Source organism: Eptesicus fuscus, chromosome 3, assembly GCF_027574615.1.
Source record: "Eptesicus fuscus isolate TK198812 chromosome 3, DD_ASM_mEF_20220401, whole genome shotgun sequence".
Taxonomy (NCBI): domain Eukaryota; kingdom Metazoa; phylum Chordata; class Mammalia; order Chiroptera; family Vespertilionidae; genus Eptesicus; species Eptesicus fuscus.
This window is the reverse complement of record NC_072475.1, coordinates 38,459,208-38,510,518: the sequence shown is the minus strand read 5'-3', so window position 1 is coordinate 38,510,518 and position 51,311 is coordinate 38,459,208. Positions and strand designations below refer to the sequence as shown.

Genomic DNA, 51,311 nt, shown 5'->3' with positions numbered 1-51,311 from the left:
CAGGCAAGTAGGGGAGCAGTTAGGGGTAATCAGGCAAGCAGGGGAGCAGTTAGGGGCGATCAGGCAGGCAGAGGTGGTTAGGGGTGATCAGGCAGGCAGGCAGGTGAGTGGTTAGGAGCCAGCGGTCCTGGATTGCAAGGTGCAGTCAGACATCCCCCGAGGGGTCCCGGGTTGGAGAGGGTGCAGGCCGGGCTGAGCAGGCCTCTAGATTTGTAATGGGCTTCCAGAGCAAGAGATGGTAGTGCTCCTTTAATACTATGTTAGCTTACCCTTAAAAGGACCACAAATTTTCATTAAAAAGCAAAATTAAGTCATTCTTTCCCTGAAACTCCTTTAGGATAAATAATTCCATTGCTTATAGGGTAAGTTTTTGTTGTTTTTGTGTTTTTAAAAAATATATTTTTATTGACTTCAGAGAGGTAGGGAAAGGGAGACACAGAAACATCAATGATAAAAGAGAATCATTGATCAGCTGCCTCCTGCATGCCCCCTACTGGGGATCAAGCGGGCAAACCAGACGTGTCCTTGACTGGAACTGAACCCATAGTGAAGTGCCATCCACTGAGCCAAACCTGTCAGGGCTAGAATTGTAAGTTTTTATTTTCATAACCACAGCCTTGGGGGAGGATTAATGAGGAAACTTCCAATATTTGACCAGGCACGCTAAATAAGTAAATCCAATCAAAAGATGAGACAGTCTGCCCAAGATAGTTTATATACCTACCATAAAATTAAGAGCAAGACTCACTAAATGCCAGTATAAATGCTACATTTATCAACTGTCAGACAAAAGTTTTATTCTCACCTTGCAAGTTTGCATACTTATTTTAAAAATGTAATTTTGTAAAAAGTTTGAGGTTATACAAAGTTTATAAATTAATCTGCAAACACATAGTGAACAAGAACTCGGAATTACATCAGGTGTAACTTACATGATTTCATAGAATTCACGGGCTGGGTCATAGGTGCCCTTACCTCTAGGCATAAAGGTTGGGTCTCATTATTTTAGTGTCCATTTCCAACATTCACATATATTTTCAAACTTGATCAGTTGGAACGCGTTCAAACTGGTGATGGAAAACTTACTACAAACTTATATACCAGAATCATAATTCCTGAACTCCCCAAATGTTAGCATGCATCAGGATGACCTAGAAGGCTTCTTATAACAGAGTGCTGGCCCCCAGAGCTAGTGTTCGATTCTTGGGTCTGGGGTAGGATCAAGAATGTGTACCTCTTACAAGTTGACAAGTGATACTGTTGATCCAAGGACCAAACTTTGAGAACCATAGTAGTATACTAATGAGGTGATACCAAACCAATATGCTGTTTCAAAATTTCAAGTACTTTGTATAAATTTAAGAACTAGAGCTTGTAACTTTAGACATCAAGTTTTCATGCTGCAAGTGTTACCTGATCCACACTTGTTGGTGGCCTGTACCAATTTTGGCTATAAAGCAACAACAAAAGCTATAAATTAATATTTATTGCAAATTTGGCATCCTAGTATCTGATTGGCATAAAAATATATTTTTGAAAGGCTTATGGCCTAAATAATATTCTCCTTAAAATATCCTGAAAAATAGTGTTGTTGCACCACCAGCTGTGAAAAGACAGAATGGCATCCAGGAGCCTTAAAGGCACAGAAGAGGAAGCACTGAGTATTAAGAGAAGAAAGGAGCCTGGAACATTATCCCTCCCATGGAAAAGAAGCACTGTGTCCTCCTTGCTTTCTCACAAGCACCTAGGGGACTGATGCTGATCTGGTGGTCCTCAAGGATCCCTTTTGCATAACAAAGCCCTAGAATGTCATTTTTTAAATGTTTCCATGTAAGTTTCAATTAGTTTTCACCACAAACACACACAATACTTGAAACCATAAACATTTCATTAAACTAAAAAAATACAGTGATAATTTTTAACCATGCCCTGGCAAATTCATACAATTAAATAAAAGGAAAACCACCCCAGGGGGACAATTCATCAGTATCCTCAACAAATACCTTCTGAAGAACAGAATTTGTACATGACTATAACCACTCAAAATTCAAACCTCCCATCTCTGGCTATTTTTATCACTTCAAACTTCTAAAACTTAGCTTCCCTTACTGTACTCATAGCTGAAGCTGAAAATGTTTCTCTAGAAACATCAGGAGGCTATTTCGACCCAGATACTTTTAGAATAACAAACCTTTATACTGCTTTACATTAGCTTTAATGGGAATATAAGGAGTAAACAGCAGCTTATTTATTAGTGGTTTACATACCTGCCAGAAAGGCAGAAACGACTGTAACTCGCAAGATAATACACTCAAGAACATTACACACTCCTTTTTGGTGGTTAAAACAATGCAGGTATAAAACAAAACAGTGACTATTCCCATTAAAGTGACATCAAAAATTAGTTTTGAGAAAGAGCATTCTCTAACTCCTGGATGCCAGGAAGCAGAGTGTTTCAGAAGCAAAAACAAAGAGAGCCCTAATTAAGAGTAAGGCCCCACCCCTCAGGGGTCACATAATTGGTTCTGCTGTTCTTAACTAATTCATCACTTCAACACATCAAACAACTTAGCCTGTTCTTTACCCAGAATTAAATTAAGAGATACAATAACACTCTTCAGAAATGCAAGCACCCTGAGATAGATCATTACCAGAATCTACACAAGAATTTGCTATTTAGGTATAGTGAGTACAATTCATATTTAAAATCGTATCATAAAAATAACTGTCCCAAATCATCCAGGCTGCATTTTCTCCTATGATGATCACCAAAGCGATTTCTATTGTTAAGATTCTTCTTCATTGCTTGAATGTAGAAACTGCTTAGTAAAATTCTCCAGCTCATTTTTAAGTCGAACAGCTTTATTTCTAATTTAAAAAAATGAACAAAACACCAAAATCATTAAGGTCAATTTAAAAATGCATTCCATCCAATCTCAAAAAGTAAAAAAACAAAAAAAAAAAAACAAAAGAAAAACACACACAAAAAAAACCACACACAACACTAGCCAACTGCTGCTACATTCATCTGAACTCAGACTACACTATAAATACCCTTTTAAGAGTACGTATATGTGCTACTACAGCTCTCCAGTAAACAGAGTTCAATGCTCAGGACTTAAAAGAATTACTAAAAAGCACAGGAAACGAGAGTCCTATTGTCTTTCATGGGAGTCAAAGCCTAAGTCATGTATAGTTATAACTGTCCTTGAATTCTCTTTAAACATCAAGTACAGAATAAGTGGTTTTATATATGGACCATGGTATACCAAAAAAAATTTTTTTTTAAATACTAGAATTGTATTTGATTGCCAACTGTCCATACAAGGAGGAAAACTGGACCTAAAATTGACCAAGGAACACAGATTTGGTCTCCCATTCTCATACTGTGCCAGCGCACACACATAGACTTGGATGAGCTTCTCCCTTTCTTTTTATCTTGGTCTTGTTTTGTTGAGTGCATATGCTTGAGGTCATATAAGTTAAATGTACATATGAATTCTACTGTATATTTCTTTGAACCACTCTCCTGAAATACTAGATAAGTTAAGTTCTATCTCAATGGCTGAGCCTGATCCAGTAACAATGGAGATTCCAATTATCTATAATAATAAAAGCGTAATATGCTAATTAGACTGGATGTCCTTCCGAAGAAGCCGGGGCTGCGAGGGAAGCCCAGGTCCTGGGTGCCAGAGGGAAGCTGGTACTGGCAGCCGAGGGAAGGCCTACTCTCGCATGAATTTTGTGCTGCGGGCCTCTAGTGATATATATATTTTTTATTTTCCTCTTAGAAAAAGGATGAATTAGGAGATCAAAAATATTCATACTTATTCAAGTCAGTCCAGCCAAAATCAGAAAAGTACAGAAGTGCCAATTATCTGTTTTGTCATTATGTTTTGCTATGACAAGATGAAACACTATTTAAAAACCTCCCTAAGTTAAAAAACAAAAACACTTGTACTGCATATAGTTTTACCAACTTTGAAAGGTTGTCTTTGGGAAGATCTAACTTGAAATAGGAGCAATGGAGCACTTGGGTGTGTCTGGTTGTGAGAAAGGGGGCTGGGGCCTAAGGGGAAATTTGCAGACATTTCAGACTGCTCTTCTATGGGCAATTTTATGTAGTAGGTACCCTGGTAAGTAGCAGCAGGGACTAAATGATGCTTAATGATTCCCTCAGAGTCATACGTAAACCAGCAAATGGGTAATGAAGTGGAAAGTTGTTAATTGCCAAGAGGTAGAGACGACATGGTGAAACTTGTCCCCTAAAACAGAATTAGACCCCCGGAGAATCCATGATAAACCATATTAAACCAGAATTCCACATTATACTACTTGTTTCTTTATTTTTATAGCCTTAAATTTAATATTCCCCAGTGAAAATGGAAGTTATAGACTAAAAAGTGATACTTTTAATTACAGAACTTGTGCTCTCAAAAGGGACTAATATAGTTTAACAGAGTTCAAAGTTGACATCTAAAAGCATCCATTTACATCAGATGTTTCTTCTTGTTGAAATTAGCATTCACTGAAATTTCAAAACTATGGAATTAAATATGGAATATTATAATTTAAGCCACCAGAAAGCTCAAGTTTTAATATAATCACTAGTAATTTACATAATTATATTTTGGTAATGAGACCAATAAATGTTCATATTATGGAGAAAAAAATGCTTTAAGTACCTTAAAAGCTTTGAATTGTTTTGTATTTCCTCCAATTGATCTATCTCTTTGGAAAATCTAGCAATTTCTTCTTCCAGGTGTTTTTGTGTAATATCAACTTGTTGGCAAAGGCGAGCAAAAGTGGTTGCCATTTCCCTTAAAATAAAAAACAATTTTATCAGCTATCACAAATGTCTTAAAATGCATGGGCTTTCAAAAGATTATATAAAAGATCACAAGTTTAAAATACTCTTAAAAACATAAGGTTTTAAAGAACAAAGTGCTAAGAATGGGATGAGGGAGGCATGGAACTTGTAAGTTTAATATGACTGTGGGCCTAATTCCATCTGGCTTCAAGATCAATGTTCAATAGGCACTATTTCCACTGCCATATGGTTGTAAACATGAACAAGCTATAAAAAGGCAAAAGATGGGTATATTTCTTCAGAAGCACAGTAAATCTTACTCACCTCCTGCCATAAAAATAATTACTCAGAACAGAAAATTTCATTAATCCTATTAACTTATACAAAAAAAAATACTTTAAATCATAACATTTAACCATGTTTCTAGAATCAAAGGGCATTACTTCTTTTGTGTGCTAGTTCATATGTTATATTTTGTAACTGGGAACATGCCTAGCAGGTATATATTTCTGTAATATCATTAACTGTCTTACTCATTTTTCTCTGCCAATTATTCTCCTGCACATCTTTCCCATTCCATGGTCTTTAATTACCAATATTGAACAAATGAAGCATCTTTCATTATTTTAATGTTTTATTAAATCAATATACAGCTAGTATTACTTTGACTGAGTAATTAGTTAAGGTTATCTCCATTAGAGTGTGATATCCTCTAGGGAAAGGATCAGGTTATCTTTAACTTTTTATTTCCTATAACATCTAGCAGTTATTGTCACATGGTAGACAATAAATGTTTGACCATCAGTTGAATGGAAAGCTTTATTAACTTTGTTTTTATGTGAACCTCAGCTGATTTCTGTTGGGAGGTCCAGCTATATTCAATAGAAGAAAGATCTTCCTTAATATAAAATTAAAACTATTATATATGCCCTGGTTGGTTTTGCTCAGTGGTTGCAGACTGAAGGTCATGGGCTTGATTCCTGTCAAGGGTATAAAACTTGGTTGCAGGCTAGATCCCCGGCCTAGGTCGGGGTGCGTTCGGGAAGCAACCAATGGATGTGTCTCTCTCACATCGATGTTTCTCTCTGTGTCTCTCCTCCTCCCTGCCACTCTGTCTAAAAATCAAAGGGAAAAAATATCCTCAGGTGAGGAATAAAAAAACAAAAACAAAGAACAAATTAAAAAAACCTATTATATAAAATAGGAGTTCAATAACTATTTGGTAAATGAATGAACTAATTCAGTGGTCTCAAATCCATGCCCTCATTATCTCCATTCTCTATAGCTCTATTAGTACAGGCTTTCATCTTGTGTCTGAAACAGTACAATCTCCCTGCAAATTCTTGTCTCCTTAATCTAAACCATTCTATACACATCACACCACTGCAAAGCTATTTGTCCTATCCTAGGGCTAAATATTAATGATATCACTTCCAGGATTCCTAATTACCCAGGCTCCTGTCCTACTGTTAGGTTCATTCTTGAATGTACTCCCCATCCCCATATATACATTTCTCACTGAAACTCTCCTGTTTCTGAACACATTCCTTTTCCTCTACCCTCTTGCCTTTGGTTTGGGCTGTTTCCCCTGCCTATATCTTCCAATTCTGCACATTCTACCCCTCCTCTAGGAAATCTATATTGATCCACTAACCTTCATGATTTCAGATTCTAGTGCCTCACATTAAAAAACTCTCATATTACTTATCACTTTTATTATAATGATGTACATTATGTCTTCTATTAAGTTGTAATCATGAACTTTTTAATTCATCTCTCAGTAGTATCCAAATACAGATTATTATGCACTGACTTAACTGGAATTCTACATATTTTTACTAAATCAATGAAATATTTATGATACATAAAAAAAGACACTCAATGGACCCACGTATTTATGTTAACAACAAATGGGTTCACATTGTAATCTTTGCACTATATTCTTATTTCTGCATGCATGGCATACTTCAATATACCTGCCCTTTTTTAAAGCTGAAGATGAATTTTTCTTTTTTCTCATAGAGATGAATTTCTCAACTTACTGTTGTACTTGATGGCTGCAGTTTGCACTTGTGAAGCTAACAATCATCTGCAGTTTCTCAGTTGCATAGTTCACAAACTGCTGCTTAAAAGCTCTCTCCTTGGCTCGGGTGGTCCAGGCCAGCCTTTCATAAAGATATAAAGCTCCATACATACTTAATGAAACAGATATGAGTTTCCAGCCTACCGTTTTCCAAATCTGTAAGATAAATTTACAGCTTACTTTGACAAAGAAAAACACTGCTGGGGAGATTGTACTCAAAGGAGATTGTACTATAGGTCTTATGAGTCAGATCCATGTTTAAGAAATTTATATTCATTCTCTAAGAGAATCTAAAGTTATCAGAAATCAAACAAGCTGAAAAAGGAGTAGCACATAAATATCAGGCAAGAAGTTTGATAACCTGCTAGACATTTGGTGAGATGATTTAATACATCTTGAAAAAGGAGGTTATTTCTTTTAGGTTAGGTTTCAAAAACCAAAACTTGTAAATTGATCCTGTTAATGATATGAAATTTTTTTTTAACATGTAAGAACTACTACTAAGAAGTAATCGTTGCTACTTTAAGGCAGATCCCTTTGGTATTTAGATAAGATTAGATATGGGACCTGGATCATTCTTGTTACTCCATATACAAATACCATTTCTTTGTGTGCTGTGATGGAAAAATAGTTGGAAAGCATTGTTCAAGGACCAACTAATTGGTGGTATTTCTTTCCTAAAGATGCATTTAAAAAAAATGTATATTGTGGTAATAATTTCACTATACATGTATTTGTCAAATCATTATGCTATACACCTAACACTAACACAATGTTAGTGTCAATTTATTTCAATTTAAAAATGTAAGATGAGGCTTATGAAACTCTTCTTAATTCACTAACTTTAACCTACACCTTTTGATGTCACTTTATAGATCCTGAAAACAGAAGTAAATATACCTCTCTCTTTGCGATATAGCAGAAAGCTTTGTAAAATTTCAATTTTCATTATAATAAAAAGTATTGTTTCTTACCACTCCTCCGACAACAATGATGCCCATAGACGTTCTGGATGTAAGAGAAGCTAATGTTGTTATTAAGGTAACCATGATTTCTTCCTGTGATGCATTATCTGGCGTTGCTGGATTGGTGGGAGTAGAAGCTAAAGACCTGGGGAGCTAATAACGTTGGGTAAAAGGATTAAAATTAAACAACTCTAAATGGAATAAAGTTTACTATATTATACTGTATTTCTTTTAAAATTATAGTAGTAAATCAATGAAAAGAACAACTTTAGTTAATGAGTTTACCATAAATACACGTAGAAAATAAGTGATCTGAAACTTATTTCGATGACATAATTTTCTATGACTTAGATATTGTAAAGAATAATGAATTTTCATAATATACAATGAGTTTATCTGTAACAGTAGGCCTTCGAATTAAACCCTGGTCAGTTTGCCACAGTAGGTAGAGTGTTGGCCTGCGGACTGAAGGGTTCCGGTTCAATTCCGGTCAAGGCACAAAACTCTGTTGCAGGGTTTGATTCCAGTTGGGGTATATATAGGAGGCAGCCAATTGATGTCTCTCTCTCTCACATCAATGCTTCTATCTCTCTGTTTCCCCGCCCCCACTGTCTCTAAAAATCAATGGAAAAATATCCTCGGTGAGGATTAACAAAAAATAAAAAATTAATAAAAATAATCACAAGAGCTCTGGCCAAGTGGCTCAGCTGGTTGGAGCATTGTCCTATACACCAAAAGATTGAGGGTTTGATCCCTGGTCTGGGTGCTTATAGGATACAACCAATCACATTGATGTTCTCTCTCTCCCCACCCTCACCACCTTTCTCTCTCTAAAATAAATATACCTCAGGTGAGGATTAAGAAAATAAATGAAAATACATTATAAGAAAGTTCAAAGATAAGCCACAGATTAGAAGAGCATATTTAGAAACTATATCTGATAAAGGACCTGTATCTAGAATAAAGAACTCCTACAAGTCAATTAGAAGCCAATAACCTAATTAAAAATTTGGCAAGTGATTTGAATAGACATTTTATAAAGCAAGATACATGAATGGCTAAAAGCACATGAAAAAATGTTCAAAATCAATATAATCAAAACTACAATGAGATACCACTTCACATACTCTAGGAATAAAAAAGACAGATAATAACAAGTCTGGATGAGAATGTTGAGAAAAAGAACCTTAACATGTTGTTGATGGGAATGTAAAATGCAGCCACTTTGGAAAACATTTTGGCAGTTCTTCACAAAGTTAAACATATTTGCCTTCGGTATAACAATTTCACTACTAGGTATATACTCAAGAGAAGTAAAAACAGATGTCTACATATAGAAAGAACAAGAGTCCCTGGCCAGTGGGATTAGAGCATCGGCCTGCTCACTGAAGGGTCGAGGGTTTGATTCCCAGTCAAGGACAAGTATCTGGTTGCAGGTTTGATCCCTGGTCTGGGTTGGGGCAAGTATGGGAGGCAACCAATCGATCTCTCTCTTTCTCCCCCCATCCTTCCCTAACTCCTTTCCACTCTCTCTAAAAATCAATGGAAGAAATATCCTCAGGTGAGGATTAACTAAAATAAAAAACTCCACAAAAACAAAACACAAAATAAAAGGAGAATCTCAACTGGTAGAATCAAAGCCATATACCTGTGTAGCAGTACAGCAATAAACACCTGATAAAAATACTTCTCCAAACAACAAAAACAAACCAAAAAAATCTGTACCTGAAAGACAGGCTCGGATAATCCTAGAAGCACCCTCTGTGCATTCGTAGGACCCAAGAAACGATGGACAAGGGAAGACCAGCCCAAGGAAAAACGAAATACAATATCCTCTTGAAAGTCTGAACATAACATGTGGCAATTTAGGTCATAGCTGAGATCAAATTTCTTGCAAGGAACCAGTGTATGTAGTTTATTCTGTACATCAGAAGGAAGTAACGGTTTCAAATTTTCTAGGAAGAACAAAAGTAGGACATTTATTTTAAAAAACAACAGTAAATAATGTTTTACATTTTGTAAAATATCTAAAGGAAAATAAATCCTTTACCAACAAAATAAAGAACTTGTAGACATAAGTATTACCAATAATTTCTTGCTGGGATTGAAGCATTGAAGCGTTGACTTCACTGGTGCACCGATCAGCCAAATTTCTTCCCATCCCATCTTCTATGTGCTTATTTAACTCCTGTTAAAAACAGTTAATGTTCACATTATTTTTTCTTTAAGCACTAAAATGATCTTATTCTAAGACAGGGGTCCTCAAACTTTTTAAACAGGGGGCCAGTTCACTGTCCCTCAGACCATTGGAGGGCCAGACTATAGTTTAAAAAAAAAAAAAGAACAAATTCCTATGCACACTGCACATATCTTATTTTGAAGTAAAAAAACAAAACGGCAAAAACACCCACATGTGGCCCACGGGCCGTAGTTTGAGGACGCCTGTTCTAAGAGGATAACTTTTCTGTATACTTTATATACAAGGTAGTTTACATTTATTACAAGAGTTCACAGGAGATGTTAACAAGTTAATTGAGTATTGACTGCCATAAAGACACCAATATAGACAAACCACTACATAAGAGTATAGAATATAGTGAGGGAACTATATGTATAGCTTTAACTACAATTTAACTTACACTTTTATATACTTTCAATACACTTGGAGTAGGATGAAACTCAGAACAAAATTCATCAACCAAAACAGAAAGTCGACAAATTTCATCTGTCATTGCACATGAAACCTGAAAATATGGGGGGAAAAAATCAGAGTAAAAAAATTAAACAAGATCATCAACCATTCAAAAAACCAAACTGAAAAAAAAAAAAAAACACACACACAAAATATTCCTTTAAGGCAACAGGGATAACATTTTTAGCATTATCAAAAATATTTCCATTCCCAGTTTAGTCATAAAATTACTGTTACCCACCTTGTTTGCCACCTCCTCTGTGACCTCCCTGATTTTCTTCTTAACATCCAGTGTCAACAGGTTCATCTGATTTCGGATAAAGTCCAGTCTATCAATGTGGTCTTCCCTCTCTTCCATCGAATAAACCCTATTATGGTATGAAGAGTAATTAATAATCAGGGAATATTAAAGTCTCAAAGCAATTAAGCAAGGGCACTCAGTTATGTAATGAATCATCTGTTAGCATGATAAAAGAAAAAAAATCTCATATTCCAACATTGAAAAGGATTCAAACTATATTTCACTTATAAAATATTTTATAGATGATTGGATATAAATTACTTTGTTTCTCTGCCTATGTGTCACCTGAGTCCCACCAAAGGATTAGTAAGAATTCTACATCTCCAAACATTTCATATACATGAACAGAACTTAATACTGACTTTATATAACAAATAAGGCCATCTAATGGCATCCTGTAAGCCAAATCCAGCAGCTGCTAGTTTCTGTTAAAGTTTTCTTGGAATATAGTTATGCTCATTCATGTACAGTAGGTCCTCGGGTTACGTCGGAGATCCATTCCTACAGTATGAGGTAACGCGATTTTCGCTATAAGTCGGAACCTACATAAGCACCTACGTCACTCACATGGAGCACATACACAGGAGTAATGAAGCGAAACAGTAAAAAAAATTTAAAAGATAACAATTCCTGACCTTTACTTGTGGTAAATAAATAATAAAAACATAAAGCACATATGTACATACGTCGAAATGACAGAACTTTTTTTTTTTTTTAATAAATGGCAACATAACCATGAAACGACGTACTTCGAGTCTGAAGTAACCCGAGGACTGTCTGTACCTATTACCTAAATGCCTGCTTTTGCTCTACAACTGCAGAATTGAGTAGTTGCAAGAGATGGTATGGCCTAGAAAGCCTAGAATATTTTCTCTCTGGCCTTTATAGAAAATTTGTCAACCTGTAGATGATGTAGAGAAAAAAAGACCCGAGATCCTTTTAAGATCATCTTTAACAAGTTTCTAAGACATTATGATTATACAAACCATCCTCAAATCACATATTTTTTGTGCCATGTTTAGTTCAATGTCCTATATTTTTAAAAAATTAGTAAGGTCAATCCAGCTGATTGACTACTTTGGCAAATACAATAAAGCTACTGAGCTGAAAGGGACATAAATGGCAATACAATCTCATTATACCGAAAAGTGCACAGAGCCTGAGATCAGATACTGGGGTCTCACCCTTTTGTTTTATATTTTGGAAATTCTCTAATTTTTTAGATAATACATTCCTGCAAACGTGTCAAAATTACGCAATAGATTTAGACATGAGAGTTGTTTCTAGCAACATCAAATACATTTAAAATTCCCAATTATATGTCATCTTTAATGCTTTATATCTTTCTTTTGATTGGCTTAAACTCACTAAAGGTTCAATTGAGACTTATCATCATTATATTTGTCACATCTAATAACATCCTGATCATTGTTTCAAGTGTATCAAGGTTGTGACAACTACCTTTTTCTTTTATTTCTGCCATTTTCATGCATTCATTTTCATTTTTATAAAGTAATAAATGGAATAAAATCGTGCAGTACAGTGTGACATAGAGAGTAGTGCTTACCAAACTGACTTTCTGGCTGGCAGATAATATTACCTTGTTTGTTTGCCAGCTGATAAAAAACAACCACTGGCACAAAAAAGTGATTTCAAGGAATCAATGTATGAATATATGAAAGATGGATCATGGGTTGAATATAAAAAGAGGGTCACCTGCTTTGCACTTTTTTAAGAAACTTAGCTTGAAGAAATGCTTCTTCCATTGCTTTACAGATATTTTAAAGCCACTAAACATTTTAAAACCACAAGCCCTACACAATGCTGAGATCCAGGGAATGCAAATGATGTGTACAACAAATAAACAGAATATTTACATTTAATATTCATTTAAAAACATGCAAGTAGACACTAGCTAAACTCACAAGGTTGATTTTAGTAGGAAATTTATAATGTAACAATTTCAAATCCTAGTTTAAGGAATTCATCTTGATACAAAAACACACGTTTATTTTGCAATAAATGCATTCATACCTTTTCTCTGCTGCTGCCACGTTTATTGAATCCATTATGTCTTGCACAGTATCTAATATCTGTTTAGCTCTGATAGTGTGCTGTTCAAACTTTGTTTTCACTGCTGACTGCGAGATACACTCCTGCGAGGGGCCCAAGCCATAACACATTACTGTAATTCCATCCCAACATTTTTAGGAATTGAAACACAAAAACTTGCTGTTTATAACTTTAATCAAAACAGAAATTAGGATAGAAAATAAATACATGATAAACACAACTTAAAATTACAAAGGTTAAAAAAAATTACAAAGATGCAAAAGTAAAAAGTGTTTTCAAACAGCAAGTTCAAATCTTTGTGTTAACTTTACACAGTAATGTGCAATGGTTTTTACTATATAATTTTTCAAAATAAATAAATAACAGGGTCAAAATAAAAATTTTCAGTGTTAAAAAAAGATTTTATTTTATAATTACTAATTTTATTTGTATTGCCTTTAATCTACTTCTAGATTTTTCTCATACTTGCAAAAGATGTCCTAATAAAGTTATTGAGTTATAAATTAGAATTCTACTGCATTAAAAAAATTTAGTTGAATGGTATGATTCACATAAGGTCATTATAAAGGACTTCTGCAGATGAAAACTTGCACAATTTGAAAAATACTCTTTAACAATAATCTAAGTAATATTTTAATCTTCCTATTGTCATTGGTCTACAGTGTGTGCATATAGGTCTCAATGATGCCCTATCTCAGTGGTCGGCAAACTCATTAGTCAACAGGGCGGCAAACCGCGGCTTGCGAGCCACAGTTTGCCGACCACTGCCCTATCTCATTTGTTTTACCTTCAAGCTAAATACAACTCACAACCTGTTAATAGTTGTACAAATCAGAGTTTCATTACTAGTGTTTATTTAAATAGGAGAAAATATATCAGAATGTATAACATATAGTAATGGATGTTAATTTTGTGAAGTTTTAGTTTCAATTTTAATATATGTGCATACTACTTATTATTTAAAATATTTATAGTGATTCATCATCGAATGCTTGCAAAATCATTAAATTAAAATCAGCCTTTCAGATTTATTTCACAGAACATAACACTTGAAAACAACTTCAAGTATTTACAGAAGAATACTATCTGGACTTTGAACAATCAAGAGATGTCCATCTGCCCTGACCGGATGGCTCGGTTGGAGCATTGTCCGATACACCAAAAGATGGTGGGTTCGATTCCAGGACAGGGCACATAATTAGGTTGTGAGTTTGATCCCCAGTCAGGGCATGTACAGGAGACAACCAACTGATGTTTCTCTCTCTCTTTCCCTTCCTCTCTAAGATCAATCAATATATCCTTAGGTAAGTATTAAAAAAAAAAAAAAAGACATCATCTGGGTCACAACATTAATAACCACAATAGATGTTTTGGAGGAGGCCATGTTTATTTTCTATGATGAATTTTTAAAAATTAGGCATATACCCCAACTCCAATATTTCTTTGAATTCATCTTTTTGAACCTCTTTGTATATGTATAACTAGTACAAAATTGTGGTCATTACTTCCTAAAGTTATTACTATCCTTCGTTAAAATAAATAGCTTTCAGGATTTAGCCCTGGCTGGTGTGGCTCAGTTGGTTGGGTGTTGTCCCATGCACCAAAAGGTTGCTAGTTTAATTCCTGGTTAGGGCACATGCCCGAGTTGTGGGCTCGATCCCCAGAATGGGGTGTGCAGGAGGCAGCCAATCTCTAAATATCAATTTTAAAAAAAAGCTTTCAGGATTTAAAGGGTAACCACCTAAAACTCTAGAGTTCTATATACAGGCTGGGGCAAAAGTAGGTATATAGTTTTGAGTACACAAAACACAGAGTTTATTCTTGTATTATTATTTGTTAATTATTATATTACTAGCAGCCCGTTTGCACGGGATTCGTGCAATAGACCTTCATTCACCTGGCTGCCTGCACAAGTTTTCTGCCGGCACGAGGGACCCAGGCCTTGGCTGTGGCCACCACCTTCTGCCTTCTTTCAGGGTTGGGGCTTGGCCCCGGGTGGTGTTGGGCTCTGGTATGATCTCAGGAGCCGACCCCCAGTGGTTTTCTGCGATCCGTGCAGGCTCCCCGCTGGTGCCCAAGGCCGGGAAAGCCTCTGCCCGAGGCTTTCCGGCCTTGGGCTCGGCCGCACCCAGCGCCCTTGCAACGGTTTCCTGGTGGGCGTGGCTGGTGGGTGTAGCGAAGGTATGGTCAATTTGCATATTACTCTATTATTAGGTAGGACTAGAGGCCTAGTGCATGAAAATTCATGCACTGGAGGGGGCGCCTCAGCCCAACCTGCCCCCTCTCACAGTCCGGGAGCCCTCAGGGGCGGGAGTAGACCTGGTGATCAGGGGAAGGCAATGCCCGCATCACACCTCTGCTGCTGCTGCCAGCAGCACAAGCCTCGGCCAGCCCTGGTAACCTGAGCCTTAGGCGGCCCTGGGTGGCTGGGCAGCCACCATCGTCAGCTTGCCTGTGCCTTGGGCCAGCCCTAGGCAGCTGGGCAGCTGCCATCCGAGGCTTGCCTGTGCCTCGGGCCAGCCCTGGGCAGATGGAGGGCTGAGGAGACTGGGGGGTCCCTCGAGGCAGGCGCGCAGCATGGCTGGACCTGCCAGCCATGTTGTGTGCCTGCCACCCTGGCAGGGCTGAGGGGACTGAACACTGCCATCTTATGGCTGTGGGCACTGCCATCTTTGAGGGCATGGAAGTCAATTAGCATATTCCCTCCTTATTGGCTGTGGGCGCTGCCATCTTTGTGAGGGTGTGATGGTCAATTAGCATATTCCATCTTTATTAGATAGGATTTTCCATACAAACAACTGTACACCTACTTTTGCCTCACCCTGGATATTAACTTGAAATCAGTATGTTACATATTCATTTAATGTACTATTTATAACCTATGCTTAGCCTTCAGGTCTCTAAAATGTTTCTGCTTATTTCATTAAGGTAGAAAAGACATAAAATCTCTTTTGCCACGTTAGTTGCCCTCTTCAGTATTTGTTTGAGGTATAGAACACAAAACAAAAATCATTTCTTTAGCTGTAAGCCCACAAGGGTAATTAATTTAGCTAACAGTTCATACAGCTTTAACTCAGAGATGTTACTCTCTTCCACTGCATAGCCTCACTTTTGCTGGTGGTTAAGCTCACTTATACATCACTCCATATCACTAATCCAGAGGATATTGGTGGTAGAAAGTTCCAGCATTCCTGTTCAGTACATGCCAAAGCAAAAACCACCAAGAACTATACAATATTAAACATTTAAAGTGTAAACTGCTTATTTTTAACAACCAAAACTCATGTTTTACTTTAAATAACTGTCTCATAAATTGTCAAATTATCCTCCACAAAAACGGTAATAAAAGCATTAAAATATTTTTAAAAGGAAAAATGGTTAAAAGAAACTATGTTCCTCGATGAAGCAGATCTAGATATCAGCAATGAAGATTTCAATTTGTAGTTAACAGCACAGTATTAGAGCTAGACTAGACAGGAAAGAAAAGATCTCCAAAAGTTATTAGGCAATATAAAAATTACTTCTTGATTAAAAAATATACAATGATGAATAAATATAAAGGAAAACACAGGAAACCTTCTTGTAATAAAAAGTATCGCACAATGGTATTCCCACTGATCAGAAAAATATCAAGAGTCAACCTGCAAAAGAAATACTCCATTTTACTGAATTATTTTGCAGAACTCGTAATAGACTAATATGATTTTGAATTTCATGAGAAATATATTTATCAGGAACTCTAATTTTTCAAAGTTTAAATTACTACATCAAACCAACTTAAATTCCATCTTGACAAGGTATCATTAAACTGTTTTACAACTTATTAAAGATTTAGAACCAAAACAATAAGCATATCTCAAGATAGTTTTCTGATTTTTGAAAAACATATAAAGAAGCCTGCTGGTAAGTAATCATACACAGCTACACAAGTAAATATTAATATTTATGTGTAATTAAAACATAAAACAAACTTGTCAAGACCTCCTTGATAACAGACCCCAAACACTCAATAATATATAGTCCTATTTACCACTCTCAACTTATTATCTTGAAATATTTTTAAATGACAAGAAAGTGTAAGAATGAACATCAATATAATATACCTTTTAAGTAAATGTACAAACTATTAACATTCGACTTCATTTTTTTAGGCTTCCTTCTCTGCCTCTTCATACAGATATATAGTTATGCCTCTATATAGAGATATACATATACTTACGTGTGTGTGTGTCTTCCTGCTATAAACACACAGACACACATATTCCTGAATAATTTGACAGTTCACTGCAGCCACCGCCTTACTACTAAATATATGAACATGTGTCTCCTACAGATCCATGAAAACAATTATTGTACTCAGAACATTTATCACTGGGACAATACTACTAACCTAACACAGAGTCCATTTTCAAATTTTACCAGTTATCCCAGGAATGTTCTTTACAATAAATTCACTGACATTTTACAGAACAGTTATTTTATATATTTTTTTCCACCATACAACCAAAATTATTAAAAAGTTAATGGTCGCCGAAACAGGTTTGGCTCAGTGGATAGAGCGTCGGCCTGCGGACTCAAGGGTCCCGGGTTCGATTCCGGTCAAGGCATGTACCTTGGTTGCGGGCACATCCCCAGTAGGGGGTGTGCAAGAGGCAGCTGATCGATGTTTCTCTCTCATCGATCGATGTTTCTGGCTCTCTATCCCTCTCTCTTCCTCTCTGTAAAAAATCAATAAAATATATTTAAAAAAAAAAAAAAGTTAATGGCCAAATAACTGAGCAAAGATATTTAGATTTCTCAAAGGCTTAGAATATACAACTGTCCAAATACAGGTTGAAAACAGCAAGAAAGCCCTAGCCGGTTTGGTTCAGTGGATAAAGTGTTGGCCTGGGGACTGAAGGGTCCTAGGTTAGATTCCGGTCAAGGGCACATGCCTAGGTTGTGGGCTCGATCCCCAGTAGGGAGCATGCAGGAGGCATCCATCAATGATTCTCTCTCATCATTGATGTTTCTATCTCTCTCTCCCTCTCCTTTCCTCTCTGAAATCAATAATATATATATTTTAAAAGAAAACATATTATATTAGAATTAATGTTTATTTTCTTGATTTAATTTCCAAGCTTTAACTTGGTATTCTATGTTTGTTCATTAATATTCAGCTCCTTTGAACCAAATTAATCTCAAAGCAGTCCATGACAAAGATCGGACTTTGATAAAAATGATGAATTTGGCAGTTTTCCTTCTCACAGAAATCATAAAACTACAAAAGGAAGGGAAATTTTAAAAATGAAGACAAAATGTATATAGAGGCCATAGTCTGTGATCATAATGCAAAGAAACCAATAAATTAATAAACAAAAGTTGGATAAAAAGAATAAAAAATCTGAATTTTAACTCCTGTATTAAATAGGATATTCCAAAAACTATTAATTACAAATAAATAATGAAGAATAAACTGGATACTGAAACCCGTGGAATATGTCCAAAGTTACACTCACAGAGAAATTCATAGCCCTGAATTCTTTCTTAAAGAACAAAAAGCAGAGCGCACTTTCCCCAACTGGAGCTGAAACACCAAAGACATCTCTGGGAGCAGAACAGCGGAGGAGACCAGCACAGGGTGGTTCAGACTATTGTGGAGCTGCCTAGCAGAAGAGGGTTCTGGCCTCAGGGACCCGCCCTAGGCAGCCTCACAGCGGCTCTGTAGCACTACTGAGCTGTTCCACAGCAGTGCTGTTTTCACAACCATGCTGCATTACCATTGAGCTGTTGGCACTAAATAAGGTTTCCTTCTTCAAAAGAAGAACAAAAAGCAAAAACAATGCCATTTAAAATGCTTTGGACACCCAAACAAAATTTTTGGCCCATCTTGTTATTTCTGTAGATAAATTCAAACAATTTCTCCCTGATTCTCATCTTAGATCTATAATAGTTTCAACTAAACAAAAGTTTCAAATTCTAAATCCTGACATTTTCCACAAGTTTATTTAAAAGCTCTTGTTCATAAGCAGTTTTTTCTGTATACAATTTTTAGATTTCCAAACAAAAAAAAAGTAAAGTGCCAATTTCCTCCTACAAATATTAAAAAGAATAGTTCCCAAGTCTGCCTGATTATTGCAATCAGCTGGAAAGCTTTGAATACATACAGATTCCTAGGTCCATCCTAGCTCCACTGGATCAGTCCCTGGAATAGGTCAGGAATCTGCAGATCTCTAAAGCACCTCATGTTATTCTCAAGATCAGCCATGTTTGGGAACCAATGCTCTCTAGTACATCTGTTATTCTTCTCATCTCCACCTCTTCAAGGAGCTATTTTGGGAGAGCAAAACTGTACCAGAAACCAGTATAAAAGAGGTATAAATGTAAATTATTTGGTAGGAGAAATCAATGACAAACAGGGAAGGGAAAGGGATGAAAGAAGGAAAAAGTTAATAAATAAGGAAAGACAAGGGAAACAGAACAATAGATCCTCTCCCCAATATTTTCCCTATTGGATAAAAGAGTGAGAAGAGCATTAAATCTTTTATGAAAGCAAAGGGAAAGAAAATAGACAGCAATGGTCTTTCAATAACTGAGACTTCATGTATCCTATAGCCTAGTTTGAGAGAATATGTGCTGATATCCCAGGGGTCTCTGAACAATTAGAGATCTTACCAAGAAAGCTGGTATTGGGTGTTCTTTCTTTAACACTTTTTCTTCATCTACCCAATCATCTTTCTCCCTCTCACCAAATTAAAAACAGGGGAGAGTGAGCAAATATTTAATTCTGCCTAGTACATTCAACATTCATGTCCTTACCATTAAGGCAGTTACAGCTTATAAGGAAGAATAATTACAGCAGATCATTCATGGGTGAGAATATGCAATTTAGGCAAAGCTAGATTAAATAGGGCTAAATAAGAGTATAGATGTCTTTTAACATCTATAGGACTATTCAGCCAAATGCAGGATAAGTTTTAATGTCTCTGAATAAAACATCTACACCAAGACATAAAGAAGTATTCTCCCTCCTCAATGTTGCATACACATCAGCCAGCTATCTTAGAGCTTCAGTGATTCCTAACAGATTTCTAAAGTACAGATCTTAATTATTTTTGTATTCATTCATGTGTTCAGGGCATTTGGCATAAAATGTGGAGAATTAACAGGTGATAAGACAGTTTAGAAATATAACACACTTTCATCACATGGCATCAACTATGTTCTATCTCTCTATAAATACAGAGGTACAGAAGAAATAAAGATGATCTTCACCTTGCTCTATTATCCATTCCAACAGCAACTGCATTTGTTTAGTCTTAACCCAAATTAGAAACTAAGTTCAATATAAAGAACTTCCCTCAATTCACAACAAAAGAAATATTAGAAAGCAGCTTCTCATTTAAATGTAAATACATAAGAATGTAAAAGAAATTAGAATCTTTAATTCTCAATTCTTACGAATCATCCATTTTGCAGGGACTTGCATTCTTCAAACTTTCCTTGTTTCACTTGCTGTGTAACTCTACTAAATAACAGTAAAATTATCAACAAAGATAAATAGTGAAAATATAATCACTCTCCATTCAATGATAGGGTTTTATATTAGCCAATACATTCACAAAATTCCTACCTCAAAGATTCGTTCAAAATTCTGAAACTCCTGTAATCTTGCCTGAAATCCTTCAGCAAGTGCCCCACCTATAACAGTTAGGTGAAGATTTTAAAACCATATAGTAAGGTAGGATTTCTGGCATGCCATTTTTATAACGGATACTTGTATTTCAAAAGTAAGTCTATAATGAGTACATACCACCTTCTGGCATCCCCTGTGCTTTGTGCATTCTAGCACTAAGAACTTCCTTTGCAGAAACAAAGAAAATACGATTCCTTGCTTCTGAAGGATCCACAACTTTGAGTTCTTCCACCAAAAAATGTAGGCATCTTTCTGTGTGCTGTCTGCGTACCTAGAGCAAAACAAGGTATTAAAAGAATTCTAATAACTAAACAAATATAATTGCAATGGATAGCTATAGACTTAAACTCCATTTATAGTGATATCATAGTTATAGTTCCCATATACTTAACAAATCCTAATTATACTTGTAATAATTAAAGTTTGATACTTGCTGACAGGAAATTTCTGTCTCTTAAAGTAATGATTCTTCCATAGAACGTTTAATTTAAAATTCTGATGGACCATCCAATACTACATAGTCATTATAAAATATACTATAGACCAGTGGTCGGCAAACCATGGCTCGCGAGCCACATGCGGCTCTTTGGCCCCTTGAGTGTGGCTCTTCCACAAAATACCACGTGCAGGCGCGCACGTACAGTGTGATTGAAACTTCGTGGCCCATGCGCAGAGGTCAGTTTTCGGCCTGGGCGAGTCTATTTTGAAGAAGTGGTTCTAACGCTGAGCCACACTCAAGGGGCCAAAGAGCCGCATGTGGCTCGCGAGCCATGGTTTGCCGACCACTGCTGTAGACCAATATTAGTACTTAATGGAATAGGAAGACATTCCTAATTCTGTATTAAAGATATATATGATTATACAACAACAAAATGAAGTGTATACATATATATATTTATGTAAATTAATGTGACATGCAGGCCAACACCTACAAAAATGAGTGGCATTTTTACTTCTTCCTTATGCTTTTATTTTCCACAATGATGCTAGTAATATCTTTGAAACCAGGAAATAAGAGGTACAATAAATTTGCTACAATGAATCTATTTTTATTTTGAAGTCAGAACATATACAATATATTCCTCTTCTTAAAAACACTGGTAATCAAAATTGGGGAGAATGTATTAGCTAGGAATTAGAGTGCAATGTTAGGTTTAAGATTAGCAACTGGGTATTAAAGTTAGGACTAAGGGTTAGAATTAGGGCTTGGTACTAGCCTTTAGCATTATGGCTATGATTTTAAAAAATCTCTATTTTAATACTTAATAAGACTAAACTCATAGAAACCCACACTTGAAACCTATATGTTCATGTTGACCAATGTCAACCCAATAAATTTAAGTAAAAAAATAAATAAATAAACCACTCAATAAAAAAAAAAAAAAAAGGCAAAAAATTTAAGCTATATAAGAATAGAGAAAAACCACCTTTGGATGATACTTCCTAATTCTCTGATGATTAAATGAGACCCCAATTTGAAAGTGTGATATTATAAAACAAGAGTTAATGCCCTGGCCAGTTTGGCTCAGTGGTTGAGCATCAGCCCATGGGATGAAGGGTTGAAGATTCGATTTCGGTCAAGGGCACATACCTTGGTTGTGGGCTTGATCACCATGTGCAGGAGGCAACCAATTGATGTGTCTCTCTCACATCAATGTTTCTCTGTCTCTACCCCGCCCTTCCACTCTCTCGGATAACCAATGGAAAAAATATCCTCGGGTAAAGATTAACAACAACAAAAAATTTAATACCAGGATATAAAACTTCATATTAAGCAAAATTCTAATTTGGTGTGTGGGAAGAACAATGAAAGCAAATAATCTAACATGTGAACTGTAATGGAATAGTGTAAATTTTAATTTTTTATGCATTTTATATATCTTTTATGATAAACATATACCACTATTAATTAAAATCAGAAATGGTGTCAAGCAAATTAAATAAAGACTATTTACAGACCAAATGCCAGATAGTCTATTCTTTTTATTTATTTTTATTTTTTTAATCCTCACCAAGTACATGTTTATTGATTTTGAGAGAGAGAAGAAGGGAGGAAGGGGGGAAGGGAGGGTAGAAGGGAGGGAGGAGGGAGTAGAAAAGAGACAAATATCAATTTGTTGTTTTACTTATTTATGCATTCATTGTTTGATTCTTGTATATGCCCTGACTGGGAATCAAACCCACAATCTAGGTATGTGCCCTGACAGGGAACTGAACCTACAACCTTTCAGTGTACAAGACAACACTCAACCAACTGAGCCATACTGGTCACTTCTTTTTAAAAAGAAGTTTCTAAAATCACCAACATGACTAAAATACCAAGTGTTGATGGGAATATAAATCACCTGAAACCCTCAGTTACCTGGTGGGAGCATAAACTGGTATAAGCACTTTAGAAAACTCTTGGGCTATGTTTGCCAGTAGCACATTTACCCAGTTATGACAAAAATGTCTTCAGACATAGCCAAATATTCCCGGGGGTCAAAACTGCCCAACCCCTCACATTGATAACCACTGATATACACCCAAAAGAAATATAAACCTATGTGTTACAAAAAGACATATATATAAAAGAATATGCACAGTACCATTATCCACAGTAACTAAATACAGGTAATTTACCCATATGCCTATCACTAACAGAATGAATAAATCAAGTGTAGTTAATCACAGGATGAAATATTATACAGCAGTGAGAATGCTCCTTAACTATGCACAACATTATGACTGTATATCACACACAATGTTGAACAAAAGAAACCTAACACATAAAAGTAGATATGATATGACTATTACATAAATTTGAACACCTGGAAAAATTAGTCTAGGGTGTTAAAAGTCCGAGGTAATTATCCTTTGGAGGAAGAACAGAAGGTGAAAGGGAGGGAATACTGGAATGCTGGGAATGTTCTGTTTCTTGATCTGGATCCTGGCAAAGCTGTGCTAAATTTGTAAAATTTAACTGAGCTGGAATATGATTTGTTCACTTTTCTATTATGTTATAACTCAATAAATATTTAAAAGAAAAAAAGTTTCAAGATCTAAAATGATTACATAGTACTTTTATAACACAATTTTCCTTCCAAGTAGCTTAATAACATCTGTTTCAAACACTGACTTCAGATTTCCTATAATTATATTCTTTTAAGTGAGACAATAGCTGCTTATGATGTGCTCTACTATAGGTATACAGTTCCCTCCCATAACAATGTACATAAGTATATTTCAAGTATTAAGGGGAAAAAACTTACATCTTCCATATATTCTGGCTCTGATGCAGAGGCGTCCCAACGATTATTCAGAATGAAAATGTTAGGCTTGGAAAGTCGCTCATTTACCTTGTGAAAAAACTGTTTTTCCTAAAAAACATCAAATGGCCAACAGTATGTTCACTTTTAAAAACTATTTTTATTTATAATTTAGACTTTCTTTTAATCTAAAATTTGGAACCATTTAGACAACAGTGATTAACAGCCATTGATAAAGAACTCCAAAGCACTATAAGCATTAAACTTTTCAAAGATGAGGAAACTAAAACATAAGAAAGGGAAAAGTGAAGATTTTCCTGATCCTGCCATTAATCTTTTGAAATTCAATTAAACAAACACATAAAAGGTATTGCTTGATATGACAGTCCAAATTTTCAAAGAGCTAGAGCAATTCTTTTTTAAGATTAAGACCCGTTTACAACACATCATAATAAGCAACAGAGAAAGGTATGTACCAAAAATATTATAAATAAATGCTGGTACTATTCAAAGGAAGGAGACACCCTGTCTAGTTGAAATTATGAAAAGCTCTATAAAGAAGGAAGAGGTGATAAAGATGGGCTTGAAAGTACTGGTAACGGGGCTTTTTGAAATGAAGTTGGAATTGGGGAAGAATATGGGCAAAGAACAGTATAAACAAAGGCATCAAAGTCAGGATGCATATCAAAGTTTGTTTATCCAACACCCCAATAATGGAATTGTTCTAACAGATTTTAAAGATTTATCTATTTTTTATACCATCAGGTTATAAACGACTGTCAGTGTTGTCACAACAGCCTGGTCTATGTGACACAGATTAGGCTACTGGCCACTCAAACACTAATAACACTGTGATAAAGATCTTGCTGGCTATACCTAGGTTATAATAGTGTTTGGGCATTTATATGCTTTTGGTGAATAATAACTTTTAAAAATCGTAGTATACTTTTAGATACAGTATTAGGTTATCTAAAAATCTGGCAAGTTTATTTGGGATTAATTTGGCTCTAGAAATTTGGAATAAATAATCTTCTAAGTTTGACAGTAGTTTAGTATATCTACACAAGTTAAGCTAGGAAAGGGTTGACAAACCTCAAAATAGAAAATCCTTGCCCACCAGACAGGTTTGTGTGTGGTGGTATTATACTTGATTCAAGAGACTTAAGTCAGTATCCGTGTGTGTGTGTGTGTGTGTGTGTGTGTGTGTGTGTGTGTGTGTGGTGGTGGTGGTGGTGGTGGTGGTATTATACTTGATTCAAGAGACTTAAGTCAGTATCTAACAATGCTGGTGCCCATTCCTTCTGAAACTGGCAAATAACCACAGTGAAGGTCAACAACGCACAAAGATTCAGTAGAAGCTAGTGCCATCAAACCCTGGGAACACTCAAGACCAGAATAAGCCCTTTCAGTCCCCTGGAGACACAAACCCCTTCGTTCACCCTTGATTTCAAAGTTACTTCTAATCCAAGATTTGGATTTCCCTCACTTTTCAGAATTAAAACAGACACTATTTCATTTCCTTCCACTAATTGTATATGATTAAATCCTACCGTGTTCATTAATGTTGATTCAGAGTTGGCAACCAAAACGAAGACATCAGCATCCAAGCAAAACTTATCAATCCAGCTATCCAGCTCTGTAGTGACATCTGTACCTGGACTAAAGGAAATAAAATAAAAAATTATATAACATTTCTTAAAGACAATTTTTTAAAACTTTTATAAATAGTTTAAAGTCTAAAGGACAGAATTTCTATCAGTCATCAGTATAAAACCCAGGAGATTTACATTACTTTCTCACCTACAAGAAAGTACTTGTGGCAAGATGAGAGCCTGTGCTTTAAATAATTCTCCATATTTATTCTGTTGACAAGGAACTTCCAGAGCCTATCCAATTGAGAACAAATGCTTAAAAAAAAAAAAAAAAGAAAGAAAGGGAAAAAAAAGCCACCCAGCCAGGGCAATAGTTTAATCTCTTCAATGTTTAGCTTTGGAAGGCTAAAAAATAAGTACTAAAAACAAACAAGGCTAATCCTATATAATAAAAGGCTAATATGCAAATTGTCCCCATGGGCGGGAGTTCGACCACTGGGAGTTAGACATGCACTGACCACCAGGGGGCAGCACGGAACATGGCAGGCATTGGCGATGTGATGCTGCATGGCGGGCATCAGCAATGTGATGCTGCAGTGGGCAGCAGTGCAGGCGCTGCCAGCCCCAATGGGCCCCAAGAAGAGTGGGACCACAGTGGGATGGTGGAGCAGGTGAGCAGGTGGCACTAGGCCAAGGCGGGTAGGAAAGGAGGCCTCGGCTGGCGGTCAGCAGCTGGCAGCCACTAGGGACCCTACCTATGCACGAATTTCGTGCACTGGACCTCTAGTGTATAATAAAAAATGAAGGTGCTGCCCTAGCCAGTTTGGCTCAGTGGATAGAGCATCAACCTGCGGACCAAAGGGTCCAGGGTTCGATTCCAGTCAAGGGCACATGCCCAAGTTGAGGACTCAATCCCCAGAAAGGAGCATGCAGGAGGCAGCTGATCAATGATTCTCTCTCATCATTGATGTTTCACTCTCTCTCTCCTCTCCCTCCCTCTCTGAAGTCAATAAAAATACGTTCAAAAAAACAAAATGAAGGTGCTTGCCTGGCCAGTATAGCTCAGTGGTTGAACATCGACTTATGAACTAGGAGGTCATAGTTAGATTCCAGGTCAGGGCACATGCCCAGTTTGTAGGCTTGATCTCTGGCAGGGGGCATACAGGAGGCAGACAATCAATGATTCTCTCTCATCATTAATGTTTCTATTTTTTCCTCTCACTTCCTCTCTGAAATCAATAAAAATATTTAAAAAAGAAAAGAAGAAATTAAAAAATAAGGTTATAGCAGCTACATTCAGTACAGCTCAGAAAAGACTAGGTGCTTATAAGCATAAATAATGAAAAATAAAACACCCTCGACTAGATGTAAATATAGTGTACAATCTATACTGTAAAATTTATAGTGCAGCTATCTATCAAGTTGGCTTGATGTGTCCTGAAACAAGTTGGTGAGTTGACAGATAAGTGTCATGGATACATTCTGACCATGAAATAAAAGCAAAATTAATTAGCTAATATTACTCTATTTAAACCAAATATTTTTATTTCACAAGCATCTTCTCTCTCATCTGAGCTATTTCTATTAATTGAAAAACTTTTCCAATTAAAAGGAATGCCTGTCCTCAAAAAACAAAATGGGTTCCACAGAACACTGAAATTTTAACTGAAGAAAACAAAAGAACACATAAAAAATAATTTAAGTACCTTTTTTGGTAAATGACATTGCTTAACAGACATGAATTATCATTTATTAAGCACTAGTGTAGTAAGGTGATTTAAAAACATATATAAATGCAAATTAATGAGAAGAGTTGAAAAAAAATTCCAAAAGTACTTGATTAATTCTTGACCAATGAAAAGCTACATGAATTGTCCAGCAAAGTTATTTTGGGAAACTTGGTCTCAAGAATAAATTCATTACTAGTTTTAAAAATTAAACATTTATAATTCTCTGCCTAGGTACCTAGAATTAGACAATCTCTAAGGTCCAGCCATTTACACAAACTATGAAGTCCATCTAGAGAAACAAAGAAATAAGACAAAAGTAACTATCCTTGAAATTTCTTAAAATAGAAATAGACTGATAAATTGGCACTTTTATGATATGATTAAGATACAAAAACAAACACCTTATTTGTTCTTTAACAGTCTAGAAAATAAGAACAAAGCAGCAATTGAATATTTTAAATTTTTATGTACTACATGCTAAAGTAAGCAGCATTATTTTATAAATACACCTTTACAAAAAGAAAATGCAATTCACATGTAATTTTACCTGTCTACTAAAACCAGGTCATCTCTCAAGAGGGCACATTTTGCCTTTGGCCAAAACACATGCACGAGAGAGCCAGCTTTTAAGTCTTTGTCCATATGCAGGGCATGGGCCAGCTGATTAACTGTCTAAAGTGGGAGGAAAAGAAAAAACAAAACATTTACTTGTAATAAATTGTAATAAAAAGTAAAAGTATAATTTGGCATAACATTTACTTTTGTAAATATGCATAAAAATCAGAACTTAAAATAATTTGAAATAAAACCATTTGAGAATCTTGAAAAACCCAAGTTTTAGAATTACCAAATAGAAAAAAAAAAAGTGATACCCTTAAAACGGTTTATTCATACCATTCTGCAAAAATAATCAGGGCTGTAAACATTCTAAATGCCCCTCAAAATGGAACTGGGTAGTGGAATCCTATTCAGTCCCAGAATTTGATGTTACATGTAGGAAAAGAAATGTATATCAAGGGGGAAAAAGAAAATCAGGAAATAGCACATGATATAAAGCCATTCTGCTTTAAAAATACAGAGAAACACAAATTTAACTCTATACCAAAAGGTTTTCATTGGTTTTGGGAAGTGAGTTTTGTTTGGAGTTTTTCTTTTTGTTTATTTATTTACTTTCTGACTCTTCTAAAATGAATGTATTTCTATGTATTGCATAGAAATAACAAGGAATAGAAGAAATGTCATTAAGGAAGGGCATCAGCACATATACTTCTATGGTTCATTTGTGATCTATATCAAATTGTAAAGAGGAACATCTATTTTCAAATGGGCACAATAGTCCTGATCAGGGATGAAGTGAATTTCCATCGTAACACTATTAGGTAGGTTGTGTTTTTTTGTTGCTTTCATAAACTTTTTGATAGAATTATAAACTTGTACTAAAATCTTGATGTTTCACTTATAAAATTAAAATAAAAGCATCTATTTATAAAACTATGGTGAGGTTTGAGTTATCACAAGTACTTTGAACAGTTCCTGGTACATAGCAAGTGTACAATACAATACTAGCTATTACTGTTGCATTTCTTTTACTAAGTTAACTATTCAAACATGAGCACAAGACTCAGAGTCTACCTATACCTTAAAGCAGGCCACTACTTGAGGTAAACAAATTTAAATTTTGAAGTAAGGGAGAGGAGTAAAAGAACACAAAGGAAGAGGACTGGAAGTAGAGAGCACAGATCAGGAAAAAGAAATGATTACTTTAAAATATCACAGCATACCTGACTTAAGGATCTAAAGCCACAGGCAGTTTGAATTCTAATTTGCTAAAAATCTTGATTTCACAATAAGTGATTCCTTCACTTGTATGGGTTAAAAGTTTAAAGAAATAGTTTCATAAACTTTACCTCATTCCTTATAACTACTCTGAAGGGTATTACACAGACTGAGTTATCTGGTAAACATCAAACACCAGACCCATTAATTCAACTACAATTTACCAAAAACTAAAATGATATGGATCTTCAAACATTGAACTTCTGCATTTGTGCGACAGAAATTGAGACTTAGCCCAACTGGAATGGGAGAGTAGTTGAGTGTGACCTATAAACCAGGAGGTCATGGTTCGATTCCTGGTCAGGGCACCTGCCTGGGTTGCAGGCTCGATATCTAGTGTGGGGCATGCAGGAGGCAGCTGATCAATGATTCTCTCTCTCTCTCTGTTTCTATCACTCTGCCCCTCTCCCTTCCTCTGTGAAATCAATAAAAATATATTTTAAAAAAAAAAAGACTTAAGAAAAAGTGACTGAAGTGAGAAACAATGCCTTTAACCAATAGCTCTCATTCCAGTCAACTCTTATATCCAATTTTTTTTATTTTATTGTTTTTAGCTGAAGGAATCTAGTGGTACTGAATCCATTAAGAAATTTATGAAAGAAAATTTTCTTTAAAAAGACTTCAACTTTTCATTGGGACATTATTTTAAAAACTTAGTAAGCTTTTTTTAAGAAAAAAACAAAAACAAACAAACCCTCACCTGAGGACATGTTTAGAGAAAGGAAGGGAGAGGGAATGGGAGAGAGAAAGACAGAAAAATCAATTGATTGCCTTCTGTAGGTCCATATATGCCCCAAGGGATCGAACCCATAACCCAGGTATGTGGTCTAACTGGAAATTGAACCAGCAACCTTTGAGTGCACAGGAGGCCACTCAACCAACTAAGCCACTTCGGTCAGGCAAAAACTTAGTAAGCTTTTATCTTTTATTAACCTACATTTTAAGTTAAGGATAGGATTTCTTATCCCAGTAATTTAACTCTGAAGCAAAAGAATTTTAGAGAATTTAAAATATTACTGATGGTTTCAAAGCCATGAACAGACATTAACGCTTCTTCCATCTCCAGCAAGGCAGACATCTTTTAATTCCCTTTTAAAGAACTAGGGCATGGTTTAAGATACATTATGTTGCTAAGTCAAATGTAATACCTTCACACTCTTTTTTTCATCTGATCCTTCTGTCATAAGATAGGCTCTATCTCCATCGGTTCCTTCAACACTCAGTAAGCAATTGGTTGTATGGCCAATCCCACTGGGGAGGACTTTATCCCACAACATTGCATTGATAACAGAGCTCTTCCCACTGCTTGTCCTGAAGAGTGAATATGCAAAATCATCAAAAACAAAACATAACAGTAAAAACTTTGTTCTTTTACTGGGTCTAAGACTGACTCTTCTAGAATTCAAATTTTGTTAAAATTTTATCAGATGACATTTTTCATGAAAGAGTTGAAAACTTTTACAAATATTAGCAATGTACATTTCAGAAAGGTACAGTAGAGGAAAACAAATCCTACCTTTCCCATAAAGCTATCCTTGCCTTCTACTTCTTGCTTCTTGGGGTAATTTGAAATCATAGCCCCAAATTCTATGACACTACCCAGCCCAAAATGTGGTCTCATGTCCCATGTCCTTAAATCCACAACTAACACCTATTTCTCCTTCTCAAGTAGGACAAGTAAGGCATCACCCTCTAGGACAGTGGTCGCCAACCGGTGGTCCGTGAGGTCCGAAAGGTTGGCGACCGCTGCTCTAGGAGGCCCTTTCCTTCCCACTCTTACTCCACCTTAACCTGGGGTAGGGCCTCTTTAATAGACCTACCGCATCCTTGACTCTCAAAGGCCTTGAGAATATATGATTAAATGGGAGAAGCAGACAATAAAAACGTAAAACAAAAATAACAGAGCACTGTAACACTGTTTTAAAGGACATAAACAGGGTGATTTAGTAGAGAATAACCAAGAAGGAATATTTAACAGTGAATAGGAAAGGTTTCTAAGGTAGTAACATTGGGGATGAGATCTGAAGAGAGAGGAGCCAGACATACACAGTACAACACAAAGAGAATTCTATGAATAGAAAATTGCAAGTGCTAAAGCCCTAAGATAAGAAATAGCTTAGAAGGCATATGAGGTGTAGTGAGTACATAAATGGGTCTATTGGTACATAGCACATATTTGATCACCAAGTATGAGCTAGTCATTTGTCTTTGCATCCCTGGTGCCCAACAGAAGTGCATGGTACTTAGGTAGTTAACAAATGATCCTTGAATGAATGCAGAAGCTGCGGCAAAGATCCCTTTATCACTCCAACGGATTACATTAAGTACTGGCACTTCCACCCTAGCCAGTTTGGCTCAGTGGATAGTGTTGGCCTGTGGACCAAAGGGTCCCGGGTTCGATTCCATTCAAGGGCATGTACCGTGGGTTGCAGGCTCCTCCCCAGCCCGTGCCCTAGTTGGGGCTCATGCAGGAGGCAACCAGTCAATGTTTCTCTCTGTCTTTCCCTCTTCTACTCTCCCTAAAAATCAATGGGAAAATATCCTCAAGTGAGGATTAACAACAACAAAAAAAGCTTCATTAATTCTCTGCATAATACCTTGTATTAAAATTATTCTTAAACAAAAAACTACAACAAAAGAAAAAAAATCTGGCACTTCCTACTCTCTGGGAATCATGGAACTGAGAATCATTTCAGAAGACATACCTGATAATCAACAGAAGCTTAAAAGAGTAAGTCACAATTATGTATATTATTATCTGCATGTCTATTCTTTTTTAAAAATGTTTTTATTGAATTTAGAGGAGGGGAGAGGAAGAGGTAGAAACTTCAATGAGAGAGAAACATCAACATAGATTGGCTGCCTCCTGCACACCCCCTGCTGGGGATTGAACCCGAAACCAAGGCATGTGCCCTGACCGGAAATCCAACCAGCGACCTCTTGGTGTATGGTTTTGATGCTCAACCACTGAGCCATAGCTGGTGCGCTGTATTTCTATTCCTATAACTGGTCAATTCTTAGATATGAGCATCCTTAAAAAAATAAAAATATGACTGACCTCCATAGCTTCATTTTATATCAGGAACTAAAATAAACAAATTATCTTACATGCTAACAGATTTACCATAACACAGACAGAAACTGGTGTGGGAGAAATATCACTTGCTGAAACATCAGAAATAAAGCTGAGGCTATGAGAAAAAAATCTGGTTTCTGGAAACTACCCTTGAGAAGAAATAATTAAAGGATTACCTGCCAAAAAAGGCCACTTTCATGTGTCTCCGAGACAGCACCTCACCAATGATGGAAAGCTTGTTTTTATACCCCCGTATTTCTACTAGATCATCCTCAGTAGCTATTCGATCAAGTTCTGAATTCCTGTATGTTGCTGCAAAATTGCAAAGGTATTAGAAAAAATGACACAAAGGAATATTAAGAATTATACAATGTAAAACCTAAGATATGCATGTATTTTGGCTCTGTTCTATATTAACATGCCGTTTGAAAAGTAAAAATGCCCATATCTGAATATTTGGTAAAAGATGAATGCCTTCTTGCAATGGTTCATAAGAATCCTGCCCAAAAGAATGTCAAAATTATTAAGACATACAGGGGCCTAATCAAAAGGGTACATTTGTTATTCATCTGGGTCTCAAAAATACCAAACAGCCAACTAAGACAAAAATGTATTTCTTTGAACAGAGAAAGTAGAATATGCACCTATCATTGTCCCATCCTGACTGAATCTTCAAATCTTGAGCTGAGAAGAGGGATACACATGTTAAGAGTAAAATTTGAATGGATACCCCCCAAGAAACAAAGACATGGTTCAAGATCTCCAAGCTAGGTAAGACTTGGCTACCTTATCACTTCTTATCTGCTACTCACAGGGATGACCAAAACAACTCATTTCACATGAAAGAGAACTGCAGATTGAATCCCACCCCAGCCCCAACCTCCCCTTCCCCAAGGATAAGCCTGGGTTTGAAAAGTAGAAAAGCCCTTCAGTTTTGTTTTTATTTAGAATTATAAATGTTTACAGTTATATTTTTATATCTCAATTTTGCAGGCAAAAACATGGAGATTCATTTGGCTAACTGGAGACAAACTATTAAGGGGTAGAAATAGGATACTGGGGACTAGCTAAGAAATAAAAGAAATATTAATCATGCTCTGTTAACCCTTATTGTTTTGTTTTGATTAAAGAAAGCACATTTTAACCTGACTGGGAGTTGTATGCCTCTGAGACCTGTGAGTCAACCTTAAAATGTGGTCCATCCTCACTCAAGAACTGCTTAATATCAAGGAAAGATTACAACTTTGTTGTCAAAACAATGGAGTCCCACTCCAGCCCCCTCTCTCTGCACCCCCCAGCCCACCTTGCCTACTTCCTCATGACTATATTCCTGCTTTCCCATGTAATCTTTGTCCTACCCAATATAAGCAGCTGTCTTATGGGGGCTGCAAAGCAGATTTTTGTGGATGACCTGTTGCTCTCCCATACCGCCAGCATAAACGCTCATATGTAATTCAATCTTGTCTCTGCTTGATTGGCTCAAGTAGTGACAGGCAGCCCGGACCCATTGGTTCTCTGGTTACAAAACAATGATATAGCTTACCCAGTACTCATCTATTCAACTTAAGCCTTACATATCTCATCATACTTTTCAAGTGCAATAATAAAATACGTGGGGTCTGGTAAATAAAGTTAAGTAAATGAATAAGTACAATTACATTCACCTTTGTTTTTCATTTTATTCTTGTTCTTCTATATTCTTCCTGATTTGCTTTGTCTATTTTCATAACATTTTTTTCCCTGAGATTCTAAAACCAGTAAAATCGAATTCAGATTTTAAAGCTGCTATTGACTAGCTCCAGGCATGACACTCAATTTATAACTAGCTCATAACACAAAATATATTTAATTTTATCTTCACTTCCTATCAACTGTTTTAGAATAAGATACAATTCAAAGTCACTGTCCCAGTTCAAATTTTCCCCAAACTGTAAATATAAATGTTCTAAACCAGTACTTTTGAATGTGTCCCAATTTTCACTGGAGAGGTTTCTGGAATCCCTCCCTTTTCATTGTACCCTTGAAGGTCGTGTAATCTTATGAACCAGAAAAGTTTTCAACAGTTATCTCCAAGGCAAGTAATCCCTAGCAAGCCACTCCTATCCACCTTTGTTTGAACAGTTATATTCATTTTAGGAAGACTTTTTTGGTCCTTTCCCACAGCATCCCAGCCTCATTTGAGAGAATAAAATAGGCCTGAGATCTTGGCTTAACTACTGAGTTGGGGAAAAGATAAGTATAATGGCTAACTGTGAGTTGCCTAATTTTTAGTCTGGGCATTTACTAGCTTTGTGGAAAGAGGAAGAAAGAGACAAACACTGATGTGACAGAAAACCACTGATAGGCTGCCTCTTGTATGTGCCCTGACTAGGGATTGAACCCAAAATCTAGGCAAGTGCCCTGACTGGGAATCGACTCCGCAACCTGCTGGTGTATAGGAGGATACTCTAACCAACTGACCCACGTGGCCAGGGCGTCTTGGGCTTTTTTATCTGTAAAATGAGTGTGATTAAAATTGTGTCTCAATGTTGATATGAGGATTAAATAAGCTATTAGTGTTACTGATTTGAGTTAATAATTATAGTTAAAATTTATTTTGTATAATAAATATAAAATGAGTTAAGTTTTTAATTTGTTAATATAATAAAGTGCTAGGATAGTACCTCACATACAAGCACTTATTTCTTAGTTGTTAATAATTCCATTTTATCTTCCTCCTCTGGAGGGCAAAAATGGGTTTTATTTGTTATGGTATCTCTCATGGCATATACCACAATGCCCCTATATTTGTGTTCAGTAACTAAGCCTGAAAGAATAGTGCACCCTCTGTATATTTTCAACAGCCTTTATTTGAAAAACTTATGAGAAACTAACCTTCAATAAAATGTGAACCTTGAGTGACAAATTCCAGTAACTGGTCAAAAATTGCAGTGATTGCCTTCTTAGCCAGCACAAAGCGTTTCAGGGGAGAAGTGGTTTCTGCCATTATGCTACTGGGAGGGAGAAAATAAAAAAGTTAGAAGGGCATAAATTAAACTGGATCACAAACACCTGCAAACCAATGACACGTTCCAGCGACACTGATGAACTTACCCAAGGAAATAAAACCAATGCCGAAACTGTTCTCATCCCCGTTGGAGAGAAGGGTTTTAGTCAGACAACTGGAGATGCTTTTGAGCAGTATGCCCCTAAAATAAGTGAAGGCCACTGGCCAAAATCTTGGTTGCAATTTCTACTTTATTTCCCTTTGGCGAAGATGAAACGAACTGTGGCTAAACTGCGACTACCTGCGACGACTCTTAAGCGTATCAGGAACAGGGCTAGAGAGAAGCCAGGCTCCCAACCAGTTAAGTGATTTAAGTTTCTCAACCTGGAGCTCTGGGTGGGTGGAGGTGGCTATGCAGAGTGAAGAAATAAAATTCCAAGGCCATCCTTCAACCCTGAGGTGTAGAAAGCAGCCGTTCTCACGACGACTAAGAAGGGCAAGGCTTAAAGCGAGCAGTGACGTTTCCTGCCCAAGTACCAAGAACTTCCAGGAATAGAAGTTTCAAGGGAACAACATTTCCCGACGGCCTCTCATGAAAACGACACTAAACACACACACACAACACACAAGAATAAACACCCATCGTGTGTGTGTGTGTGTGTGTGTGTGTGTGTGTGTGTGTGTGTGTGTGTAATGGAGCAGAGTGGGCATAAGGAAAGCTGAGGATCGGGAATCGACCGAGCGAAGGAGCCGCGTGGGACGGGCAGGGCGACGGCAGCGCCCCGCTCCATCCCGGGGACAGCGCCTACCTTGGGGAAGGCCTTCCACGCCGTGCACCGCGGCCGCGGGACCCCGCCGGCAGGGCTAGCGGCCAGACCCCCACCGCCCCGCGCGCCGTCCGGACCGGGCTCCCACCTCCCGGGCTTCGGCCTCGCGGGCTCCTCGGCCCAGACTCGCCCGCCGCCCCACTCGTTCGCTCCTGTCCCGCAGGACCGCGGCGGCGGCGGCGGCGACTCGTCACAGAGCACCCCGCGCACGACTCCCCGCCCCGTCCCTGGGCCGCAGAAGGTCACCCCGGGCGAAGGACCCCGGCCGGCGGCCAAGGCAGATGACACTCACACTGGTCCTGGCTCCGACCCGTCACCGGCCGCAGCACTCCAGCCAGCAGCCCGCAGTCCACTTCATCCTGGTCTGGCAGGCCGGGAGGCGGGAGGAGGGCCAAGGGGGCGGTAACTTCCGGCCTCGCGCCCTGACGGAATTTGTTTGGCTCCCTGGCCGGAAGTGCCCCGACGTCGGGCGCCATTTTTGTTACGGGCAGAAGGCAAGGCTTGTTGTGGGTAAAGCGTGCTCCCAGGGGAATGATGTGTCGTTTACCCTTCCTTCCCTCCTCCCCCCACTCCAGCCTCCTCTCGATTCTCCCTCTCGAGTGGACGCGCCTCGGCCCAGCCTCGGCTTAGCCAACTGCCAGCGGCTAGTTGAGGGAGGGAGAGCCGAGAGGAGGTCGGGTGAGGTGGGGTTGGGGCAGCCAGACCCGAGGGATCCCCGCTTGCTGAAATAAAGGAAAGCCTTTTGGCCACTCCACTGCTGTCTGCCCTGAACGGGGTTTCTGGGCTTGGAGCACAGCTATGAGTGTGTGTGTGTGTGTGTGTGTGTGTGTGTGTGTGTGTGTGTGTGTTGAATTACTTTAGAGGCGAAACAGGAAATGGATGCATCCTTGTCTGTTGCTTCTCAGACTTTGTAATGAGGAATCCCTTGGGGATCTTGTTTAAACTGCAGATTCTGAGTCGTTGGCTTAACATCCTTGGGGAGTGGCTGCTGCTGGTCTGTACGGGGCTCAACACAGTTCCTGAGGATGTCTTTCTTTAGAGCTGGCAAGGGAGATGCAGTTTTGTTTTTTAATTCTTTATGGTTGAAAGTATTACATATGTCTCCTTCCCCCCCTCCCCCCCATTGACCTCTCCCAGCCCGCCCCCAGCCACCAGCACAGGCCTTCACCGCCCCCCCCCCCTCCGTTGTCTGTGTCCATTGGTTATGCTGATGTGCGTTTTGAAGGGAAGCCGCTTCATCTTCCTGAGCCTGAGGTTCTTCATCAGTAAAATTGGAGTACTAATAACACCTACCTTGTTTGTTGTGAAAATGGGTCAATATCATGTAAAGTGCTTAGAACAGTGTTGGGCGTATAGTAAGAGCTGGATAAATACATATTTTTTCTTCTTGTGGACAAAAAAAGGGGTTCTGTGGAAAGTAACATCACAGGGTAATCTGATCATAGAGTCCTAACTGGGCAGGTCATGGTGGGTAGTCATGCCCCAGACCTATACTCTTTAGTGAAAGGTTTTAAACCAGCCCTGCCTGCCCCTTTCTTGTGCATCTCGGTTAACACACTTACCCGCCCCCCCCCCCCTCCGCCCCTTTGCATTCTCCAATCTTTCTTACATCCCTTCATTAATTTTAAATGTAAGGAATTCAATAATGCAATTACTTGTAAATCAGATTTAAAAATTCGGAATAGTGTTAATCTGTTGAAAAAGAAAAGCCTATATATACTATGCCTGCCAACAATTCAGCAACCACCTAATAACCTGTGGAACTGAGGAACTATTATGTGATGATGTCCATTCAAAGAAACCTAAGAAAGGTGATTTAAAATAGTAAAACTGGCAAATTTACAATAGGGAGAGTCTTTTGAGTAGTGCACAATGACCTCGAAATTTTGGAGTACAAGAGAAATGCTTTGGGATTTCAAAAGTAGTAACTCATTGCAAGGTGGAGATAAAAACAGCAAGAAAAGACCCTTCACTACTGATCACTGACAAGAATTCTATTGTAGTACTAATAAAAAACATTCATACTTGAATTGTGGTTCAAGTCAGAGTACAGTGGAAATGCCATTTTGAGAGGAGAAAACCCAAAAGTAGTTAGAAAATTTTCTTTTTAGGTATGATTTTCCAAAGAAGTCCTTTAAGTAAAAATATAAACCAGCTACCTCAGCAATTTTTAGTCAGTCACAGACTTATTTGAAAGCTGAATCAAAGCCAAAAGTTTTTATTGGGACAAGCAGTCAGTGGGATGTCACTTCAAGCTGCAGATTCATCAAAAATACAAAATGTTTATGTTTTTAAAACTTGGATTTAATATGCTTAGTTTCATGACAGTCTTTTTAAATTTGATTACTAATACCTGATCAAAGTAAAACAATAAATTACAGAATTTTACAAAACCAATAAGGCATTACTTATTTAAGGTTTGTTTCCTGAAAATCAAATTTCTGGAGCTTGATGTATACCAAAAAAGTGTAAAAACAGAATTACCAAGAAGGCAGCTGAATGGCTAGGTTAAATAGCCATGAAAAATACCCCAAGGACAAAGTTTAGATTTTTATGTAACATAGTGTAATGGAAACATTAGACCAGAAGCCAAAGAACTTGGATTCCCTCCTGTCTGCTCTAATGGTTTTGTGTCCTTGACCCAACAACAACCTGTTTCTATTTATACAAGAAACTTAGAAAACCAGAGGGTTTAGATGAGATGGTTTCTAATTTAAACTATTATAATTTTAAGTCTTCTAAAAAACATTTGTATGAGACAGCCCTGCCTGGAAAGTTATAATCAGATGGGATGGCAGTTTGTAAGAATACAGATATACATACATGACAAAACATTAGAGAAACAAATGATTGGTTCTAAAAGTACTTTTTGCTGCCAACATTTTCAAAATAGATTAAATTCCCATTGTTTTTGAAGTGGAAAAACCATAGGTCATAAATGGTTTCTTCAACTGTATCTATATTCCTGAACAATATTGTTAGCTGCAATTTTTATTAAATTTGAAGCCAGTGATATGCAAAATTTTACCTTCTTCATACTATTTAAGAAGCTGCTTTTGAATTGTGGTGATTGTGTCTCCCTCCTTCCTCAGAATTCATATGTTGAAGTTGTAGGCCCCAGTACCTCAAAATTTGGCCTTATTTGGGGATATTGGTCTTTACCATATCCAACATGACTGATGTCTTTGTAAAAAGGGGACATTTGGAGACAGACTTGCATATAGGGAGAACACCATGAGAACATGAGAATGTCCATCTACAAGCCAAGGAGAGGGGCTCAAAACAGATCCTTCCCTCACAGCTCTCAGAAGGAACAAACTATGCCAACATTTCGATTTTCAAATTCTAGGCTCTAAAACTGAGACAATGCATTACTGTTGTTTAAGCCACACAGTTTGTGATAATTTGTTATGGCAGCCACAGGAAACTAATATAGAGCTAAGATTATTTTACCTTTACCAAAAGTAATCTGTACATTATCATGCCAGCAACACCTTATCGATTAGATCTTCCTAATTCTGTGTTAATATTTCAGTGGAATTTCTCAGTCAACAAATAAATGGAAATCAAAAATTTGGACATGAAAAAAAAATTTGGACATGACTTTGCAGTTGTATAACTGAAAATGAAATGTGAACAGGTTAAGAATTATGAAATGTTATTTTTTCATTGTCTAATCCCTTACCAGTTCCTCCCCGCCCTCCACCTTAACTTCTTGAACATATATACACCATTTAATATATATAAGGACTAAAATAAAGTGAGAAGTAAAAAAGAATCATTCGGATGGAGAGCCCTGGGGATAATTACTGATGGGGAATGCAAAAGGAGGGTCTGGGTTCTTATTAATGGGAGTACCAGTAGACTTAATTGTATATTATGTTACATTTTAGTTTTGGTACTGCAGTACTTTGACGTCTTCATACATGAAAAACTAAACTTGTCTTGAGTTTTAAAAAGTTAACAGCACCAATGGTTATGGAAGGAAAACAAGTCTAGTATTTTTAGTACGTCTGGTTCTTAACCATTCATGAAATCAGAGCACATGCATAGGATAATAAACCCCAAGTGGTTAAAATTATGAGCTACCATGCACTGAAAATATATTTTGGATACATCCATATACTGAAAAATGTAGCCATGCCAAAAGAATTGGGCAATTAAAAATCTTGCTTGTTAAAGGCAGTTCTCATAAATTCTGTTTAAAATCATCCTTAACATCTCCAAAAATGTTGTATTTATTATTTTACATTAACATTATGGAAGTTAAAGAGAATAATCAAGTTGTCTCATGGACTGGAATGTGACTTAATAATTCCCTTTCATTTCCAAACCTCATCAAGCAGTCACTACATTTATGAGGTAAGTCAGCCGAATGCTTAAAGTCTAGGTGAATTTTAAGATCTTCAATTTGTCCTGTTGAATATTCACAGTATTGACATAAATAAATCCCTTCAGATAAATGTGAATTTAAATGTTTGCAATATTCTAGCATACTTGAAAAGCCTTTGCCACAGTCATCACAAACATGAGGAAAAATTTTAGTATGTTCAATAGCAACATGCCTGTTAACATTTGTATGAAGTCTACTCCGAAAACCACATACTTGACATACAAAGAAGTTTTTACATTTGTCAAAAGTAATTTTGCTCAGGAGGCTGTACTGTCCATGCTCTCCATTGTTATATTTGTCACTTAACTCTATTAATTTACATGCATGTTCATTTACCACATGGCTATGCAAGTCTTCTGGATCATTTGTTTCATGTTCACAGAACTGACACAAGTACTGTTCATCACAGCTGTGCTCCTGGAAATGCAGGTAGAGCTCACTGCTTGAGGAGAACTGTACATCGCACTGCTCACACCAATAAAGGTGATCACTAAAATGGGTGTCGGCAATGTGCTGGCTGAGGTTCTCAAAAATTACTGTCTTATAATCACAGTATTTACAAATGTAGGGATCCTCTTCATGCAGTTTGGCATGTTCGATCAGAAGCATGTTGGTAGAGAAACTTTCCTTGCACACTCGACACACATTTGAATCAGTACGCTTATGCTTCAGGATCATATGCTGCTTTAAATCAGAAAAATATTTGCTGTTGAACTCGCAAAGTTCACATTTATAGAGGCCACTGCTATTAGCTCTCAGCAAAGGCCATTTCTGCTGGGCAGTCACATTCAGAGCTTGGCTCTTATCTAGAATTTTGCAAAGTTTAGCTGGTGGCTCTTCATCAGTTTGGTCTTGGAGACTCTCAGAGGAATTGTTTTCTGTCTCTAAATCGTAATCTTCAGAAATTGCATGCACTTCTGCAGCAATTGGAACGTCTTCAGCAGTGTGAACTTCTATAGGACTCTCCTCTTGAGTTTGTTGGTTGAGTGATTCAGGTGAGTCACACTCCTCATCACAAATTTCAACATCGGCAGATTTTTCTGAAAAATAAAACAAGCTTATTATTACTATAACTAAATAAAACCTACTAAATAAATAACTGGCAAAAATTTATTTTTTGCATTATCTCTTCAATGATCTATAAGAATATGCAAATGCTATTACTTACTAACCTGTAGAAAAGGCAGTGTGGTCTAGAATTCTAAGTACGGGACTGGGAACCAGATAGTTCTGATTTCTGTTTCTGGCCTTGACTCCGTCTGTAAATTTTGGCAGATCATTCGATGTCTCTGTATCAGAATCATCATCTGTAAAGAGAAATTTGGAAAAACTTATTGTTTATATCAAAGTATTAAATTAAATGTTAAATATTGTAACACAAAGCACCAAATATTTTAAATATAATTTTGAATTCCAACAGGAATAACGACTTCGATTTGAAGATGTTATGTATATCACAGACACACAAAAAATCTGTCCAAATAAGCAAATGCTTTTGCTTCCATGCCCCATTTGGAGTAGAAAACACTTTTTAATGTTACTGAATTTGAATAAGCCTTTATCCCCTCAGCCCAGCTCCAATGTTTTAAAGTTAGCATGGATAAACTGAAATACAGGTCAGTAGAGAACACTGGGCTTCAACCTGATGTCATTGTTATTTTTTAATGATTTTTTAGAGAGAGAGGGAGAGGGAGAATGAGATAGAAACATCAATGAGAGAGAAACATCTGATCAGATGCCTCCTGCACACCCCATACTGGTGATCGAGCCTGCAACCTAGGCATGTGCCCTAATTAGGAATAGAACAGATGACCTCTTGGTTCATGGGTCAACGCTCAACTACTGGGCCACACCGGCAGTGCTGTTGTTTTTAATATACTTTATTTTTTAGATGTTTAAGATTTATTGAAAATTTTTGAGTAGTACAGAGAATTTCCATATATCCTGCAGTTTCTCCACTATTAACATCTTATAATGTACATTTGTTACAATTCATGACCAATGCCGATAAATCCATACTTCCTCCAGATTTCCTTAGTTTTTAGCTAACGTCCTTTTTCTGTTCCAGGATCCCATATGACATTTAGCTGTCAAGTCTCCCTAGGCTACTGTTAGCTGTGACAGCTTCTCCCACTTTCCTTGGTTTTGATGACCATGACAATATCGAGAACAGATCAGGTATTTTGTAGGATGACCCACTATTAAAATGTATCTGTTGTGTTTGTATGATTCAACTGGGATTATGGGTTATTGAGAGCAGACCACAGAGGCAAACTGCCATTTTATCACAACTTATCAAAGGTACATTTGATTAACATGATTTATTATTGCTGATGTTGACTTTGATCACCTGGTTGAGGTAGTACTTATCAGATTTCTCCTCTGTAAAGTCATTCTTTTACTTTCATTTACTCTATGCTTTGGAAGGGGGACACCATGTAGAGTCCACATTTCAGAAACCAGGATTTACATCCCACCTCCTTGAGGGAGGAGTATCTACATAAATAATTTGGAATTCTTCTGTACAAGGAATTTGTTTCTTCCCAAGTCTTGTCTGGGAGGGGTCAGTAAGCAGTAGGCATTTCTCCAAGAAGCCCTAGTTCCTTTCATTGGAGAAGATCCCAACACTAGATGTGCTCACTGCTACTGGGTGTCATTTTTTATGCCCTCTCAGACAATGAAACAAAAAAATATGTTTGTGTATACCACCACATTTGTATAAACATACCTATAAATATTTCTGTATGTTACATCTGTGTCTATATCAAGCCAAACATGAGTTCATACTGATGTCTCTGACTCCATATTATTTTTAGTAATTTATGTTTCTGTGTCTGTAACAGGAGCTCAAGAAAACTGAGAATTTTGATGGTTACAGAGGAGAGAGGAAACAAACCCAAGTTGTTATCATTCATTCAATGCTCTAGAAAAGAGAAGCCAACAGAAGATGAAATATTGAAAACGACCAAATCCTTTACTCTCTGTTCTTTCCTTCCATTAGCCCTCCAGACTGAAAGGTATAGTTGAGTTAAGAATGTTATACATTCTTAACTTTTGGTTAAAAATTAAGAATGTATAACACTATTCTTAACTTTTAACCATAATACTCCCAACTCTGCATCACTCCTGCTTTGCCACCAATTCCTAGCGAACTAAAATAGATTTAGGAAAATGTACTTTTTATTATATATCTGAAATAATGTTAAAAATTAAAATTCACTTACTTGCTTTATTAAAAAAAATAGTTTTCTTACATTTAAACAAATTTAAACACTTGCCCATTTTGAAATAATAACTCACCCACATTTTCAAATAAGTAAGAAATGATTATAAAAGTAATTTAAAGGAAAAATATTTTGGAAAATATTAGATATACCTTTGTTGTCAAAATATTTTAAGTCTGGTTGCCTCATAGAACAGACACTGTAACAATGATCAGAAAAAATTCCACTGAATCCATCTGCAATTCTGCTTATTCCAGAGGAATCTGAACATAAAACAAAATTTTAAAAATTTCAAGCACAGTAAACACATATACATTAAATGACTGCCACCCCTTTATCCAACATATATAAATATTTATAGTATCTGTAATAAAGTAACAGTTCCCTCAATTCTGATAGCTTTTATATTTCAGACCTGATATTAACATTGAGTTTTGAAAGAACCACAAATTATACAATATAAAAATATAATACTCTGAAGCATAGGTATAAAGATACCTTACTGTCTAAATCCCACAAAATAAAAATATGCAATTAATGTGTTAATTGCAAAAACAAAACAAAATTAAAAATCACCCCAAAACCTAAATTAACTCCAAGAAGACATTCTCTGAAGTACAAAAAAAGCATTAATGAATAGGAAAAATGGTGGACCAGTTAGGGCTTCTGAATATAGTCATTTCAAGTCTTGTCTGGGAGGGGTCAGTAAGTAGTAAACCAGATTTAATTTCCTTAGATATGAAGAAAGTGTAGGTTGGGTGGGCTAACAGGTATGCCCGAGATTGTTCCAAGTACTGTACATGTGAGGTATAGTACAGATGACCACAAAGATCTCTTTTCCTTTTTAAAAAAAAATATTTTTTTTATTGATTTCAGAGAGGAAGGGAAAGGGAGAGAGAGAGAAACATCAATGATGAGAGAGAAACATGGATTGGCTGCCTTCTGCATGCCCTACACTGGGGATCAAGCCCACTACCCGGGCATGTGCCCTGACAGGGAATCGAACTGTGACCTCCTGGTTCATAGGTCGATGCTCAACCACTGAGCCATGCCGGCCGGGCAAGACCTCTTTTAAATACTGCCAAGATAGCAGAGTTAACCTCAACTAAAGGCTCTAACATTACAAAATCAAAATAAAAGTTCACATTTCTGAAATTAATATATAGAATAAAAAATTTTTTCAAAATGCGCAAAATATCTTCTAACAAGGTTATTGTTGTGCTTAAGCACAAGGTTGGGAAGCACACAGACAAATTTCAATTATGCTGTATAAGTATCCAACCTTCGATATTTAATTTTAAATATCTATAAACCCTGAAGTTGTGAGGATTAAATGTCTTTAAGTTCTGATGTGTACCTAACACGTGGTAGACAAAGAAGAATTTATACTCAGAGAATTTATTTAAAATTTTCTCTTACTTAAAAATTGATTCGGATATATAACTTTTATCCGATCATTTATGAGAAAATAGATTGGAATACAATTGCATGGAAATTAATCCATGGCTCAACTTTAAAATAATTCACTAACCTGAATAACGAGAAGGGTGTAAAGTCTTCCTTTTTCTTTTTTTAGGATATTCATTCATATCTTTTCAATCTAAAAATGAAAAAATTTAACAAATATGTCACAAATAACTATTGTTACCATTGTTATAAAAATTCCTTCTATCCAAAGAAATGATTGGCAATAAGAAATGTGTGTGCCACCTGAAAATCTACTTCATAAGAGAAATGTTAAAAAATGCTTCTGTTTATATTTTAAATTTATTTTTCTAATCAAGTTTAAAGGCAAGACACAAATTTCTGTGTTTTTTTTCTTCTTCTTGAGTTTGAGAACTCTTTTTCAAGTCTTGATGTAATTGTGAGAATTGGATAATTACAATAAGCCTTATGCTTAAATTACTTTTTTATAAAAAATAAATTGTGCCTATGATACCATATTAAGAACGAAACAGGTGCATTTTTTAAAACTGGGAAAATTTTGATATAGTTTTCAAGCAAAAGGTGAATGTGATCCCTTAAAAATATATATTTTCACAAATCTGTATTGATTCCCTGGCTTCCAGGAAAAATATCCATCACATTGAAGCTCAAAATATAATTTTCAACAAAAAAACCCTTTTCTTACTTATGAGGCACCTTCAACAATCTACTGAGAACAAAACATGTATGACAATAACCAATGTATAATTAAATTCTCATGGACTGTTATAAAATTGACTCATTCGTTTTGCCACATTCCACTTACTGATATAGTTCTTAATATGGAAGTGAGGAAAATTGAATTACAGCGAAGTTTTCAGTTGGTAAAAAGTACCTGTAGGAAAAATATGATATAAATCACAATGTAGTTCATTTCTGAGACTCAAGAATACAATGGTACCAAGATCTTTAATCAACTGGAAAGTTATACAGAATTAATTCAAGTATAATATTCTTTTGAATATACTGTATTAAGTACTCAAAACTATATATTGCTAAATATGTGAGTATATGTAAATGTATCATATTTCTTTGAATGAATTTACCTTCTAAAGCTAAATCTTAACACCAAAATAGGAATGCAATTCTGCATAAATTTATTCAGCCGTAATAAAAGCAAATACCAGACTTTTACTATTTAAGTCCTTATAGATTACTTACCAATAGAAGAATAATGATCACTTATTGAGCATCAATTATGTACCAGGCTATGCCTTATCTTATTTAATCCTGTGATATGCAAAATCCACTACACTCTCTCAAAATCATTAGTGGTAAGAAATTGAGGCACACATTATTTTTGCTGCTTCACAAAGTCCTGGGTATATCAGCACCACAGGGGATGTCATCATATGGTAATAAGTAGTGCTTTTTAGTTTATTGAGAATTTTCCTAACCCTTATTTTATTTAATCTTCACAACAATGCTGTGAGGTACATAGAGGAGCTACTACTAAACCAACTCAATATTACTGATGATCAAACAGACTCAGTAAAAGTCAACTAAGTGGCAGAACCAGAGATAAAAAAAACATGGGTTTTGAACAGCTAACTGTGTGAGTAAATCTTCACTGTCAATCTCTGCTACCAGCAAGTTACATCTTGCTTCCAGTTCTTACTCAGCCACCAATTCAGAGAAGGGGGAAGGGAATCACCCAAAGAAACTGACAATCATGAGATATATAGAAATGATATCAATATATATAATGCCTCACCTAACAAAACAAACAGCATTTCTTGAGCCCACCCCAATCAAGTGCTTTCAAAAGTAAAAGAAACATTGTTTTCATTTTTATGTAATAAACCAACATTTCAAGACTTAATATGTCTTTTTTACACTTCCAAAATTTAAACAGCTAAAAGCTTATACTTCATGTTCTAAATGCTCTACAGGTAGCTGGGAAAACACTGAAAATTGGCAGCCAAACATGTTCAAGTAGCCTCTTTTTACTTCACAATCCACTTCAAATTCTTTCAAATGAAGAAAAAAGAAAAGGAAACAGAGGATGGCATTAAAATTAATGTTGCAAGCTGGTCTGGATTCAGACTATTAGGTGAAATAGGATCACCTTGATCAGAAAAAGATTTGACTCCTACTTAATGCTGAACAGTATCTAAACGTTTATCAGACCTCCTTTCAGTGAGGTGGTAAAACGCCCACTCAAGACCAAACATTTTTAACCATCCTTTATTTCAGCAAATGTTTTCATGTGCTTTTTGTATGCACAACTGCCCAGATGAAGAAGTTTAGCTTTTACTTAGGGATGTCATATAAGCATTTGCTCACTAGTCCTCACCTCCTGGGGAAGATTCTGAATCAAACTATAGGTACATGTCACTGCCGGAAAATTAGAAAAACATTTTTAAATTAATCAAGTCACCTAGAATCTATACACCCAGAAAAAATACTATTAACATTTTGGTGTATAGACTTCTAGACATTTTTCTATTCTAAGGCATACATGAATTCACATGTACAAAAATGAGATCATGCCACAAGGAACGATTTTAAAAGGCAACTTACAAAATACCTGTCAGGCCGTGGCCAGCTCTGCTCAGTGTTTAGACTCTCGGCTAGCAGACGAAGGGTCTTGGGTTCAATTCCCAGTCAATGGCATGTACCTAGGTTGCAGGTTCGATTACTGGCAACCAAACAATGTCTCGCACTGTCCCCTTCCCTCCACTCTCACTCTTTTTCAACAATGAGAATATCTACCCACAAAACAGACCACACATAATAGGCACCGCCTTTTTTAAAGGCCTTTCAGGCAATGTAAATATCCTGTTCCTAATTAGTATAAAAATAAAACAAGCATGTACAATAAAAAGCTACATTCTTATACTAAAGTTTTAAAACCACGTTCTTTTCCGCCTTCATTTAAAAATAATTACATGGCCCAGCCCGTACGGCTCAGTGGTTGAGCGTCGACCTAGGAACCAGGGGGTCACTAGGATTCTCGGTGGGGACACGTGCCCGGACTGAGGGTTTGGTCCCCAGTAGGCGGCGTGCAGGAGGCAGCTGGTCAGGATGCTTCTCTCCACGACGGTTCTCTCTCTAGATCCCTCTCCCTTCCTCTCCTTCTTTCTAAAAAAAATCAATGAAAACATATTTTTAAAATAAGTAGATGTTTTCCTGGTTTTAAGTGAATTTAAACACAAAAATGTTGCAGGAGAGCTTGAATTAGAACCCACTTATATGTCCAACTTGTGTCCGTCTTTGCCTCTGCAAAGAGATAAACTGCTTCAACTTACTCGTATCCCTCGGTTGTACTGAAACACACACACCAAAGCCCCCAAAATCAAAAGGGGTGTGTAAGCACCCCGAAGAGTGGCTTATACCACCGGCTGCAGAGCCCGGACCGACGCCCGCTCGCTGCGGCCGCGCTCCAGGCGCGAGCTCGGGGGTGCGCGGCCGGAGGGTCGCCCTGCCGCCTGGCGGGGCCCGCGGCCAGCGTGGCACCTACGGCGTCGGCCAGAAGCCGCAGGACCTGCCCGGCCCCCGGCGCCTCCACCCGAGCCACGCACGGCCCCGCCTGGGCCCGGCGACTAGCGGGGACTCCTAAGCCCCGACACTGAGGGGCCCGCGGGGGAAACGCAGCGGGGGCCCAGGGGAGCCGGCGTCACCGGGGGGTGGAACTGCTTCGCGATGGGGGAGGGGACCGCCATCCCGCCGGGAAACGAAGGCAGCGCCTAGGTTTCCCGGACGCCATCCGGCCTTTCCTGCCTCCTGGGGTTGGGAGCTGCGCCCGCACGCGGCGCCCCGCAGCAGCCCCGCGCCGCCCGGCCGCCCCTCCAGCACTCACCCGTCCCCGGGCCCGCGGGGCAGCCGGGGCGTCGCTCCCGGGCGGCGGCGCGGATGGCCGGAGGGGCCGCGCAGCCCCGCCCGCGGGCACAGGGTGGCGGGCGGCGCCGCTCGGGTCCAGGCGCTCCGCCGGGCCGGCCCCGCTCCCTCCCGCGCGCCCCACACCCGGCCCGCCAGGCCCCCGGCCCAGCTCCGCGACCACACTCACCGCCCCGCTCCGCGCCTGCGCCGCGAGGGCGGGAGGTGACGAGGTGAGGGTGGGGGCAGGGGATCGGGCCGCGCGGCTCCGCTCACCGGCCTGGGAGGGACCACCGGCCTCCAGCCCCGGGGGTGGCCCGGCGCCCGCGCCCCCTGCCGGCACCTCTGCGCCGCCGCAGGCCCCTTCGGCGCGGGGTACCGCCCCTCCCTAGCGGGGCGGGCGATCCACCCCCGAGAAAGGCTCCAGGCGAGGCCGTCCGGGGGATGGCCCCGGCCCGCTCCCAGCTCTCCCTCCCGCCCCGGAAAAAGTGGGAGAAGCGCGTCGCGCCAGCAGCCTTTCCCCACCGCCTCCTCTAGGGGACGTGCGAGAAGGATCTTGCACGGGTTAGGCTGGGCACGTGGCCTTGCAAACCCTGCGAGTGGCAGCAGCCCGCAGGGGACAACGGAAAGGGCACCCCCCGCGTCATGGTTTTACTGACGTTGGTCGACGGGCCACCCGGGGCTGCAATGCTGTCCCGGGGCCCTGGGTGAAACTCTTGAAGATCGTGAGTTATTATTAGGCTGCAGCCGGATCCCTTGGCTCCCGAAATCTTGGTGGAAATAAATATGAAATTATAGGGATTGGATTAGATGATTTGATTCCTTTTCCTTGAGTTTCTATGAGCAGTTATAGAGAGGATTAAACTAAATAAGCATAAACAAACTTGTGGATACGGGTTGGAAAATGAAGATTTCTGGCCCCGCTGGAGTGGCTCAGTGGTTGAGCGTTGCCCCAGGAACCCGGAGCTCGTGGTTAGATTCCCGGTCAGGGCACATGCCCGGGTTGCAAGCTCCATCCCCAGTAGGGGGCCTGCCAGGAGGCAGGTGATAGATGATTCTCATCATTGATGTTTGTATCTCTCCCGCTCCTGAAATCAATGAAAACAGAGTTTGTTTTTGTTTTGTTGTTGTTGTTGTTGTTAATCCTCACCTGAGGATATTTTTCCCATTGATTTTTAGAGAGAGTGGAAGGGAGAGGGAGAGATACACAGATTGGTTGCCTCCCACACAGGTCCCAGACCAGGGCCAGGATTGAGCCTGCAACTGAGGTACCTGCCCTTGACCTGAATCAAACCTGGGACCCTTCAGTCTTATGGGACATTGCTCTATCCCCTGAGCCAAACTGGCCAGGTCTAAAAACATTTTTTAAAAAATGAAGATTTCTGTCCAAGAGTGGCCATATATTTAACCTTTTTGACAAGTTGAGATGGTTAGTTCCAATTTACAAATTAGAAGAGTGAATTTATGAAGGTCTAGAGCAGGGGGTCCTCAAACTTTTTAAACAGGGGGCCAGTTCACTGTCCCTCAGACCGTTGGAGGGCCGGACTATAGTTTAAAAAAAACAACTATGAACAAATTCCTATGCACACTGCACATATCTTATTTTGAAGTAAAAAATCAAAACAGCAAAAACACCCGCATGTGGCCCGCGGGCCGTAGTTTGAGGACGCCTGGTCTAGAGACTAGGTCTTACTCATTTTTGTAGCCTCAGCACCAAACTTAAGTGGATGAATGTTTCCCATGTGGATTATCAGGTGCTCAAAGTCACTGGGATAGTCAGGGCTGCAATCCGGCTCATTTTATCCACATCCACAGTGCTTTTTCTGATTACCACATACGTACCAACCAACAGCTGGATAGTAATAATCACAGATCTTACTCCAGCATCTCTTCAACTATCTCCCAGGAGGTAAAGCCATATTTGCAAAACACTAGTTTGTGAGGTTCAGCTCTTATGACCTCATAACTTTTATGTGTGCTCAGCCTAAATAAATGAATATTTACGAATGCTGGCAAGGCCTGAATACAGTAGGAAGAGATTTAATGGCATTTTATCCTAGTATAGTTAGTACCTGGCACAGACTAGGGAATGCACACATGTCTGCTGAGTTTGTAAAGAGAAGTATGTATCACTCCCTCTTGGCTGGTTGGGCTGTTGCCCAATCTGATATAGTGGAAGCCACAAGGGGGTGTTATGGGACCATTTTAAATTACTGTTTTGCTCATTGTAGCCCATGCCAAACAAAACCTTTACATTCTAGGGTTGAAGTTCTATTCCAAAACATACATTCATAGTGAGAGCAAACACCACCCTCATTGCTTTAACAAACAAGCCCACACTATTTACCCAACAAAGTAAGTAAGAGCATCCCAATGTTTACATGTCATTAAACATAATCATGAATCAGAGGCAACATGAGATTCTGTGATTGTATGTTTTTCAGTCTTATTTTTAAATCTTCCTTTTCCTGTTCTTCCTCTTGATGATGGTGGCTG

The 51,311-nt window shown here is 37.9% G+C and overlaps 2 protein-coding genes across 6 annotated transcripts; both read right to left on the bottom strand.

The window, feature by feature from the left end:
- Nucleotides 1-1,867: 1,867 nt before the first annotated feature.
- MFN1 (mitofusin 1) lies at nucleotides 1,868-36,257 on the bottom strand. The gene is made up of 18 exons (XM_008142322.3): nucleotides 36,187-36,257; nucleotides 34,956-35,074; nucleotides 32,258-32,393; nucleotides 30,154-30,316; nucleotides 27,717-27,841; nucleotides 25,398-25,506; nucleotides 23,851-23,958; nucleotides 20,717-20,870; nucleotides 20,537-20,604; nucleotides 12,886-13,007; nucleotides 10,792-10,918; nucleotides 10,498-10,602; nucleotides 9,944-10,046; nucleotides 9,584-9,813; nucleotides 7,868-8,011; nucleotides 6,853-7,049; nucleotides 4,686-4,820; nucleotides 1,868-2,868 (listed from the first exon to the last, which is right to left on the bottom strand). The coding sequence occupies exons 2-18, from the start codon at nucleotides 35,065-35,067 to the stop codon at nucleotides 2,787-2,789; spliced, it is 2,220 nt and encodes a 739-aa protein (XP_008140544.2). The 5' UTR covers nucleotides 35,068-35,074; nucleotides 36,187-36,257; the 3' UTR covers nucleotides 1,868-2,786.
- A 1,839-nt stretch (nucleotides 36,258-38,096) lies between these two features.
- On the bottom strand, nucleotides 38,097-49,303 carry ZNF639 (zinc finger protein 639). 5 transcript variants are annotated; one of them, XM_054713746.1, is made up of 7 exons: nucleotides 48,799-48,962; nucleotides 47,520-47,617; nucleotides 45,763-45,831; nucleotides 45,043-45,111; nucleotides 43,664-43,774; nucleotides 41,460-41,594; nucleotides 38,097-41,327 (listed from the first exon to the last, which is right to left on the bottom strand). In XM_054713746.1, exons 4-7 carry the CDS (start codon nucleotides 45,098-45,100, stop codon nucleotides 40,174-40,176), a joined length of 1,458 nt encoding a protein of 485 aa, XP_054569721.1. In that variant the 5' UTR covers nucleotides 45,101-45,111; nucleotides 45,763-45,831; nucleotides 47,520-47,617; nucleotides 48,799-48,962; the 3' UTR covers nucleotides 38,097-40,173. The 5 variants fall into 5 exon arrangements, with proteins under 5 accessions (XP_054569721.1, XP_054569722.1, XP_054569718.1 ...); XM_054713747.1 differs by lacking the exons at nucleotides 47,520-47,617; nucleotides 48,799-48,962 and adding an exon at nucleotides 49,092-49,303; XM_054713743.1 differs by lacking the exons at nucleotides 47,520-47,617; nucleotides 48,799-48,962 and adding an exon at nucleotides 49,006-49,077.
- Between the last annotated feature and the right edge of the window lie 2,008 nt (nucleotides 49,304-51,311).

Excerpts from the sequence above, each read along its gene's own strand:
- MFN1 (XM_008142322.3), bottom strand. The coding sequence starts at position 35,067 with ATGGCAGAAACCACTTCTCCCCTGAAACGCTTTGTGCTGGCTAAGAAG. Across the intron at positions 32,394-34,955 it reads AGGTTCACATTTTATTGAAG|CAACATACAGGAATTCAGAA; the intron begins GTTAGTTTCTCA and ends GCAATTTTGCAG. Across the intron at positions 2,869-4,685 it reads AACAATTCAAAGCTTTTAAG|AAATAAAGCTGTTCGACTTA; the intron begins GTACTTAAAGCA and ends TTTTTAAATTAG.
- ZNF639 (XM_054713747.1), bottom strand. The coding sequence starts at position 45,100 with ATGAATGAATATCCTAAAAAAAGAAAAAGGAAGACTTTACACCCTTCT. Across the intron at positions 41,595-43,663 it reads AAAATATTTTGACAACAAAG|ATGATGATTCTGATACAGAG; the intron begins GTATATCTAATA and ends TTCTCTTTACAG. Across the intron at positions 41,328-41,459 it reads CCACACTGCCTTTTCTACAG|AAAAATCTGCCGATGTTGAA; the intron begins GTTAGTAAGTAA and ends TTTATTTTTCAG.